At 43.3% G+C, this 70225-nt stretch overlaps 4 protein-coding genes across 4 annotated transcripts in view; 2 read left to right on the top strand and 2 right to left on the bottom strand.

Moving 5' to 3' along the window:
* CCND2 (cyclin D2) overlaps window positions 1-26132 on the top strand; it is a 29411-nt gene extending 3279 nt beyond the window's left edge. Inside the window, exons 3-5 of the mRNA XM_062490965.1 lie at window positions 1158-1317; window positions 12163-12293; window positions 23198-26132. Coding sequence (XP_062346949.1) covers window positions 1158-1317; window positions 12163-12293; window positions 23198-23353 — 447 coding nt within the window. The 3' untranslated portion in view covers window positions 23354-26132. The remainder of the gene's footprint in view (window positions 1-1157; window positions 1318-12162; window positions 12294-23197) is intronic.
* Window positions 26133-33499: 7367 nt separating this feature from the next.
* Window positions 33500-41285, top strand: TIGAR (TP53 induced glycolysis regulatory phosphatase). The gene is made up of 6 exons (XM_062490964.1): window positions 33500-33531; window positions 34869-34906; window positions 36683-36804; window positions 39028-39105; window positions 40055-40165; window positions 40827-41285. The coding sequence occupies exons 1-6, from the start codon at window positions 33500-33502 to the stop codon at window positions 41283-41285; spliced, it is 840 nt and encodes a 279-aa protein (XP_062346948.1).
* Window positions 41286-48092: 6807 nt separating this feature from the next.
* Window positions 48093-51526, bottom strand: FGF23 (fibroblast growth factor 23). The gene is made up of 3 exons (XM_062490963.1): window positions 51298-51526; window positions 49005-49108; window positions 48093-48530 (listed from the first exon to the last, which is right to left on the bottom strand). Exons 1-3 carry the CDS (start codon window positions 51524-51526, stop codon window positions 48093-48095), a joined length of 771 nt encoding a protein of 256 aa, XP_062346947.1.
* A 12525-nt stretch (window positions 51527-64051) lies between these two features.
* FGF6 (fibroblast growth factor 6) lies at window positions 64052-68052 on the bottom strand. The gene is made up of 3 exons (XM_062490962.1): window positions 67713-68052; window positions 66703-66806; window positions 64052-64734 (listed from the first exon to the last, which is right to left on the bottom strand). The coding sequence occupies exons 1-3, from the start codon at window positions 68050-68052 to the stop codon at window positions 64558-64560; spliced, it is 621 nt and encodes a 206-aa protein (XP_062346946.1). The 3' UTR covers window positions 64052-64557.
* Window positions 68053-70225: the final 2173 nt, after the last annotated feature.

Raw genomic sequence — 70225 nt, 5'->3', positions numbered from 1 at the left:
GTAAGTGAGATTTTTCAGGCCATGGAGGGCTCTGTCATAATCCAGCAGGAATGTCCGTAGAAAAGTAACTTGCTGTTAAAGTGGGCATCTATTCAGGGAAACGACTGCAGAAATGGCATTGTGGGGTCCATGTTTATGGTTTCTCAGCAACGCTGGTTGATGTCTCTGCGGCTGCAAAATTAAAGCACTTTTTTTTCCCCTGACTTGCCAGCTCTGTGAGCTCAGCTGGGGCTCCACGCCACGCAGGGCTCCATCAGGCATCATCAGGACTCGAGAATCAGTGCATGGAATTTAGTTAATGGCTAATAGTTGACGGATCAGACAAATGCGAGTCAGCGGCCTGAGCTTTGCTGGCTCTGTGGGGCACTGTAAGGTGTTCAGAACACGGTTTAAATGTTGAAACAGGCAGGTCATGCACCCCATGGCTGGATCTGGCGATCTGGTGCTGTTTGCACATGGAATCCCATTCCAGGGAATGGCCGGTAGTTACATACACGCCCAAGTTTTCCTTTGATTGCAGTGGGAGTTTCGGGCGTGCAAAGAATCTGGGAATGGCTCCTACATGATTTACTGGCAGATAATTTACACAGGCTACTTCTTGGCTGTGCTGTGTGCATTTCCTTTCTGCAGAGCCTGTCTTGGAGTAGTTTAAGTACCATCAGATTTATCTGCAGGACCTTTGGAGTGCAGTTTTGGGAGTGAATGCCATCAAGCCAACTTCCCCAGTTTTGAAAAAAGGAATGTATATCTAAGTTATTTTTGTGCATGGCTGTCCCTAGGGCTTTAAATGGCTATAAAGTAAGGACTATAGCCATTTAAAAGAAGTTACTAGGAAAGGACCACAGTGACCTTGGCAATATCTAATTGCAGGCTAAACTTCTGGGTGGGCATTCAGCACTGGATAAAAAAAAAAAAAAGTAAAACCTTGGCAGGAGCTGCCAGGTCTCATTATTTTCAACAGAGCCTGACATTTCTGGTGTTAAAAAAATATATATATAAAGTCAACAACTTCAAAGCAGTAGAGGCATATGGAAAAAAGGGTCTAAGCAAAAAGAAATTTATCAGTGATAAAGTTATAATAAGAAATAAGCAGAGTTTTCTCACAGGCTTGCTTATGGCTTTTCTTCTCTTTTGCTCTTCCTGTCCCCCCTCTGCAGGAATGGGAGCTGGTGGTGCTGGGGAAGTTGAAGTGGAACCTTGCAGCTGTCACCCCACATGATTTCATTGAACACATCCTAAGGAAGGTGCCTCTCCCTAAAGACAAGTTGCTTTTGATCCGGAAGCATGCACAAACCTTCATCGCCCTTTGTGCCACAGGTAGGCTCAGCTGCTGTGGCTGCTGCTGCTGCTGCTGCTCATAGTGTGGTTGGAAGGGCAGATTTGTTCCGAGTGGTGCTTTATCCCCTCTATCCTTACATGATGTGGGAAGAGGAGCTAAATCCCATGGGTCTGTTTGCAAAGGGTGTTGTGAATCAGGCCCCCAAACTGTGTAAGGACATTCTTTAAGGACTGTAAGAATTCTTTCAGTAGTGACCCATAGTGCAGCAGAGGTGTGTGATGCTTTTGCAGTGAAGTCTTGTAAGGCTGGATGAGACCATCCTGGGTTTTATTTTGCCCCTTCACTGCTTCTTTTAGAGGGCCATGGATAATTTGTAGGGACAAAATTTGTAGCTCAAAATACAAAAGCTGTTACAGTACATCTACCCAAAATGTATTCAGCTAATGCATTGCATGAATGTGTTCATAAACTTTACATTAACTGAGCTCTGTCCAGATAAAAGGTAAAACTGTGTGTTTTAACGTTTGTGTGGTACCATCACATCCCTGAAGCATAGGGAATGGCAGTTTAGAAGGTAATTAGTTTTTAAAAAAAATGTTTGGATTCTTTCCCAGCTTCATCCCAAGAAAGCAGTGAAAACATTGTGTTTTGTAGGGAAACATTGCACTCTCTTTTGGTCATACAGCTGAACACAGTTTCTGAAGATTTAGATGAGAATAATTTCCCCTGTGAAAAACAGGCTTTTAAATTTTGACCTGTCTGCAAAACACTGATTTTTGTTTGTGTTATTTTGTTGTTTGGGTTTTTCTTCCCTCAGTTACTTTTACAAAATTAGTGTACTCTGAATTTTCATCTAAAGGGTTAATTGTAAGGCTACTTTTAAAAGCTAGATCTGGACTAGATAAACAGCATGCAGTGATTTCCAGAGTCATTATCAAGTAGTGGATGGCTCAGTGTTTGAATTCACCATTTTGAGATACCTAGTCCTTTGTGACAGGAATTGTTCTGCCTGCATGTTTGCAGAGGGGAAAGGAAGACTGGGTGCAACTTTTGGGTTTGAATGTCTGCTTTTCTTGGTCTTTAAGATGTAGTGACTGTTTTTAACAATCTCCTACCTCAGCTGATCTGTTTTAGAGATCTGTATATGGGCTATGTTAAGGTATTTGACTTTTTGGTTGCCTGGATGCTCAGACTTTGCCTTCTTTTCCTACTGCTGTATGATCCTTTGCACATCAAGGACCACAGGATTCAACAGAAATATTACTTGAATACTGCAGGATCAGTGATTTGGTGATTTCTTTGCCTTCTCCCCTTGCTCAAGGATGCATTCACTGTTCTGCCTTGTGTGATATGAAAAAGATAGTCTTTCCCATGGACATTTCCCTGGATCTTCACATCATCAGCCATCAAACTCCAGTACAGCTCTGTGTTGCCTTCCAAGCAAGACAATCTTCCCACTCTTCTGTTGCTTTCACTTCTTACAATAGTGTCTTGGTTTGTTTTCTTTTTTTATCCAGCACAACATTTTCTTTAGAGCACTAGAATTTCATTATGATTTAACATCTCAAATTCTGGTCCATAATCCTTTGCCTTTAAACTTTTCCATATAACCAAACCATTGCAAGACTGTGGGCTGAGAAAGAGTCTCCAAAGTCCATGGCTTCTTTCCACTCCAGGAATTCTTTGGTGGTTAGCTCCATGCTCTAGAAGTCCTTTTACTGACATCCAGAGAAGTGTCCCCTTTCCAGCCCTCAGCCCAGTCATGCAGTTCCCTCATGTGTGTCCCCCATGTGACCTGCCTCTCATGTTATATGGCTCCAATGCACAAAATGAAGTCCTTTCTGTAGAGTTTAAAGAGGTAACAGGTCAAGATTTTCTTCTTTTAAAAGTGAAAGACTTAATTGCTGAGTACAGAGCTTCCCAAAAGTGAGGGCATTGTGGTGCTGGCTGGAGATTTTCTTCTCATGCCATTGTCCACAGACCACTCTGTAGTTTTGAGGAGGACCCATAAAACTCTTTCATTTTGAAAGCAGAGATCTTACCCAGGCACACAGTATCACATTCACATTTTACCTGTGAACTGCTACCTCAATTTCCATTGTGGAAATGTTGTCGCTACTACAGAATTTCCCTTTCACTGCCACTCTTTGAAGAAAAGCCCCTTCTCATCAGACTTCCTTCCAGATCCAGTTGTCATTTCCTTTTCTTGTCCTGTTTGTTGCAGAGCTCTCATCAGCCACTCTATTTCTTCTTTCTCTTTTTCCCTCAGAGCTGCTGCTCTCTGCCAGACTAGGTTAAGCCTGGTGTTTCATTTCCCCATTTGCATCCTTTCAGCAATAGGACCTCCTCTGACATGTGGCTCCCTCTTCCCTTGCTCCACATGTGTGCTTTTTGCCTGGGTTTGACTCTTTACTATTCCCAGACCTGACCTGGCTGCCTGGCTAATAGCTCTGGTCTGGAGCACAGCAGTGAATCTCTTTCTATTTCCTGATTCATCTCAGCACAGCTTTCTCTGCTTTCAAGTACTTTTCTTCTTTAAAGTATCATGCAAAATCTGGCATATTTTGAGCTTTTCTCCCCTAGCCTTAGCTCATCTTCACCAACTGCTCCATTTAATTTCCCAGCAAAAACATTTTGCCAGAAGTTCCCAGGTGTTCCCTGCCTGTGCAGAGCTGGCTTTGATCTCAGTCCTGCAGTACTTAGTGTCAGCAAATGAAGAGGGAAGCAGCCATGAACAGTTACTGGGTGTTGTGCTGGATGTGTAGTATCACTGTGATACTCATCCCTCTTCTCCTTTCCATCTGAACGTTCCCCAAGAGGAGGTGATAGTCCCTTCTGCATATTTCTTTTAGTCATGTTTGGTCACTTTGGCACTCTCTCTGTTTCTCTGCCTTTATTTTCAGCCCAGTTCCTGAACCAAGCTGTGTGGATATAAACCCACAGCCTCTCCCCAGTCCTTGCAGTGATTAATGATTCACATGGGCATGACTGGAACTGGAATGTCTCCCTCTTGGCCCTTGGTCCCATCAGAACACACGGCTGCTGAGCAGGACGGAAGCTTGTGTGTCCTCTGAATAAAGACTTTTCTCTTTCATTGCTCTGCACTCACAAAGTTCTCAGGGGTCTCCTTCTCCATTAAGAGTGCATGGAAGTGGCATTTTCCTCCAGCTGCCTTGCTAACTGTACAGTAAGAGTGCATAGATGGACACTGTGCACTGGCATAGCCTGATCTGTCACCATGTGACATCCCACTGGTGGCTTCCCGTGCAAGCTAAAATCTCCTTCAGAAGGTTTCTGAATTTTCAAGGCACCAAGAGGATGCATTTGGGGCCTTCAAGTGGTGCTTATGGCTTCTCTCTTATGAGGAGACTGAGGGAGCTGGGCTTAGTTGCTTTGGAGAAGACTGAGAGAGGATCAATATAAGAGGATAAATGTCTCAAAGAGGGTGTCAGAGGACAATGCCAGGCTCTTTTCAGTGATGGCCAGTGACAGGATGAGGAGTACTGGCCATAAACTGAAAGACAAGAAGTTCCACCTCAACATGAGGAAGAATTTCTGTACATGGAGGGTGGTAGGGGCCTGGAACAGCTGCTCAGGGAGGGCCTGGAGCCTCCTTCTCTGGAGAGATTCCAAACCCACCTGGACATGCTCCTGTGTTATCTGCTCCATGTGACCCTGCCTTGGCAGGGGTGTGGACTGGGTGATCTCCAGAAGTCCCTTCCAGCCCTAATGATTCTGGGATTCTTCAGCATGGGAGGTTCCTGTTTAGCTGTGAACCCAATGGAGACCATCCTTGTTTTACTCTCTGGGACTGTGTTGCTTTTCCACTCTGCCCACACTCCAGCTCTTTACTGCTCTGCACTCTTTGTTCCTCTGTTTCTTTGCACAGTGCTGCACAGCTTGGTAATGTTCTTTCAGGGGTTGGTCCTTCGCCTGTGTGAGCTCCAAGCCAGGGAATCACTGCTGGAAGGAGTGGTAGAGGGCAGTGGTTGGTTACAGAGGTGTGTGCAGAGCCTGCCAAGCTGCTGCAGGAAAGAGAAATGTGCATTATTTCCTTACGCTTTGGCGTGTTCATCATTTCTTCTTGCCGCCTGTTCAGAGTCACAGATGCACAACTGCTTCCTTGTGTTGCACTCTCAGAGGCTGTATTTGCCAAAGTTTTGCTCCAGGATACCCCTTTTTTATGTGAGAGCCTGTAAGGGAATGGTTTTTGAGGGAGGGCAGCCTGTACAGGACAGGCTTTCAGAAAGAGGAGCTGTAATGGAGACACCAGTCTATGTGAGGTGCCTCACAGGATTTTGGTTGAGTGGCAAGCAAAACTTGGAAGCAAAAACCTTTGCAGACTTGCAGAGATGGAAGGCAGCTTGTGTAAAACCCTGGACATTGTGCTTTGCATGGTCTTTTCTGTGCCTCAGCTGAGTCCTGTGGCAGGTGGGATGTGCCCATGGCGGGTCCAGCATCTCAGTCCTCCGTGCCTGTGTCAGCACAGAGGCCGAGAGAGAGCAGGAAAATGTCAGCTTTAAATCAGTTTCGTACAGTGGGCCAAACCTCTGCCCACTGATTCTGGGACATTCATCACCTACATTTGAAAGCTGAGAAGGCTTTTTTTAACTTCTGGGCCAAATCCTTCATCCTTCTTCAGACAGAAGTTCTGTGGAAGTCAATGGGAGTGTTGTCTGAGCAAAGACTGCCAGATGAGGTCTACAACCCTGGTAAAGGTGTGTGGGGTAACCACACAGAATGAGGCCTGTTTGCTCCTCAGCATTCCTTCTGAGCAGTTCTACTCTGCATCCCCTTTTCATCCAGTGTAAGTTACTGGAGCCTGGACAAAGTGTGGTACAAATTTTATTTGGGACCTGTTCTTTGCACAGGGGAAGAATGAAACCTGCAGAGACTTCATTATGTAAATGCCTTAAGAAATAAAATACGTGTTGCGAAGTGGCAGTGTTTGCAGGAACTTCTTAAAATAATAATTTGCACTAATTTATTGCTAGACAAAAGAAAGCTCTCGGTTGTTCCAGGGAGAGGCAGCTCATATCAGTATATTGAGCTTTCCAGCCAGTGGAGACATAAGAACCAAGGAAGTGCCATCAGCAGGTAGTCAGGGCCTCAGGAATGTTTCATGACAAGTCTGGCAAGAGGAGGTGGAAGGAAATGGAGAAAGAGAGCATGTGCTGATACAAGCTGGCATCACTCTGGAGCTGCCTGAGGAGCTGCCCTCCTTTCTACCAGCTTCAGGTCTGACATTTTGGTGGTTCAGGCACTAACATCGTCCTCATCCTTGGTTAGGAAAGTGTAAAATAAGTGCAGATAATAACCAGTGCAAACAGTTGTTCAGAAGTAGTATTTACCATCAGCTAATGAGCATATTGTTGTGAGTGTTCCTCTACTTTGCATAGGCTGTTCAGCTTGTTTCCCTGTCTTTAGCTCTTGGATGGTTGTGATGAAGCATTAACATTTAGGATACTTCAGACCCGTTTGCATAAAGGCAAAATGCTGTTTGCTTTACTGCAGTCCAGGAACAGAGTTAGATATCTGCCCTCCCACCTACTCAAAGGATGGAAGCACGTCTGCATACTGGTTTATTTGAAAGGTTTGTGTTTGCTTTAAAGGGCTGAAGAGTCATCTGGTTTTGCCTTTAAAAGTAGAAATAGTTAATGTAGCAAAATTTGCAGTGTCTTGGAGAAATACAAGAGCAAAAGGAAAAAATCGCCATTGCAGATACAATCAACTGTATTAGAAAGAAAAGAGTACCACACTGACCCTGGAATTGCATTTGGATTAAAGCAGACAAGAATTAAATTCACTACTTCCACTGTTTATCTTAGACTTTTCTTTTAAACTTAGTTAAATATAGATCCAAGCTTGTCTCCTCAGTACAGGCATTGGCTGGGTGAAGTCCAAGGCTGGCTGTGACCATTATCTATATAATTTTAATGTATCAACACCTGTTTTCCTGATGGAGGTAACATACTGGATTTTTCCTCCCTTTTTTTTCCCCCAACCATGGGAAGAATTACCTTCCTTACGACAGCAGTTTCCAACTCTGTAAAGACAGCAGTTTCCATCTCTGTAAATAAATATCTATCAAATTACAGAGATGAAAACTGGCCACTGAAAAAAAAGCCCAACCAGCAGCCAGATCAGTAACATGGGTTGTTTTATTAGGTGGAGTTTCCCCACCTGACTTTGACACACTGAGCACGTTCAGCCTGGGTATTTGTCAGTGCTCTTCTCCTTCCGATGGTTTTATTTGTTGGCTGCAAGTTAAGGCTTCCCCTTGCAGGACCTCTCTGGGTTCCTTCCTCCAGTTCCCTTCTGCTTTGGACTGACTGTCAGCCTTGCATTTTCCTGGCTTGAAGGTAGTGAAGACCACTGGATTGGGAGAGAGCCAGCAAAACAGCTCAGCCGCAGTGCTTGCAGCCTTGGAACCTCGGCATGGATTACGTGTGCTCCACTGGCAGAAAAACCTCCACGTGCTCTGGCTGTGTCAGCTCCAGGCTGAAAGTGGGGGACAGGTTCAGGGTACCCTGAATTTGCTTGATGACTCTGGCTGGCTGGTCCACAGGTGGCTGGTGTTTCCAAGGGTGTTGTTTCTTGCACTGCCTTTTTTTATTTCCAGCGCTGAAGTCAGTGGGGTTGTGCAGGGCTGGTCACTTGTTTTGGAGGTTGTTTGGGAAATGGGTGACACTAAAATGGGGATGGGATGGTTTCTAGTGTTTCTTGCCTGGGAATAGAAAGTAAGACAAGTTTTGCTTTCTAACAATTCAGTGTCTTCCCTTGACACGTTCATGTGCTCAGATTCTCATAGACCACAAACTGTGGCACTGCTTCTCTAACTTATAATGAGACTCTTGTACTTTTCCCATGGAATGGCATAATCATAGAACCAATTAGGTTGGAAAAGACCTCTGAGATCATCGAGCCCAACTATAAACCTATAAATCACAACAAAGTTAGAGTCAGAGCCATGCTTTAGATGCAGGCTCTGGGTGCGTGTTAACCAAGTTTGCACACAGACGGATTTAGCCCATAGCCTTGCTTCAGGTGTCCAGGGAGAAGTGCTTTTTATAACATTTCCTGTTTCATCATCTCCTACAAAAATTTGCAGTAAATGCGTATGTTTCAGCTCCCATTTTTAGGATCTCTCTGTGTCCCCCACCTTCTTTTTAACTACTCTTTTTTTTTTCTTTATTTTTTTTCTCTTTTTTTCTTTTTTTTTCCTTTTTTTTTTTTTTTTTTATCTCAGGGCAAATTTTTTACCTAATTTGGAGTGGGACAGTTTCACCTGGGTGAAAACTGAGTAAAGATAGCGAGGCTTGTCTTGTTGTCATGGTAGAAGCAGAGATAGAGGTTTATAATTGAAAATAGCATGTAAAAAGCTTATTTTGAGTTTCTCAATGGAATCTAAGGGACTGGGGGGGGGGGGGGGGGTTCTGCATCCCCCTCAGATATGGTACTTAATATTTATGCTTTCATTGCACCTTGACAAACATTTCACGTAGTTATTGCTTTGCTTGAATATGGAAATATGTTAATTATGGCCTTTATTGGGCTGCCTGCTCTTTTCCTCAGCCTTTTCTATTCAACCCTCTAGGTGGCCCAGCACAATGTGGCTTCTTTTCTTTCAATGAGCTCTTTCCACACTAATAGGGTCCAGGGTGATGTGGAGAACCATGTGCACAAAATTGGTGCACCACCCCCCATTCCTTTGTGGGCATGTCAGGTTAAATTCATATCAGCAGGAGGGTCACTGCCATGATTTTCAATAGCTCGAGATGAGGTGATGACTTCAGACAATGGTGCCACACTCTCCAGTTGGAGACACTTGCCTCACCAGTTGCAGTAGTTAATTAATATGCTAAAAATAGAAGCCAGTGATACAAATCGCTGCCTGTTGTACAACAAAGACTGGGCATGTGTAGCTTTGATAGCCAAGTTTATGGTGCTTGTTATGGAGGGAAGTTAGTTTAGAGCTAGAGGCAATGTAAGACTTTCTGGATGCTGAGCTTTAGTCACTCTGGGCCTCTGGCCATTCGCTCGCTGTCTCATTTGCATTATGAATGACATTAGGGGAGCTAACAAGGTTATTGGGCATAGAAATGTTCGCATGTGACCCCACGTGGAAGCAGACCTACAGCAGTGCTAGTTGGCAGGGACACTGTGCCTCTTTATTCAGCTTCCTAGGAAGACAGTTTCTGGGAGTGGATCTAAAATGAGCCACAAGAACACCGGTGTTCGGATAACGTGGAGGTTGTGATGCAGGACAAAGAATTTCAGAGGGCAGGTGGAGCTCTGTCCTTTGCTCAGCCCATTCTGCCTGCACATGGGACCTCCCTGCACCATCTTTTTCCTACATCCTGCCTGAAACCCAGAAGAAGGAGGGGAAAATTATGGAAAGTCAATTGCTACCTGTAGTTCCCATGCATTAGTGAGAGATGGTTTGGTGCTTCCAAGATCAGACATGGAAATTGCTTCCCATCTTAGGGATGCGGTTATCCCTTCCATGTGTTTATATAAATCTGCGTGAGGTAAATGTGAAAACAATTTTGATCATAGAATCATTAAGCTTGGAAAAGACCTCAAAATCATGGACTCCAACTCTAATCCAGCACTGCCATGTTCACCACTAAACCATGATTCCAAGTGCCACATCTGCATGTTTTTTAACACTTCCAGGGCTGGTGACTCTACCACTGCTTGGGCAGCTGGTCCAATGCCTGATCATGCTGAAGAAATTTTTCCTAGTATCCAATCTAAACCTCTCCTGGCACGACTTGAGGCTGTTTCCTCTTATCCTGTCCCTTGTTCCCTGGGAGCAGAGCCTGACCCCCACCTGGCTGCCCTCTCCTGACAGGGGGCTGTGCAGAGCAATTGGGCTCCCCTGAGCCTCTTTTCCTCCAGGCTAAACACCCCCAGCTCCCTCAGCCCCTCCTCATCAGACTTGCGCTCCAGCCCCTTGCCCAGCTCCATTCCCTTCTCTGGACTTGCTCCAGCCCCTCAATGTCCATCTTGTGTCCAGTTCTGGGCCTGTCACACAGCACTTGGGGTGAGGCCTCACCAGTGCCCACGGTGGTGGATGGACAGTCACTGTCCTGGTCCTGCTGGCCACACCATTGCTGACCCAGCCCAACTGACTGAGGGTGCACTCAATCCCTTCATCCAGGTTGTTTATCAAAGAGACCTGGCCCCAACACTGAGCCCTGGGTGACTGGCAGAAAGTGCAGTCCTGGTAGTGTAATTTTCATTCCTTCCCCATGTGCTGAGATCAGCATACTCAGGCCCGTGTCCTGCACTGAGAATTTGGTAGTCAAGGTTCTCCTTTTGTCTCACTTGGTAGTGGGGGACAGTATAATTTCATTTCCAAGAATCAGTTTTCCTATATACAGTGGTTTCTTACTATTGCAATAGTGCATAAATTATTATTTTTATAATAATGGCAGTCCATATTCCTTACTTCAGCCAGTGGGAATTTGCCCTTTGAAAGTGTTTGTCAGAGTGTGATGTCTCGTAGGAGGCAGCATCCAGTGTTGGGCTTGCAGGTGGGAACCTTCTGGTGGCTTTGTGAGACAGAGAAATCCATGTCAGGGTTTCAACTTCTCCTTTTGTCTCCCCACTTCTAACACTACCCCCCTTCTGGTCCATCTGGGTGAATATTATGTCCCAAGTGCCATTCTTACTGGAGTGTTTCAATCCCAGGGATCTATTCCAGCCTGGAGAAGAACATGCTGTCTCCACAGCTATTGAAGTACATGCCAGCTCTGAGTTTGGGAGGCTGAGAACAGTTCTCCATGTGTCTAAAACCTCAGTGGTTACACAGACATCAGCAGGGTTACAGAATTTGTGAACAGAGGGGATTTGGGATCTGCAGCTGGGCAGTTTTCTGTAATCTGTTTCTATTGATGGAATGCACTGCTTGTGGTTTATTTCTTATTATGTATTACTTTGGTTTACTCTTCCTTCTACTCCAGTTCTTCCAGCTGAAAAGTGGTAGAGAGAGGTTTGCTAATACTGAAAATTGGTAGAGAAAGGTTTTGTTAATGAATTATTGTTGAACCAAAAAATTTGCAAATCAAGTTTCATTTTAGGGAAGGTATCAAGATGTGGGAGATCTGGTATTTTTAGCAAGATAAACTAGTGCTGATAAACCAATGTCTGTGGCAGTATCATAAACTATAAAATTGCCTTATAAAGATCACAAGATTTTATTTTAATTTCTCTTCTGATTTGACAGATGTGTGAGAGGAAGTTTGAAGTGTATTTTCTGCTTGTTTATTAAGAAGTAGTAGTAATGACAAATGTGATCTTTGTTCTTTGATTTCATAGCTATGGGCTGTAAGTGTTCTCACTTCCTAATTGCTAAGGTAGTAAAGATGAACCGTTAATTAAAATCTCTTTCCCAGACAGGTCTTTAAATGCTCAAATTAATTAACTCTTTAAAAATTGACGTGACCAAAAATCTCATTTTGGGCCTTTGTGATACCTTATTCCAGTTAGTTTCCTGGTTATACAGAGAGGTCTAATGTGACCAAGACCTAAATTTCTGACATAAATTACAGAAAGCCTCCTTCTTCTCTTTCCTTTTCTTTAAAACTAAGGAAGGACTATTAAAAATTGTCCAGGTTTACTTTATGCATCAGTGAGAATAAAAGACTGAACTGCATTTCCATTTTAATTTGCAGGTCTGTTCCCCCTCCTTTGACTGCTTGTGATGAGCAGTGTGACTAATGAGCTCCATGGGACCAAAAAGAGTGGCACTTTTCCCTTTCTTCTACTTCCCCGGGTTTTATTCTTGGGTGTGGTTTTTTTTATGTTGCTTGCCTCTGATGTTTTGCAGCTTTTCTGGTCTGGGCTTGGACTAATTCCCAGATCTGTTCTTGCAGATTTTAACTTTGCCATGTACCCACCATCAATGATAGCAACTGGAAGTGTGGGAGCAGCCATCTGTGGCCTTCAGCTCGATGATGGGGACAGCCTCACGGACCTCCTGGCCAAGATCACAAACACAGATGTGGTGAGTGTCCCACATTCCTCTTCTCCTTTCACTTCCCAGGGCGTAGTGGAGAACTGGGTCTGATCCTGAAGGCTGAGTAGAGTGAAGGAGGGGGGTGCTTCTTCAGGGAGTGAGCTGCAGGTGTGGATCTAGCACTTTGGTTTGAGTCTCCGAAGCTCCTTGATCTCCTGGAATTCAGGTTTTTTTTTTCCCCAGGCTTGGTAGGGAGAGCCTGTTTTGCCTGCCCAGGCTGGTGGTCCAGCAGGATGAGTCTCCTCAGGAGCCCGGGGTGATGTGGTGGGCAGGCAGCATTGCCTGGGGCATAAAGCAAACCAGCAGGTGTTGTGCTGCTGTTGGTCCTGTGCTTGCAACCTTGAAACTGCAGGAAACTTCTGGCCCTCTTTCAGGTATCACCTAAGAATTCTTGGCTTGGAGGAAGTGAATAATAGCTAATTTCAAGGCAGGACATGAGGCAGGCACAACTCAAGATATCCTTAACGTGTGATAACTTACTATATTTAATTCACAGAGTAAATATGTGGCATTATTACATCTATGATAGCATTGTTAAATGAAGATTTGGGTTTGTGATTTGGTTAAAAGAAGTAATGAGTCCAGTTTACTTAAAAGGGGAGAATTTTGATATTTCTTTTTATTTTCTTACAATCAGATTGATCCTAATTTTCAAATGCACTTCTGGGGTTTCCCATTTATTTTAATTTGAATTGGATTTGCACAGAAAAAGAAATATTTCCAATTCAGAGTGCTTGAAGTCTAAACCAAAGAATCACAGAATGGCCTGGGTCTGAAGGGACCTTAAAGATCATCCAGTTCCAACCCCCTGCCATGGGCAGGGACACCTTCCACTATCCCAGGTTGCTCAGAGCCCCATCCAGCCTGGCCTTGGACACTTCCAGGGATGGGGCAGCCACAGCTGCCCTGGGCAACCTGTGCCAGGGCCTCACCACCCTCACAGGGCACAATTTCTTCCCAATATCCAATCTAACCCTGCTCTCTGTCAGTGTGAAGCCATTGTCCCTTGTCCTGTCACTCCAGGCCCTTGTCAAGAGTCTCTCTCCATCCTTCCTGTGGGCTCCCTTCAGGCACTGGAAGGCCACAGTGAGGTCACCCCAAAGCCTTCTCCTCTCCAGGCTGAACAATCCCAATTCCCTCAGCCTCTCCTCCCAGCAGAGCTGCTCCATCCCTCTGATCCTTTGGTCTCTCTGAGAGGAGGGTCACCTTCTGTGCCTGAGAGAATTGGCTGTATGGCCTTTTGCTGCATCTTGTAATTTGGAAAAAAATTATCTACTATGCTGATCTTTTCTAGATTGTTTAAGTTTGAAAGAAAATACCTACAAAAACATCTTAGTAGTTCTTAAGTTGTTACAAGATGGGGTTTTCATTTTGCAATGAAAATGCCTTCACACCTTTTCTTTGAAATTCAGCAGGATTTTTTTTGGTAAATGTGTACTTTTTGCCATCCTGGTGAAAAATCTTACGAGTTCTGATTGAGCCTACATTCCTTCAGAAGAAAAAATTAATACTCTTCCGAAATAACAAAGAACTCCAAACATTTTACTGCTCCCATCTCCTCTTCAAGAGTCTGTCAGCATTGGGTAGAGACCAGCTCCTTCTCTTTGCTCCTGGTCTCAGCCCACAGCAGCACAGACTATAGAGGAGAGTCTCACTCATCCCCCAAATCAGAACCAGCTCAAGACAAAAGGAGCTCCTGGATAATTTAATTGGTAAAAAATACAAGCCTTTGCAGAAATTAGAGGTGCTGTTATTTTTTTCAAAGTGTTTTCATTTATTGTTTTCATTAAGGCAGAGGTAGCCTTAACTCCCTGAAAAATTTTTGAATCCTCAGCCTAAACAAAGGCTGCCAAAATTATTGAGCTTGGGCAAAATAGTGTATTTTTCATTAGCCTGCTGTTTCAGTTTGGGAGAAGTATTTTGCTAGGTATTTTTTCTGTGAGTTTTACACTGGAAAAATACAAAAGGGCCCAGGACTGAAAACATCCCACGTGATAAAACTTGAGAGAGAGAGAGAAGCAACTGAAAATGGGGTCCAGAGAAGTACGGGGCAGGCTTAGCAATAGGTAGTAATACCAGTTTCATGTGTAAAATGTATTGTTGGAAAAAATGTACTGTCTGGATTGTGTAAGAGTTGGCCCAAGGCTGTGTTAATAAAGAGTAAAGACTATTGTAATACATTTTACACTGGGACTTAATTAAAGTTGAATGAAGAGCTTCAGTTCTCTCACTTCCGAATTTCTGATGCCTGAGAGCTGTTCCTGCAGTGGCACAATTAATTCATTGTCACTGTGTGAATGATTTTGTTTTGCAGTGGGGGCTTAGGGAAGAGGGAGAAATGAGAGTTCCTGGGCTTTAGGACCATCATGCGGGAGAAAAATGGGGAAGTCACAGAAATTAACAGTCCTGCAGAGGAAAACCTTCTGGCCCCCTGTGCCTCGTGGTAGCCCGCAGGAACCATCAGGCAGTTGGGGAAGAGTCCTTCCCAGCCAGAGGGTGCCAGGGCTTCTGCTTAATTTTTGTTTTGGAGTGTGTGATTGCTTAGCATGGAAACAGATGATAGGACTTTCCCCACTGGCTTTTCAGAAAATGTCACTGTCTGAGGTGAAGCATGAAAAATCTCAGCTTCAAAGCTGCAAGCAGATGAAAAGAAAGAATGGTAATGAAACCCTGATGCAACTTAAGTGCAGTGAGCTTTTCGGAACTTTAACTGTTTTATAATGATAATTTAAGGGTACAGTCTATTTGCTGGGAAATAGCAGCATTAACTGGGAGGCTGAAATCAATGGTATTATTTTAGACTCGCATTAGTGTAACTGAGACTGGAGTTTGGCATTTACAACTAAAATGAATGCTTTTAATGGATGTTTCATTAAGAATTAGGCCAAAAATACGTTACTAATAAGCAACATATAATTTAGAGCTCAGCTGTTGGGTAAGCAGACAACCAGCACGAGTGTCTCTTTCAAAAACATGTTGGTGTTGGATATCCTTGTGTGAATCCAGAGCAGTGCCCCAGACCTGAGATGGGGTTGTCCAAGGCATCCTGCCATTGTCATTTTAGGGATAACCAGTTATTTCTGGTAAATAGCTTCTCTAGGCTGTTTGGTGAGGGTTCAATTTCAGGCTGGAGAAAGTGTGACAACAGGGCCAGGCAAACCCTGGTTTCATTACTCCTTCCACCGACTGAAATAAGCAGCAGGGAGCTGCTCTTAGAGAAGCTCAGCAGCCTGAAGGGTAGTGAAAGTAGCTCTGCATGGTGCATCTGAGCTGCCTTCTCTGATTGTTACTGTCCCTAAGAGCCACTAAGAGCTAATCCCACACAACTGAGGGAGAGGATTCTCCCCCCTCTACTCTGGTACAATCCTGGTGCCCCCAACATAAGGAACTGTTGCAGCAAGTTCAGAGCAGGCCACAGAATTGATAAAGGGAACTGGAGCAGCTCCTCTGTGGAGACAGGATGGGAGAGCTGGGGCTGTTCATCTTGGAAAAGAGAAAGTTGTGTGGAGAACTCAGAGCACCATGCAGCATCTGGGTGGACTACAGGAAAGCAGGAGAGGGAGTTCTCATAGGAACTGTAGTAACAGGACAAGGGGGAATGGGTTCAAACTGAAAAGGAGCAGGTTTAGATTGGATATTTGGAAGAAATTAAGAATTGGAATTGGAATTAGAGAGGGTAGTGAGACCCTGGCACAGGTTTCCCAGAGAAACTGTCTGCCCCATTTTCCTAGTTTAGGGCAAATTTGGGAGGAAACCTCTGAATGGGGTCCCCTCTAGGAAACAGATTCAAGCAGTCCCTCCCCCAACTGGTTTGGAGAAAAAATATTTCCTCAGAGAGAAGTGGAAAAAAACCTGTTTATTTAACAGGCAAAGCACTCCCCAGCACAAAAATGAACAATACTAAACAGCAGACCCTCTCGCCACTCCAGAGATGACAAATTCAGCAAATTCCCTTCTGTGGGTTGCAGCCTGGCTCACTCAGGCTGTTCTCAGTCCCTCCAGAGCTGGGAAATGTCACAGCCCAGGCCAGGCCTGGTGGGACACAGGTGTGAGCTCCTGGTGCTCCTCTGGGTTTTCAGTCCAGAGCAGGTTCAAACAATTCCAAGAAAAAAGGGGGAAAAAACCAGTCCAGGGAACTTCTTTGCCTTAGCTAGCCAGAAAACTAACCAAGAGCAAAGGAGAGCTCTCTCCTGCTGTCCACTGCAGACAACGTGGTCTGTGTGAAGGATGTGGGGGAGCAAGTACAGTCTGATAACAAACTGTGCACCTCTTCTCTCCACCTTCACTCCTGGAACCAGACTTAAAGCTGCAGAACTCAATATTCAACACCAACAGAACAGACAATTTGGGGATACAAGCATCATAAAGTCACTGCAAGACACCCATCCTTGGAAATGTTCAAAGCCAGGTTAGATGAGACTCTGAGCAACCTGGTCTAGAGCAAAGTGTCCCTGCCCATGGCAGAGGGGTGAAACAAGATTACCTTTAAGGTCCATTTGAACCCAAACCATTCTGTGCCTCTGATTCTAACTTCACACAGTTCTGCAGGACGCATGTTCCAGTCTGTTCTCCTGCCAGGGGCTGGGAACATTTCCTTTGTGGTTGCTTGAAGAGGAGAGCTGGTGAGCGAAGAGTTAACAGACCTTGTGGCAGGAAGCCGCAGAACTCCCTGTGCATCTCTTGGTGGGTCATTGCAAAGGAAAAATAAACAATTCAGGAAGTCAGGAATTCCTATAGCATCCCAGACCAGCACTCCAGTGTGAGCAGTATCCTGTCCCTGGTGGAGGCAGCTGCTTTGGAGGAGGATACAAGCATCCCTGCTGTGCACAATTACGGGATGTGAGGAAGGATAGCGGAATGGGTAGGGCACATTTTAAGACCTTGCAATCAATATTCTGCTTTGCTTGAGACCTTTCTTGGGTAAATCTATTCCCTCACCTCCTGGAGGAGCAGCCATCCAGGTTGCATCTGGATGATGCCCAGAGTTGGTCTTCCCAGCATCAGCAGCCCAGGGAGAGGTTTTCAGGCAGAGCCAATGCTGGTATGTGGGCAGAAGTCATCTCTAAAAGTCTGTTCCCAGATGGTAACGGGTGTGTATTGAGTGGTTTGGAAAATCTAAAGCATATTTAAGAGCCTGAAGTAGAAAAAAAGTAAAGAACCAAGCATTTTTTAAAGGCTTGTCAAAAGAGCTGGCCATGAGCACTTAAAAATGTGGAATGGGGCTGTTTTGAAGACTGGATCCATAATAAATGGCATGTAAAATATCTCCACTAGTATGTGCCACATATGTCAGTGCCGAGATTTTTTTTTTTTTATTCCCAACATCAGAGACATCCCTTCATAAAGATCTACAGATTTCTGCACAGAAACGGAAGTGAAGAACCACCGTGCTCAAGAATTGAGAGCTGCAGTTAAAAAAAAAAAAATTGAAATCTATCTTGAATGGATCGCATTTGAACATTGTCCCTACAGCACATACACCATTTATCCCCTCCTTTGTAGTGCCTAGGGCCTGTGGTTTTGGAAGCAAGAAACAGGACTTGCTGTATCTTATCCTGCCTTATTTGTTGCAGACAGTATTTTGTATGCAAGGAAACAACAGGCAAAATAGCCTCCCAGAGAAAGGAAGAATGAGATAGTTTCCTAAGTTGTCTTTGCCTGAGTTGGCAGCTGCTCTGTTTCATTCAGCTTTTTGTTCCCCAGTGAGTGCTGTGCGTGTGTAGCAACAATGGGGTGATGCAGTGACACCGCGGGCTCATGGCGGAGTTCCGTCGGGTCCATTGACAGGCGCGGCCGCAGCCGAGGGAGCCAGGCCCCCGAGGAACAGCTCCGGAGCAGCTCCCATGGATCAGCCGCTCCAGCAGGGAATCCCTGCTCAGCTCCTGCAGCTCTGTAATGCAGGCAGGTCCTCCCAGCTTTTGGAAAATCCCTTTTTTCATTAAACGGTCAGGGTGGTTGTTGTAATAGCATAAATCCCACGCCTTTCCATCTTTTCACGTCTTCAAAGTAGAAGATATCTGGTAGAGATTCCAGAAATCCCAAGTTACACTGAGCAAGGAGTATCATGGCATCTGCCCCTGCATTGGCCTGCTGGTGTATTGGCTTTACTCTCTCTTTTCCCAGTTCTGAAAACATTGTTCTCTCCTATTTGCAACAAGAAATACCCACAGCAGCAACAGGAAACCAGACAAACTGAGTGGTGAAGCAAACAGTGGAACTGAATGTAGAAAAGACGCTGTTTAAACTGCTGAAAAGACCAAAAAATTGCCGAGAAAAATGCCCTGTATTTCAGATTCTTAATGTTAGTCACCTTATTTATTGCATTATTGCAATAATGTGGCAACAGTAAGTGGAGAAGTTCTGGCATGAATTAATTTTTTGCATTTTTTTGTTTGTTTTGTTTTTTGAATGAGATGTCCTTGTTAGTCCACATGAGGTGTCCTTTTCAAATTACTATTTTCTGTACTTCCAGATGGAAAAAGAGACATAGAGACTTATCTGTGATTGATACTCTTTGTTACAGTAGCAAAAACATACATGCAGGAGGGAAAATATTTCTGGTTTTTAACTGCATCTATGAGATGTGAGATCACTGTAAATACAGTAAATGGATAAGATATTCCCACAGCAGCTTTCCAGGCTCTTGCTTCAGAGAAGGTCAGTGAGGTAAAGGCCAGCTCTCAGCACACAAAGGCCCCACTTTGGGAAGGAATCCCTGTTTATGTCAACAATGAAGCATGTGCTTTGGAGAGGTCTGAATTGGGGCTTAAATGGGAACCAGTGGAGGAATGCAGCCAGCTTTTGTGTGTAGGAGTACAGATGACATGTTCCACGCTGCGATTTATGTAAATCCCAACTCTTTAGTGCATGTCTGATTGCTGCTTTCTTAGATGATCCAAGCAATGCATACATGACCAATGGACAGTACTGTCATTTTGGATAACTGCATCATCCTTTCTATTTATCAAACCTGATCCCATACCTAAAAAAACTACTTTTCTGATTTCCCTTGTGCAGTTAGTTTTAAGAAAGAGGAAGAGATCGGGGGCCTTAACATTTGTGAAGTAATTAATATATATGTGGAAAGCTAATCACCCTTTAACACAAAATACCAGAAGGCTTTTTTAGCATTCCCAGCTTTGGGATTTTGGGCAGTGCAAGGCAAGAACCTGTTGGATGAGTTGAGTTGGGTTGAGTTGAGTTGATTTGGGAGGCCTTCCCTCATAGCTTGCCAATGAACCATAAATGCCAGTTTAAAACTAGAAGCTGGGGGCTAGTATAAGACATACATATACCACAGAAGTGTTGAAAAGTTCAAGAAAGTCAATTATCTATAATATTCTGCAGGATCTTCCTTAGGGCTTGTGCTTTCTTTCAAGATTGTCATGAATGGAAATTGAAATTTTCAATGATTATTGACTTGAATAAGTAGCTCATGCCATAGAGCTGCTGATTCCTCCTTCCAGTTGTTTTCATTGCCAGCATTTCCATCACAGCCACTAGGCTGCCCCTTATCAAACACAGGAGAGCTTCTTTTCCTTCAAATGTGTTTCAGGTGTGCTAGTAAAATCACCTAAGGATGAATGAGTTTCAGAATGAAAAAAAAAATCAAAACAAAACAAAAAAATCCCCAAAGTTAATGGCGTTTTTAGTTCTGTACATGCTGAAGTAAAAATAAAACTATGGAATGGAAAGTACCAGAACTATTTTAATCATTAAAACTACTAGACCATATAGAAGAATGGGGAAGTTGATCATGTGACACACACTTTAAGAAGTTTTTTATAAAAACAACAAAGGCAAACCCTGCAGTATTCTGAAGGAATGGCCTTGTCCTTTTATTATTGCAGAATCTGGGGTCATACTGCAGTGCATTATAGTGCTCTTTCAAGGAAGATTTGTTGAAAATAATGCAACTCATGGGTTTTTTCTTTGATATGTTCTTAAAAATTCTCTGTTGTCAGAGCCATCTAGAGCTTGCAAAATGATAGTCCACCAGTAAAATATGTACACATGCAGCAAATCCCCATGAAACTTGAAGGAGTTAAAAATACTGTGTCACGGGAAGGGCAGGCTGTTTCCCCTGATGGGTTTTTAGTATTTTTTTTTTGTATCATGTCCCTTAACTGTGGATTGACAGAAAGTTCCAGTGATGCCCTCATTGATAGAATAAACCCACTTACCTTGTCGCACTATGACAGCTGGGCTGATAAAATACTCTAAATTGGGGTTTTTCTCCTTTCACCTGAGAGATTTAATATCCAAGGAGCTTTAGTATGCAAATAGCAACACGTTTTTTTGAAAACTATTTCATGTTGAATGCAGTGTGCTGATCATTTTTACTGTAGGTTTCTTTGTTTTGAAGAATTTCGTGATTTTAAGTTCAAAACCTCAGTGTAGACCAGAGAAATAATACACAGTGGCCTGTGGATTCTCATATGAAGTAAAATTCACGTGACAGTTCCAGTCGAGGCCATTTTATAGATTTTATGTACAGAATAAAGACACCAGAAATGACCCATTTCTCTATAGGGTTACGTGGAGATTTCAGCCTCTTCATACCTGAAATGAATCATGCTGCCCATCAGAAGTTTGTATACTGATGGTGTAAATGACCATACATGAGGGTGTTTAGGAACAGACAAACCTGACTCCAGATGCTTGAGCCTCATGTTCTGCATGTCACCACCCTTCCTTCCCCAAGCCTGCTTGCAAGGAAATTGCCTCATTAAGCTTTTCAGACTGAAGTTGCTTTAAAAAAATCTGGCTTGTTTTCAGAAGGACACAGTACTTTGAAACTGTGCTTTAAAAGAAGAGGTTCTTATACCCAAAAAAAGCACATTGTGAGTGTCATCTGTTACAAGAGTCTCCAAACTGATGCTCCCACAATTGAAAATGCCTTGATGCATACAGAGATTTGTTGTCATTGCCCTCTTACTCACAGGTGAATGCTTACAATGGACCTAAAGCCCTTCCTAGCTGATAATGGGGGATTTTCTTTATCTGAGGACAGGATTTTGCAGCCAGCAGCTGCTGGCTGGTAGCCAAGAAAAATGGGTGTTCATTACCCACCAGAGCTAATTGCGCCCATCATGAACGTCAGCGTCGCCAGTGGAACAGATCCTCTTCACCAGATGTGTTTTTCTCAGTCAGGCTGGGATAACAAATTAATCCTCCACTCATGAATATTTCAAACACTCCCCAATAACCAGGTACTATGTAGAAAAAGGGATGTGCTAGTCAGAGCCCAGCTCCTCAGTGTTGCAGTCACATCTCGTAGGGGACTCACAAGTGCCTGTGGAACCCTGTGGAGGTCAGTGCCCTGCTCTGTTCTTCAGCCCCCTTACCTGACAGTGGGAATGGTGATGGTCAGTGTCACCACCCCTTCAAGATGCTGTGGGGACTGGTTAAAGCACTGTGTTGTGAAAATCCTCACACCAAATCCTGTGTTGCTATATTCCCTGAAGAATCCTGGAGACACCCAGCTCTTAGGTATGCTGAGGCTGCAGGAAGTTTACAGTATTAATGCCTTTTCCAGAAGGACCCCTCATGGCTGGCTTTAGAAAATGCCATTTCTTGTAGCACCATGTGTCCCCCTGCACAGTGTCAGATTGATGCTCCCAGTGCCAGCACACTGAACATGGTTGGCATTGTGTTCATACACTCACAGCTTGGGTTTTAAGTTTCTCCTGTAACTCAGGGGTTGTCAAGGTTTTCTTACACTTTTTTTCTGGTTAAATAGCCAAATTATTTGGTCTTCCAGCATATTATCAAGAGTGTGGAACATCTTGTAGGTATTTTAATAGTAGTCTTCCTCTTTGCTGTGTCTGGTTTAAATGTGGTGAATTCTTTGCATTTATTTCAGTATTTATAGTTCATGTTTATTGTGGGACTCCTGATGGACAGGCTCCCATATTTATGTTGCTGTACTGTACCCTACTTTTTCTCTGAATGTTCTGTAGTTTGTAATGCAGTGGTCTCTGGGAGTTGGTTGTGTCTTCAGAAAATGATTGGACATGGCACTCAGTGCTCTGGTTGTCAAGGTGGTGTTTGCTCAAAGGTTGGACTCGATGATCTCAGAGGTCTTTTCCAACCTAAATGATTCTACAGTTCAATAATGCAACTGCATGTTTGGGGCCTGTGTGAATTTTCTCTTGTGTGAATTTTCACAGATAAACTGACCTTTTTGCCTCAGCCTGGGGGACCCAAATGTGTGACAGATAAAACTCAACCCCACAGCACCATGCTTGTTCAAGAATCTCAAAACATTTCCAATTTCCCATCAGTTTGCTTTGTATGAAGTGCATCTCTCTGTGTCATCTTGGTACAGCAGATGGAGGTTATTTCAGGATAAAATTGCAACATCTTTTTTTGTAGAGAAGACCAACTTATGTGGCTTAATCCTTCACAGGAGAATGAAAAAATATTTCTCTGTTATACTTAGGTTCCTGCTCAAGAAGACCACATAAATCACATAATCATAGAGCCATGGAATGGCTTGGGTTGGAAAGGACTTTTAAGGATCATCCAGTTCCAAGTCCCCTCTACCTTGGGCAGGGACACCTTCCACTATCCCAGGTTGCTTTGAGGCACATCCAACCTGGCCTTGGACACTTCCAGATATGGGGCAGTAACAGCTTCTCTGGGCAGCCTGTTGATCAAAGACCAGTAAGATATTAAGAATTAGAGCCTAATAAATGCAGCATGAACAGTGTTTAACCCAGAGAGTTTGTACACGGTGATCACCTCTCAGAATTCAAGGTTGATTAGTGTCAGAGCAGGCCCTTCTCAGAATCACCTGACTGATGCTCTTCCAACTTCTGCTAGCTCAGTAAGGAAAAAATAACCACCTTTATCTTTACTAATAGATAAATTTGCTTTCTTTTTTCTAGGACTGCCTTAAAGCTTGTCAGGAACAGATTGAGGCGGTGCTCGTGAACAGCCTGCAGCAAGTCCGGCAGCAGCAGCAGCAGAGCAATCCCTCCAAGACAGTGGATGAACTGGACCAGGCCAGCACTCCCACAGATGTGAGAGACATCAACCTGTGAGGACATCAGCACACAAAGTCACGCTTGCTCCCCCAGACCTTTTATTTTTGTTATTATTTTTAGAGTGATTTTTTTTAATCTGCTCCCACATAGAACATATTTAAAGCTCTTTTAGGTATAAAGAAAAACAAAAAAAAAAAGTACAAAAACTGAATAATGAAAAAAAAAGCATTTGGTGCCTGTGATGTTCTACAGAAGGGAATCCCATGATATATTTGGTAATTGCTATTTGATTATGTATCAGTGATATTAAATGCTTATAAAAGCATACAAAGTAGCTAGATCAATGTAAGCCTGCATTTGTGGGAACAAAGTAGAGTATACTTGTCTGTGTATTATGTATTAGTGCATACACCCCTTTTTTAGATTTAAGAAAGGAATCGTGTGTGCGATTTTATGGCTTGACTAGATTGCAAAGCAATAGAGTAAGGGGTTTAGGGCAAAGTGGGAAAAGATCCCTGAAGCAATTGAACCATTTTGAATGCAGAAGAGATTTGCTGATCTGTCACCTCTGTTATTAGTCAGAAGTGTTTGTTGGATCTCTGTATGTTAGTTTTGTTTACTCTTGCTGTCTGTGGTAGCTGCTACCTAAGAAAGAAGATGCTTTATTTTACCAGCCAGAAGAGCAGGTGTCTTTTGGGCTTTTTTTTTCAGTTGATTTATTTTCCTTTTTTTTTTTTCAAATTCTTTCCCCCCAAATTCCCCTTTGCCCTTCTTGACTTTTTATCTACTTTTCCTTCCAAAATGGTTCATTCTAAACACAGCAGCATCTTTGGCATGAGGGCAATTCCGTTTACCCAGCTGTGGGCCGAGCCAAAGTTTCCAAGTGTTCACGGTCAGTGGGGGGAATGCACACATTAATCCCGACCTGTTGGCTGGGCAGACCACCTCCAACCTTTGGATTGCAAGATGTGATGGATCATCTAGGAAAAGCATTATATTCCTTTACAGTGCTAATGCTTCACGTCCATGTTAACGTCTGGCAGCTTCTTAGCTTGGCCACAAAGACATTTAAATGATGCTCTTTCCATCTTCCCTTGTAATAGCCCCTCACTGTGTTAAAGAAGATGAGGTTTGGTTTGTTCCCTCGTCTCTTCCCCTCCACTCCCCCTGCACACTTTTTCAGCATTTCATTAACTTTATTGATCCACAGTGAGCGTTTTTGTAAACCATTTCATTCGAAAAGCACTTTGAAAATTATTCCTAAGGGATTAAAATGAGATGGTTTATGACAATTTTGCCGAGGAAAGAAAAAAAATAACAAAAAAAAGGATAAAAAAGTAAAAAAAAGAAAAGTAAAAAAAAAAAAGAAAGAAGTCACAAAAGCAAGGCTTTGTATAGCTTTTTATAGTCAATATTTTCCAGTATCTGGTGTACTTGGTTAGCTGCGGTGTTGCTGGAAATACCAACACCCGCTTCAGATGACATTCCTGTCATGACATTCCGGATAAAAGCCTGACCATCTGTATTGTTCAGTGTCACAGAAGGATCTTAATACCACCTGAGTGTTTATCTATGGACAAGGAAAGAAAATTGCTGGTGCAACAGCCATGGTGGTAAACATCAAGGTGCATGACTTGGAGTTTTATTACAAAGGTGTATTCAGTGTACTTGAATTTATTTTCCTGCTCCACCTGTAACGAAGAGGCATTTAGATGGCAAATGAGTTGGAGCAACTTTTGTTGGTTTTTTTGGGGGTTTTTTTTGTTTTTTTTTTTTTTGTTTATTTTTTGGGGGGGGTTGTTTTTTGTTTTGTGTTTTTTTTTTTTTTTGCACAATTGTATTAACAGTTTGCAGATATCCAATATGAAGCTGTTGGTTGAATTGTTAATGTTTGCATTTTTAACACAAAAATCCAGAAAGAACATGCTACTTTGAAGACTATTATATGTATGGACTCAGCCTATTTGGCTAGATGAGGGTAGAAAATGGAGTAAGATTCTAAGGTTTTGTTGTTTATTTGGTTTTGGGGGGTTTTTTTGGTTTTGTTTTTTGTTTTTTGTTTTTTTTTTTTTTTGCGCTGCTAAGAAGCTATGATTTGTTTCATTCTTATTCACATTAACAGTACTTAGCTGTATTGTTTCACTGAGTGTGCTGCTATTTTATAAACATTTTTATAATATATTATTTTACTGCTTAAATTTCAAATCCTGAAGTAGATGGTTAAGTGGAGAAATGATGAGTTCTTTGATTTACTGGAAATGCCCTGTACAGGTTGTTTTTTTTTTTCCCCTAATAGCGTGTTCATGATTATTTTTTTTATTTTATTTTATTTTTTTCCTTCTTTCTTCTTCCTTTTTTTAAAATATCCTTCCTTCCTGATCACATCCTGCAAAGATGGTATACTTACCTCAGGTTTGCTGGAAAAGAAATGGTTCCCATTTTCACAATACCTCACACAGTGACAGTTTGGTTGCCCCGGGGCACGCTGGGGAGAGGTTGCAAGCAGCCGAGGCAGGGCACTGCCTCATTTTTTGGTCTCTGGTATCTTTTTCATAGTGGAAAAAATGCATTGACTCTTCACTGGTGAGCAGGTCTGTCCTCCCCAAAGCTGTTGCTGGGCACAGCCTTGACCTCACCTCCGGCCTCGACATTCTGCATTGGGAGCGGCTGGAATTCCATGGTGGTGTCTCTGTCCTGGAGGAAAAAAGTAGCTGATGTTGTTGAAGCAAGACTGCGAAGCCACACACAGATCAAATCAGATCAGATCAGCTCATTCCTGCCCTGTGGCTTCATGGGGAGCTGTGCCAGAGGGTCCTGATGGTGGGGTGACCTCTCTGAGCACTGGCACCATGTCCATCATGGTGGCGTGGTTTGCTCCATGACATAGGCCAGGTGTAGGCAGGACCTGTTTTTAGGGTGCCTGCCCCTGCTCTTTGTCCAGCCTCCTGCACACCCCAGTCCCACCACGGCCATGGGATCACAGGGATGATCCCTGCAGAGGATCTTGGGGGTGACTTCTGCCGTGGAACACAGAGATGATCCCTACTGTGGATCACAGGAATGATCTCACAGTGTGTCCCCTCTGCAGAGCTGAAGGGGCAGGGGCTGAGGGCCACCTCTGTGTTTGGCTCCTCTACAGCAGGGTGAGGGTGAGCTGTGCTGGAACGGGCAGCACCATTCAGCATTCCCAGTCCTCCTTGGGGTCCTGGTGGGTCTGTGTATGTCCCCACCAGTGAGGAGTGTCCTTGGCTGCAGTGACGTGCTCAGCAAGTGCCAACCCTCTGGTTACAGTGTACTGTATGTTTGAAGGCTGCAAACCCTGCAACTTGAGCGCTTTCACAGTAGCTTTCAGAATAAAATGACTGCCTAGTACTCTCTTTTAACAGATGTTAAAGGAAGTGTGCTGTTACTGCAAATGAGGTGTGAGATTTCCCCCCTGAACTGCAGAAATGGTAAACCTCCCAGCTGATTGATTAAAAAAGAGTAGAAAAGGTCTTGCTGATTCTGCCTTCCCAAGTGCCAAAGGATTGGTATAGTTGCTAAAAGCGTTTCTCTCTCAGCTCCCTAATGATGGTACTTTGATGACCTTCTCCTCCTTTGCGTTCCTGTAAATGCAGGAGCACACCTCATAATGTATTTATTTGTATTTCCAGCATGCTTGTGAAAGAGAAAAATAACGATTAATCCCATGTCAGTGTCAATGATTTATGCTTGAGTAATCGGACAGCTCTTAATTACTCAGCAAACCACCTGGCCACTGGATTTTTTCCACTATGTTTATTACCATGTTTTCATGTACCTCAGAAATCACTCTTGGTTGCACAGTTTCTGTTCTCAAACTTTTTTTGGGTTTTGTTTCGGTTTTGTTTTTTTTTTTTTTTTGTTGTTTTTTTTTTTGTTTTGTTTTTTTTTTGCTTTATTGAGTGTGATGCCATATCAAGTCAACGTTATTCTCTCACAAATGTGCTCTTTAAGAGGTGTGGATGTTTATGTGGTCAGGGGATGCTAGAAAGTGTGGTAGTAAGACATCAGTGTAAACAAAAGTATATAGAAAGTACACGAGGTTGTTTTTGATGGATAAGACTCTTGATACGGTGTAGTCTTGATTGCCTTTTAAAAGGTCTTTGTTCAGTGTTGTCATTTTTATTAATAACCTATTGTTTTGACTAGTTTAAAGATGGTTCTAAGAAAAGTGTTTTGGCGGGATTAGGTATGCTGTATGGACAATAAACTCACCTTGACCTAAATTTACTCGATTGCTTTTGTTCCTTTAGTGAATTTGGTTGTATCACTCACTCCATGGTAGTGTTTCCTTGGTGGGATGTGATTCTAAAGCCTCTGATCTGGATAGATGGTGTTAGCATACAAAATAAAGGCTGTAGTCACAGAACAAGCCTGCCTCTAAAATTTGGCTACTGGATAGGCAAATTCTGGTATGTAATCCTGTGAGATTCAAGGAGAACAAAGTCCTAAAAAGTGGTAAATTGCAGGATCAAATTATTTTGTGGGAATCAAATTGAGCTGGTGAAAAGCCCCATGGAGTGCACATTTTTGCAATTAATTGAAATACTATTTAAATCTCCACTGAGTTGTTTGTTGCACTGGAATGCTACTGCAAAAATCAGATTGTTTTTCTTTCCATAAACCTGGGGAAACGGTGAGTAAAAGGAGTGGGATTTGTGGTGGGCCAGTGGGAAGAAATGAGTCCATTGTCCAGAGTCTGCTTCCTGAGTCTGTGGCCAGGAGGGCAGGATGCTTAACCTCTCCCTCTCCCACATCTGCTTGTGGATGCCTGCTGTGAAGTGACCAAGCTTCTGTGTGATATATTTGGCCTGACCTCTCCTCCACTGCCATCAAGTAGCAGTTTTCTCCTGAATTTCCAGCCCTTTTTCACCACTGGGGAGAGCAAAGAGACCCTGAAGAATGAAGAAGAGGCATTTGGGCAGACATACTGGGAAAACACCATCACAAAGCAAATTACACTGCCAAACTGAAAGATAAACAAAAGGAAAAAAAAGACAAACTTCAAGATATTAACAGGGAGAAAAAAAACTCAAGGAAAAAAAAAACTTGAAAAAACAAATGTTGCTAAAATGAAGAAACACAGAAGCAAAAATAAACAGAAAAAATTGTGGATGTAAAAATTAATTAAGAATTATGGAATGAGTATGAATGAATTAAAAATGACTAGAAAACAGGGATTAAATCGGGAGCCTGGGGGTCAGGAGAAACAGATCTTCCTAGCCATAATCACACGATCTTGGGACCTGTGGTTTTAGGGAAAGTCTCTGAGGACTTCCCTGCTAAAAGTCTTGTGAGCCTCACATTTCCCAGCTTATCTGCACCAGAGGTAGAGATTCTAAAACATCACAAGTCCATAGTTTTCTCTGACCACCACTGAATGACATGACCAGCAATTTATGGCATTTAGTAGGCTCCAAGCTGAGCCTACTAAGGACTGGAATTGTGCAGTGACCAAGTGCTGAACAGATCGTCTGGAGAGGGTGTAGGGTCTTCCTCACTGGGGATATTCCAGAGCTGTCTGGACACAATCCTGTGCCCTATGCTCTGGGATGGCCCTGCTGGAACAGGGAGATGGTACTAGATGCCCCACTGTGGTCCATTCCAACCTGGCTCATCCTGTGCTTCTGTGATTGTGATTCTATTTTAAAGCGTTCTCAAAGCTTGTGGGAAGATAGGTTGAAAGGATAGTGTAGGATAGTACAGAAGGCAATCTCTCCTGATGAATTACAGCTGTACTGATTACTGAGGAGTGGAAACATCTGTGCCTGCCCAATGAGATTGGGTGCTAGAAAAGAGTGGGTCAGGTAGTGGCCAGTTGGACATTTTGAACTTGTTGGATGTGCTATGAGGTGGTAAGGGACATGTGGTTGTGCAAGGGACAGACAGGGTTAAGTGGCTGGACAAGTGACAGGTTTGGGTTTAGCTGATCATGCAGAAAGAAGGAAACTTGCAGGGAGAAGTCAGTGCTGTGTGGAGCTGCCTATGAGGAAAGGAGTCAGAGTTCCTTGACAGAAGGCGTGGAAAGTTTTCAATAAAAGACAGTTGTTGGTACCAGTTGTGTCAGTCTCAACATAACTGCAACAAAAGGTGATTTACATTCCAGCTGGGCAGCTGATGCTCCTGCTGATGCAGCCAGGAGACAAGACTGAAACTTTTGGGGGTCTCTGTGAGGACACTTGCCAGGGGCAACATCAGGTCAGTGCTTTGCTGAGCTCCAGGGGCACTGTGAGGAAGGACATCTCTTAGCAGAAGTGGCATTCAGTCAGGACCTCTTAGGATTAAAAATCAAGGTAAGTGAAACTGAGGTAAGAAAAAAACATTGAGTTTTACTGCACCTTGCTAGAGAGAGAAAGGAGCTGATGCAAAGAGGAAAACAAAAGGGAAAATGTCTCCTTAAATGCCTGTCCTTCTGTGGAAATGATGCAGTGCTAGCTTGGTCTTGCTATTGAGTTTTCTCTGAAAATAAACTGGGTTGTAATTTGAGCTCTTCCAAAATGCAACATGCAGAAACTGCAAGAAGAATTAGGCCAGAGCAGTGAAGGAGAGAGGCAAAGGTCAGCAGACCAGCTGTGTTTGGCTCCTCAGATTACTCAGGAACCCTTCTTGGAGCAAAAGCTCTGGCTCATCTGACAGAGGGCTTGCAAGCATCCCTGAAGAGCAATAAATTGATGTTTCTGATTAGGGTTTTCGGAATATGAGCAAAGCTGTGAGTGGGACATAACCAGCTGGAGGATAAAGGATGAAATCAGCATTGTCATTCAGCACACTCAAAAATTTATCTAAATTTTTCCAGCTTCCTCATGTGGTTGCTGAGATGAGAATTCATCACAGCCTGCAGCTTCTTTACGAGGGGAAGAGGAGGGGCAGGCTCTGATCTCTGCTCTGTGTGACCAGGGACAGGACCCAGGGAATGGCTGGAGCTGTGTCAGGGAGGGTTAGGGTGGGTATCAGGATAAAGGTTCTTTCCCCCAGAGGGTGTTGGGCACTGAACAGGCTCCCCAGGGAAGGATCACAGGCCCAAGGCTGCCAGAGCTCCAGGAGCATTTGGACAGTGCACTCAGGATGGGATTGTTGGGGTGTCCTGGGCAGGGCCAGGAGTTGGACTGGATGATCCTTGTGGGTCCCTTTCAAGTCAGGATATTTGATGATTCCATGATTGTAAATCCAACTTTTTTTGCTTCTCCGAGAAACTTTTTATTCCGGTTACTTTGGACCTGCTTCTTAGATGCAACAAAGAACCGATCTTTCTGGTGTGCACTGATGGTGACGTTTAATCTCCCAGGTTTTGCTATTAGGGCTTGGCCTAAGGCTACGGAGTTTTGCAACAGGAGTGCCTAAAGCGCGGGTGAGATGGGATCGTGATCCAAGGAAAGGCGAGGGCTGTGGAGAGAGAAGGGGCCGCCAGGGGGCGCCCGCGCACCGCGCCCGGCCCTCAGGGCCGCGGATCCATCCCGGGAATCCCGCGCTGGGAAAGGAACATTCCCGGGGCTCCCACAGCTCGCCTGAGCGGCCGCCTCCGCCACACAGCCCGCAGGCACAGCTCCAGAAGAAGGCAAGGTGTTCGGCCTAGGGGCTGGCTCTGCTTCCTGCTCGCAGCCTGTATGCCACACTGAGAACCAGCTTAAAAACAATTAAAAACATTCCCGAAGTCACCTTGCCATGACTGAAATTCTAAGAGCCGTGCTCTCCAGCAGACCCAATTTGAGGCCTGTCTGCAGCACAATCTCTGTGTAGGATTTGTCAGGGTTAAGCTTTTCTTCGGGTCAGCACATCCTTTAGAGGTGCACTGCGTAGGCAGAGAAGTGCAGTGGCACAGAACTGAGAAAATTTAGTAAAGGTTTCTGCTGGGTGTATTTGTAAATGCAAGGAGCAAGATCAGATCCCAAATGACAATTGAAAAAGGAAACCTAATCTGGCACCTAAGACATGAGGCTCTAAGTCAGAAGGCACAGACTTTCCAAGCTGTTCTCTCACAAAGCCAAGCTCGGTGACTTCAGACAGTCTCTCCGGAACTTCACTTGAAGGACTGTCACTTTTGCAAAAGGATCTGTATAAAAACATGTATTTATAGGAGAAGAGATGTTAACAGTGTCGGCTCATGTTTGAGACTTGATCCAAGCACGAGATAGAGCTGGAGTTTTATCACCGCAGCAAAACAGTTTTTAATGGTAATACAACAGAAATAGGTCAGAGCTGGTTCAGCTGGCGCTGGCTTGTTTACAGGTGAGACTGTCACTGGTGTCACCCCTTGAAAATGTCACTTCTGAAATCTGTGGAGGAGAGGCACTGCAGAAGTTTGGGGTTAACACCACCCTGAGAAAGAAAGATAAAAAGGAAGTGAAACAGACACAACTGTTGCATTAAATATTTAATTTTGCACCTACTTTAATCACCTATTGAATAAAACAAATTATGCTTCAGTCTTCATTTAGAATATGTTTGGTGTTAAAGCACAAACCAGTTTCAAACTGAGGTCAGTGCTCTGGGCAACCCAGAAGAATTTCTCTGATTTTTAGATACCATTTATTCAATCCAGTTGGGAAATCCTGAAGGAAATACACTCACCTGACCAACTAATATTTTGTCTGTAAGCCATAAACTTCAGCTTTCTGAGGGGAAAAGGATGAGTTCCAGTCACTAGTTGTGTTACTTCATCCATTTTACCAGCAGGAATTTTTAGGCTGCCCAGAGAAGCTGTGGCTGCCCCTGGAAAGTGTCCAAGCCCAGATGGAGAGAGCTTGGAGCAACCTGGGACAATAGAAGATGTCCCTGCCTATGGCAGGGGGTTGGAACTGTATGATCTCTAAGGTCCCTTCCAAGCCAGGACATCCTGTGACTCTGTGGGTTCTGCAGAACAAGACCAGTGTGGTCCCAGCTGGATGTAGATGCTGACACCTCACACTGCTCTGCCTTGGGAACTCCTGCTTTAAACTACTCCTTGGAACCGGCTGGCCTTTGCTGATGGTTACTCAGCGATGTGATTTGGCTGCCCAGGTTTCTGACTGACTTGTGAGTAACACCCTTTACCCATCTATATATAAATATCAATGTATTGATATTACTCTGAGCAAAGCGCTGCTCCCAACCAGTGTTAACTGAGCTGATGTAACCAGACTGAACATCATCAAGTATTCTGTGTTCTGCAAAGGGGCAAAGGGGCAAACTTGGTCCATCCCCTGATCCCGGTGTGGAGAAACACACTCAGTGCAGCAATCTCAGGGTGGAGCTGCAGGCTGAGCTCTGGAGCAGCTCTTAGCTAAGAGGCTGGGAATTGCCAGCCCTTTGCCCAGCACAGCACCCTGTGGTACCAGGCAGGGGATGGACACTCAGACACGACAGGAGCTGGAACCCCACATTCCTACCTTTAATCTGTGAGGGTATGAAAGCGCAGGGGTTCCTTTGTGCTGTGTCCCTCCTGGGAGGCCACTGGCTCGGGCTGTTGTTTTGTTATTAATTGCAGTGTGATTGAAGCGTTTTCAGCATCTGGACATCTGAGACTGTGGTAAAGGGAAACCTGGTCCGACTGTGAGTGTGGGGGATGCAGCTGGGAAGGGGCTTGAGTCCCAGCTCAGGCTGAGTGTCAGTCAAAGTGGCTCCGGGATGCTTAGCCCAGGAAGTTTCCTTAACGCCAGCGTTGTGAGCCGGCGCGAAACCCGGAGTTTTAAGGTGAAAGCCTCCTGACTGCGATCGCAGAGTGAGAACGCGGAACCATTTAGGCTGCAGAAGGTCAGGTGTAAACCTCACATTGCCACGCCCACCACTGAACCCTGTCCCCAGGCGCCACATCCACGGGACGCTTAAATGCCACCAGGGCCGGTGACTCCACCGCTGCCCCGCAGCTTGTCTGAATGCTGCACGACCCGTTGGGAGAGGAATTTCTTCCCAAGCATCCCGCGCGGCCGTTCCCTCTCGTCCTGCCGCTTTTGGCGTGGGAGCATTGCCAGCTGCCCCGTACCATCAGGGAGCTGCAGGAAGCCATAAACCCTTCCCGGATCCTCCTTTCCTGCCGGGAGCCGCCTCCGGTGGCGTCAGAGCGGGACGCCGGGCGGGGGCATGACGTCACGGCGAGGCGCGCGGCGCCGCAGTGCGGGCAGTGGGAGGCGCGCTCACGTGCGCGCGCGTGTGGGCACACCTGCGCGCGTCTGCGTTCACCTGCGCCCCCCTGAGCTGCCCGGCGCCATGGTTCGGTTCGGGCTGACGGTCGTGCGGCAGTGAGTACCGCCCGAGCATCCCCGGCGGCGGCGGTGCCCCGGGGGCCGCGTCCCCTGCTGGGTCACGGGCAGCGGGAGGGGGAAGCTGAGCTAAAGCTCTCAGGCGGGGCAAGGGTGGGAATGGTGGTGTGAGCGTTTCTCCCGTGAAATGCTAAAGAATTGGACGTTGGTGACTCGGGTGGAATTCCTAAAGTGACTTTTTCTCCCACTCTGTTGAGAGAGGTTTGTAGCTGACTGAGCCAAGTAGCGCCAGCTTCCTGCAGCTGTCAGGAGAAAACGCTTTATTTTGTAGGAAAGCTGAGCTTTTTTCCTCCTTCACTATAAGCCCCAGGGCAGGGGAGATTCTGCCCCTCTGCCCCGCTCTGCTGAGACCCCCCTGCAGGGCTGCATCCAGCCCTGGGATCCCAGCACAGGAAGGACAGGGAGCTGCTGGAGCCAGCCCAGAGCAGGGACACCAAGGGATCAGAGGGATGGAGCAGCTCTGCTGGGAGGAAAGGCTGAGGGAATTGGGATTGTTCAGCCTGGAGAGCAGAAGGCTTTGGGGTGACTTCAAAGATGGAGGGAACTCTTTGCAAGGGTGTGGAGTGGCAGGACAAAGGGGAATGGCTTCACGCTGACAGAGTGGAGGTTTAGATTGGCTGTCATGTAAAAATTGTTCTCTGTGAGGGTTGGGAGGTCCTGGCACAGGTTTCCCAGAGAAGCTGTGGCTGCTGCATCCCTGGAAGTGTCCAAGGCTAGGGTGGATGGAGTTTTGAGCAATCTGGGATGGTGTAAGATGTCCTTGTCCATGGCAGGGTGTTGGTACTGGATGATCTTTAAGATCATTCCTTGATTCTATGATTTCTTCTGCTCTGACTTCCTAGGCTCTGTTTCTTCCAGATGTGCAATTCTGCTGCTACCCTTGATAATCTCTTCCAATCTCTGCAGATGGTTCCCTGTCAAGTTCAGAGAACCAACTGCTAGCATGTGCTTGTCAAAAGAGGGCTCCAAAGTCTTCCTGCAGCTTTTTCTCCTGCACAGAGGTGTAGTTGTTACAGATAAATTGTTCTGCACTTATGAGAACTTTACGAAATCACTTCTCTTACTTTCATTCTAGATGACTTTGTGTCATTAAAAACTGGCAGCATGATTGGAATTGATGTGAAAATGTTTTTTTCTTTTATTGTTATAAAATCTTTGCATGCATTGTTTTGAAAAGAGTTTGTGCTGCACTGTCTCTTTTTTTTCGTTTTACATTCAGGTGCTGCTGTCTCTTGTTGATGTTTAATAAAACAAAGTTTTTCAAAATCCCCTGAAATGACAAGTTATTTTTTGTTGTTGTTTACAATCTCTTTCAGTGGAGAAACAAGATACAACAAAGACAAGGTACTGCAAGGTGAGTAAGAGTTATTCTGTTGGCTGGCTAGAGATGGAAAATCATGGTGGAATCCTCTCACCAGCTACTCAGATGTTCTTAAGCAGTAACATTGTCAACCTTAGAGACTTTGTGTAAGTCAGGACATACAGGCTTTCATAATGTTACAGAAGATTTTAAGTCACCCTCCTCAGAATATCAACAGATGCTGATGCATTTTGTTTTTTAACAGAAGTATTAGAAGAGTTCCTTTTTCTACACAGGTTAAAAAAAAAAGTTGCATGTAATCAAATAAAATGGTAGCAGCACCTTTTACTAAGGACTCTATAGCACTGTGTTAAATCCCAGTAATATGAAGTCTGGGAAAAGGAGCTGCAGAAGGATGGATAAAGATCCTGATGTGAAGGACGCTGTTGCATTAAGAAGGGAATCTGTTACTTGCATTAAAAACCTGCAGTAGGGCAAGGGAGAATGAAAAGTAAAGTTTGTTTAAAAGCTTGAATTCCTCAATCCCAGCTTTCTAGGAAAGTCAGTCTTTTTTGGACATATTTGAAACTAAATCTTAGTGGCTGCTGGTTTGTACGCCCAGAACTGAACACACTGAGCTGCCTGGATGTCTGCTGTAGGAAAATCAAGGCTGGGGTTGTACTCTGAATAAATGAGCTTTCTACAGTACTTCATGTTGTGAATGAGTATTGTGCTTCCAGATTTTCCTCCCTTTGTGACATTGCCATTTACAGTTCTTGCAGCATGGATTTGTGCACATAATAAAATGTGTAAAGAATATTCCCCTGCTTTACTTGCTTAAAAATAGTGATGATGTCTTTTGAATTCCTAACTCCTTGGGTCAAATGATGTGTAGTGAGTTCCTCTTCAGTGTCGAGAGAACATAGCTTCTGTTTTAGGGGAAGCCTCTTGTTTTGAGATGTGTAAGGCCTTTACAAGCACACTGGGGTCAGACATCTCACATGTCTGAATTACAGATGAGGTGCCCAGAACTCGGGTTCTGGACTTCTGGTGTTCTGTCTTTTGCTGTTGGATTGTCCATTTTCTGAGTGAAAATTGTTTATTGTCCTTGTTCTGAATCTGATGTGGATGTATCAATCTGTTACGTGTTTGTCCCTCCACCACAGTTCTGGGCTCTCCTGCAGGCTCTGAGCTGTGGCAGGAGCACATCTGTTCAATTCAGGTTGGATTTCCAATGTGCTGCTTCTCTCAACACTGTCCTAGAGCTCTGTGACCAGTTACTCTCACAGACTTTCTGGCTGGAAACAATTTTTGGAAGGCTTGCTGCTTTCCAGCTGGGTTTGCTCCAGCTTGCATGAGCATTACTGTCAGTGTGTGAAGTGGAGAGGAAGAGACCACAACAGATTGTGTTTGCATCTCATTCTCTCAGCAGTATTGTCCTCTTTCTTATTTGCATTTAACAAATCTGTCTATGAAGTTCAGCTGTGAGATACCTCTTGCAGAAACCTGACCAGTGACCCTTCTAAAAATGGTCACATTTATTAAATGTAGGTCTCTGTTTTATATTTCAATTTGTCAAAGCTATAGAATGATGTAATTATCATAGATAATCATTTTGTCTTCCTAGACTTCACTCCTTTTTATCATTAAATTTACATGACTGAGTTTAGAGAAGACCAGAAGAGCAGTGACTTTTCTTAATTATTTGCTTTGCTAAAGGAGAAATATTTTCTTATGGCTGGGCAGCTTCTTTATTGCTGACAGGCCCAGTCAGCTCCTAAATGGTCAAAAATTTCCATGTCTTAATGTTGTGGGGTTTTTATTTTGTAGGTCAAGGAGTGGATGAACCACTCTCTGCAACTGGTTTCAGGCAAGCAGATGCTGCTGGTGTATTTCTCAGTAATGTGAAGTTTACCCATGTCTTTTCGAGTGACCTCCTTCGAGCAAAGCAGGTGAGTGATTCTTGAGGCAACAACTGGCTTCCAAATCTGGCATTTATTTGCTAGATTTTGTTGTGGTGATGCAAAAATTATGCAGTGACAGAGCCAAAAGCTGCCCTTGGATCCCTGAAAGTGTCCAAGGCCAAGTTGAATGGGGCTCTGAGCAGCCTGGGATAGTGGAAGTTGTTCCTGATCACAGCAGGAGGTTGGAAGAGGGTGATCTCTAAGGTCCCTTCAACCCAAACCAGTCCACGGTTCCATGATTTGCCATTATTTTATATGGGCATTGTTCTTGCTAAAGGAGTAATGGAGACTTGGAAGTATCACAGGCAGAAAGGAGTTTTTCTCTGAAGAAGCAAACCAGGTTAGCTGTTACATTGTTGTGCTGTCCCAGGCACTGTGGCTTCTTGCTGTGTTCTGAGAAATGGAGACCAATGCAGGCAGGGTCAAGTTTTTCTGTGAAATCAGTGCAAGGATCATTCAATGTGCAGAGATGTTGGGTTTTGTCAGGCATGTCACACCTCTTGCCTTGATGCAGTAAGTATACAGTACAGATTAAATAAAGAGGACAGATTACTATGTGGAATTACCCATGTGACCTTGTGTGCAGGATTATGAAATACTCAAAAGTTAGGGAATGAAAATTTTTAAAGTCAGATTAGCTGTTCTAGGAAGGTCATGTCTCCTATGGAGGCTCTGTCTTTAGTTCTTCTGTTACTGATTCTGTTTTCAAGAGGCATGTAGGGGGTTGAAGCTCCTAAGCCATTCTTGTTTGCTTGCTTTTTGCTGTGTTGTCCTGCTAAAAGTCTGTGAAGCTGTGTTGTAAACCAGATCAACCAAATGTAGTATAAATCTCCTTTTTTTTAGTTTGAAATATACACCGTCAACATTGCTCATCAGTTTTGCAGCACAATTCCAGAAACTGCTGTAGGAGCACAACTTAAGCAGAAAACAAAAGAGACAAGGAGGGAAGAGTGCAATAGTTGAATATTTTAAAAATCACAATAGCTGCCTGAATCACTTCCTTTACATGTATAAATGGCAGTGATTATATCTTAAAACATGAAGAGTGCTTTCTAACTTTCATAAAAGTGTCTGTGCATCTGCCTTATGGGAATTGGTTTGGGATTTTCTTTCTTATATTAGAAACAGCCCTTTCCTTGAGGAACACTTTCAGAATTGCACTCTCCTAATGTGAAAGAACTAGATTTTTCTTTTGCATATGGGAATTGTGTTTTGCCATTTGTTTGACAAGCTATCCAGATGTTGGGAAGGCTTTCTCAAAGATGTGTAAAGCTGAAGTTTCCATGTGTTCAGAGCTCCCTTTCTTGGCAGCTGCAGTTCTATGAAGGGCCTGTTACTACACTGTCACTTCACAGCTCGAATATGGGAGGGATGTACAAGTTCTGTTGCAAAAGAGGAAATTCCTGCATATAATCATACAAATAACTGTGCTGTGCATATACACAAGGAAGTGGGTTCAACCCTGTCTTCTTATTTTTGCATTATTCTTTGACAGAAGGTTTAAGTTCCAAGGCCAGATTTGTCGTAAGCAATATGTTTAATGTGCCAGTAGTACAGCAAGGCTGCTTATTTGTGTTAGAATCCAAGGATCATTTTCAAAATGAGTTCTTTAAATGTCTGATTGGGTGTATATATTTGCACAGCCAAAACTGTCTGTGAAGCCAGTGTAGCCTTCACAGTTAGGTGCATATGTGAGCCATGGACATACTTCTGTGTCACCTGCTCCAAGTGACTCTGCCTGGGCAAGGTGATCTCCAGAGGTACCTTCCAGTCCTAAGGATCGGCTGTGGCAGCCAGGCAGGTGTCGGATGTTTTTTCAGTTGGATTAACTGAGCACTTTCAGGGAACACAGCTGTGAGTCTGGCCCATGTACTACATGAAAAGACTGTGTGGGCATGACTGCTCTTTGTTCTAATCAAGGTGAGGGTCTTATCCCAGTAAACCCTGCTGCCCACCTCTCACAGGTGCTGTGTTTTTGGCTGTTCTGGACTTTGAATTGGGAAGGAACTGCCAGAAGATTGCAGCTTTTCTATTTTTATGTCCTGATCTGGGCCATCTGTCCATTTTTGCCAAACTGGTAGCTGAAAAACTTTACAGTTTTTTGGTTTGGGTTGTTGGGATGCTGCTGGTGGGATTCACCTTGGCTGTGGTGGTGTAAGGTGCTGTGTCTCTGTTGTGTCCAGTTGATGTGACTGTATATTCACTTTTTAGACTGCTGCTGCCATTCTAGGGAAAAACAGGTTTTGCAAAGACTTGGAAATCAAGTACGATGCAAGACTGCGAGAGAGAGTAAGTGCCAAAAGAATTTATCAAATATTGAACAACTTTAAAATGCAAATTCCTGCTCATGGGTATCTTGGCTTATTGAGTGGTAGACTTGGCAGTGGAGAGCACTGTTTAATGTGTTTTTTATCACTGGAAGCTGACCTATTCACATTAGGGACAATAAATTGTTTCCAGAATGGTGATGCAGAGCCAAAATTAAGTGATGAATGTTGTAACTAGGCTGTTTTAATGGTTTAAATAAGGTAAGATTTTGTGTTTAAAGAGCAGCACGTGATTGTAGCATTTCCTGTTTGAATCTTTTCACTCAGAAATTTCAGTTCTTCCCTTGAAATCATCAAGGCCCTATTATTTACTTTTAATTGTGTGGTTTTGTTTCCCTTTTTAAATGTCTTTTTCAAAAATTCTGAATTTAAGTCTGAAGACTTCATAGGTCTTTAGAGAAAATACTGGCTTCTTGTGAAAAATATTTCCCTGTAGCCTTTCTGCAGGCAGAGAGCAAATGGGGTTTATCCTCACGTGAAGGGCTATGTACAGAAGCACTTGCACTGTGACCTCAGTCACAAAGACACTTAACGTTGTATGCTGGGGATGAGTATCTGGAAGAAAAAAAATCTCCATGCAAAGACCAGACTGCAGGTCATGTTTAGAATGTCCGTGCTTTAGATGAGGTGCTGCTCTTAGTGTAGTTGTCTACTGAGCATATATATATATATATATATGTATATATATGTGTGTGTATATATATATATATATATATGTATGTATATATGTATCTGCTGTTTAAAAGGATATGTATATAAAGATATTTCCTTGCCCAAAACTGGGATAAAATGTAAAAGGTAGCTAAGTCTTGGGAATCCATGAAAACAAAGCTGTAAAGAGCTGTTTGCAGCCTCTGGAAGGGGCACAGGTGACCTGACACATCCTGCCAAACCCCCTGCTTCCCTTACAGAAATATGGTGTTGCAGAAGGAAGGCCTTTGGCTGACCTCAAGGCTATGGCAAAGGATGCTGGAGAGCAATGTCCTTCATTCACACCTTCTGGGGGAGAAACACTGGATGAAGTATGGTAATTATTTATTGATTGACTGACTTCTGACTGACTTCTGACTGACTTCTGACTGACTTCTGACTGACTTCTGACTGACTTCTGACTGACTTCTGACTGACTTCTGACTGACTTCTGACTGACTTCTGACTGACTTCTGACTGACTTCTGACTGACTTCTGACTGACTTCTGACTGACTTCTGACTGACTTCTGACTGACTTCTGACTGACTTCTGACTGACTTCTGAGATTTTTTTTATCAGTGTAATTGCAGGTATTGGGAGTTTCCTACTGGGAGCTCAGCCCAAACAGAGTTATTTGCCAAGTTGAAAAATGCTGCTTGGTCTGATAACAGTAGCTGCCAGGTGGGGCATCTCTTTTTAGCTAAAATACTGATTTTGAGACTGACCCCTCATGAAGCTCTGGCTCACAGGAGGATGATAGTAGTTGCTGTCTGGAGGGCAGAGGAGTTTGCATAGGAGTCGGTAACTGTGGTGGTTTGTATAGATTGGCGTACCAAAACTACTACATTAACTTACATTGTCTTCTGTGCTTTGTCTGTGAGAAGTCTTTGTCTTTTAACTGAAGTGTCAGATTTCTGAAAGGCCAAATCTGTGCTTGCTTCCCAATGATCTCTTTGTTCTTCACAATGTTCCCTTCTGGCCTTTTCCTGCAGGTGAGAGAGCGTGTGAGGGATTTTTTTGAATTCCTGTGCCAGCTGGCTGTTGAGTTGGAGCAGAAGGGGCACGGCAAGCCTGGTGTCCCATGCAGAAGTTCAGGAACATCTGGAGAACAATTTGTTTTCCCTTGGATGAACCACTGCAGTGAGGCAGAGCCAAGCTCTGAGGGAAGTGGATCTTCCACCGTATTAGATGCCAATATTTTGGTGGTGAGTCATGGAGCCTACATGAGGAACTGGATTGGCTATTTTGTGTCAGATCTCAACTGTACCTTACCACCAAATTTAAGCAAGTCCCAGCTGTCTTCTGTCAGTCCTAATACTGGAGTCAGTAATTTCATTATAGAACTTGAAAACAGGAGTTTGTTAAACCCCAAAATCATGTGTGTCTGTCTTAACCAAGACTCTCACTTAGTGGATGTGGGAGCTGAATGTGTAGCTTCAAAAGTGTTTTAAGAGTCTCTGTGGGGGTCAAGTGGGATTAGATCACAAGTTTGCTAAGCTTGGGAAAAGTATCTGTAGTAATTACTGGGACTGACTACAATTGCTGACACCCAGTTGAGAAAAGGGAGACATGCAACTGCTTGCCATCTTAAAAACCACAATTTGCATGGTCCTAGTGCCCTGTATAAGTTGGCAGTAGCGAAATAAAACAAATATTCTTGTTTCTCAGAAACATAATACTTGGTGTCACTTGCATATCTGCTTCTACAGCACTTATTTTAAATAACTCTTTTGCATTACTCCATAATTATTTTGGTTACCTCCAAGTGAAAGGTTTGGGAAGGGGAGAGGAGTGGTACCTCAAAGCTGAGCTATACTGTGTTCTTGTTTTATTACAAAATGCTATACTGTAATATGAAACATACTTGTTGTCTTAAAATAAATTATTGAATGCAATAGTAGAACCTAGGAAGGAGCATTGCCCAGTGGGAGAGGTTTGGTGCAGAGCCAGGGGATGTGACTCTGATGCTGAATACCTGTGAAACTCTGGGCAAGTCTCCTTTTCATTTGTAAAGCAGGAATGATGATAAACCTACCTCACCAGGAGTACTTCCTAAGAAATTGTTCAGGTTGTTGAGATCTCTGTTGAAGAGCACTGTATGCAAACACAGAGTATTTATTTTTAGCTGTGAGTAGGATAAGGAACCTCGTGTGCATGAAGTAATGGTTTCTTTTCTGGAAAAGGAACTTTCTCTCTGGGGCGAGTTGTACCTGACTGGAATCCTTCTGTCAGCTGTAGTCATGCACTTGATTCTATGAATATTTTTGCCTAGAACAAGGCAAATTTGATTGTTTGGTGATTGTTGGTATTAATACTGCATTTTTTTCTCCACTGGGGTGTTTGTGGTGTTACAGTGTGAGGTTATCTGGTTTGTTATTTATAAGATTCGCATATTTTTTCTTCATTTGCATATTTAAAACCTGTTTAAAAAAATAAAAAATTAAAGGCTCCTGAATAGAACTCCCCATTTCATCTGTATTTCTTTTGAGGTGAAAATCTTTCTTAATATTGCCCTGTGAAGCTTTGCTCAGATTACATAACTTCCTTTTTCTCCTTCCTGGCCTTTTACTGTGAAAAAGACTCTTAGGGCTGGTGTTGTTTTAAAGTACCCATAGCTCTTTTTCATTCATAAAATAATTCTTTCTCAATGTACTGAAGGAAATAAGCCTTCACAGGAAGCTAAAAGGGGATTATGACTTCTGCATGGACTCCTCAAGCTCTTTGTGAAATACATCTTCCTAGAAGACTTCTCAATACTAAATTGATGGTCACAGCCAATGAAGACAGAAAAGCTTTAATCATGACTTCTAACAGAGTTAATGGTAGGAGAATGGAGCAGGAGTTCATTCTGTATTTGCCTGTCTCTGGTAGTGCTAGTTTATTTCAGGCAGGCCACTGACATAGCAGGGAATTCTCCTTTAAACCGGTGAAACTCACCTGGAACTGCCGCATTCTGAATTTTGCCAGTCATTCCATCAATTATTCTTGGAGCCAGACTAATGGAGTTGAAAATGTGAGAGGGTGAGTGGAGACATGACATGTTTTTCTCCCTAAGTCTGTCATTTCATCAAATATTTCCAAACACACTAGTGATTGGGGTGCTTCTCACTTAAAAAGATTTCTTTTTCTTTCTTGCCTGCTCTCAGACAGGTAATTTATGTTTTGTTCTTGTTGATGATGCCATAAGTTACGAGAACATCTACTTCTTTGCTGAATGCTTTGTTACTGCTTGGGTCACACTATTCCCAGAGAGATTTTTGACTCTTCCTCTAGAATATGCTTTACCTTTTTTTATATTTATAGGTCTTTAAAATTTAGAATATGCTTTACCTTTTTTTTTATATTTATAGGTCTTTAAAATTTAGACCCAGTTTAAGAAACCTTTCCTTCCTCTAAAGCAAGGATATTTTCTCTGTTTCCACAGTTCTCTGTTAAAGACTGTTGTCCAGACATAGCCCTGCCTTTGCAAAAGGAGGAGGTTTTTCCCTTTTTTTTAAATTTAGAACAGAATTTAAATCAGATGCATTTTCTAGCCAAGCTTTTGGCTGCCTCAGATCCACAGCCCGTATGCCTGGACTTAAAATATGTCAGATTTCCCCCAGATGTGTCCTGCTTTTGAGGGCTTTGGCCATGAGCCTGAGGGTTTTGTATCTTTGTAATCCCAGGCAAATGGCAGCTACATGGGCACAAATGAACTGCATAGTGGTTTGTGAGCTGCTTCTCTGGTATCTTATGGATATGGCAGAGCCACTGTGGGGGATCTATGTGTGGTGGCTCCAGTGCCATTCAGGAGTGTCCCTTGTGTTACGGACAGCTCTGGGGTTCCTGGGGTGCCGGGACCCCATGTGGCAGTGGATTACTTGCCTGAGTGCCAGAGGGGTGGCAGCATGGATCCTGAGGGCACAGAGGATACTGGGTAAGGCACAGGAGGATACTGGGATAAAACTCGGGAATCTTGAGCAGGCTGTTAGTGGTTACCAAAGGAATGCACCTGAGGTCCAGGAAGAACTTGAGTGTAATATTCTTTCCTTCTGATTCCCAGTTGGGTCATCTAGCCATAACTGAATGGGAGCAGGGTGGTGCACCAGACTTGACTGGAGTAAGTCCTGAATGTATTTTGAAAGAGTTGGCCATTGAAAAGTGTATTTACTGAATTTAAAAGCTGAGGTGGAAAAAGGAGATTTGATTTCAGAAGGGCAGGAATCACAAAATTACTTTCAGAATTGTGGAATATACTGAGTTGGAAGGGACCCACAAGAATAATTGAGTCCAGTTCCTGGCCCTGCATGGGACAGTCCCAAGAATCACACAACTTCTGCTTCTCCAAAGAAATTTAAATAATGGTTAATGCAACAAATTCTGAAGGAGAAAGTAATTACAGACAAGAATGGTAAATGAAACCTGGAATCTAATTAAATGAGTTTTTCCACAAGTAGTTCACACTAGACTGAATGGGTAGTAATGTATAGGCACAGGAAAAGTGAAGTATGATCTAGGTGAATTTTAATTGAATGCTTACTTCCACAATGGAAACAATCAGCTCATCTGGAAAAGATAAATGTTGCTTAGGAGAAAGGACACGGGTGCAGAAAGTATGCAGGGAATTAGTGAGCATAGAAGTAGTCATGTCCAAGGTCAAGCACTGATCTGGAGTAAAGCTGCTATTTAAGTCCCTTGGGGGTGCATTTTTTTTTTTTTTTTTTTTTGGTAATGACTTGAATAAAAATACAGGAATGTGGAAATATTAGTGAGAAGGCATCATCTATAACTACGTGGGGCAGAATAGTGTGCAGAGGAGGGAATGATGAACTTTCAATCTTATAACTGCTTGAGTCTTCACAGAATGGATCAGGCTGGACCCTGACAGTGGCTCATGTGGTGCCATCTCCCTGCTCCAGCAGGGCCATCCCAGAGCACAGGACACAGGATTGTGTCCAGATGGTTCTGCAATATCCCCAGTGAGGAGACTCCACAGCCTCTCTGGACAATCTGTTCAATGCTCAGTCACTGCACAGGACACAAGTTGTGTCTCATGTCAGGTGGAACTTCCTGGGATCAGTCCCTGCCTCTTCCTCTGGTGCCATTGCTAGGACTCCTGAAGCAGAGCTTGGGCCTTGTTTGGAGCCCTCCCTGCAGAGGCTTTTAATTTACTGGGTGTCTTTTATCCTGAGATCTTTGAGCCAGGATCATAAATAATTCCCAGCAGGACTAAACTGACAGACCTGTGGTTTCCCGTTGCCTGTAAAAGACACTTCCCAGTAGAGGTTAAAATCCCTTCATGGTCAGTCTAGACCTACTGCAATGCTGTTTTTCTCATTATCACAGAACTTCTATATTTGGGATGGATGAAACCTGTGAGGCTGGAAGGCACAGGGGACAGCAGCAGACAAATATTCTCAGACAGTGCTGCTACCATTTATTTGTTCAGTCAAGTACTTGTTCAAGAGATTGAACAGACAATGCAGAATCCACCATTTGGAGAGAATGGAGAAATTTATTGGTACTTTTATAAAAGGAAATAGTCTCTATAATACATTATTATAAATACTTATAAATATTCTGTGGGCTTTAAGACCCACTCAAATAAATAAATAAATACTGTGACATAAATAAGAAATACTTTCTTACTAGCTGGTGCTTGCTAGCATCTCAATTGAAGAATAAATTGTTTAAAGTGTTGATACCGTTGCCTATAGTTAACAATTCTGCTTTTTGATGAAAAATCCACTGGGTATTTAGTCTTAGCTTACTTATCCCCTGGCTACTGATGAAGGGAGCAACCCTTCTTATTCTGTTCTAGTGTAGAAATATAGAGATGGTCTACAGCTTTAACCCCACCAATATTTCCCATCAAAATTGAGTGGGGACAGAGCTTTTACTGGTTCCACTTATTGTGGGGCAGTTGCCTCAGAGTCCTAGAGAGGAACTCTGTGAAGCGTCTGACAACGCAAAATGTAAACTTTGCTGGTGTACTTGAAGTCCAGAGCTCTCAAGGAGCAAAAGCCAAGGACAGTGGTATAGGAATTAAGTAAAGATACCAAACTAGAACATAAATGAAATCACACCTCTCCACTGTAGAGCCAGCAAGTTAAAAAGTCTTGCTGTATTTTGAGTAAGCAAGAAAAGCACAACTGTCTGCCTGCCTGCAATTCCTTTAGTTCCTTAGGATCATTCTTTTCCTTCACAAATTATGAAAAAAACACACCAACTTCAGAAAAACAAATTCCGAGAGATGGACCTCTTGAACTAATCCTGGTAATTTGGCTTGTCCTGTGCTCCTAAGTATTTATACTAATTAGGAATCTCTCTATCTAGGAAAAGTATTCTAAGACCAGAATCAGGACCTTTGATATTTCCAACATAATGGGTTGGATGTGGTAGATAGAGATTTTGTGTATATACAAATATGGGGGGGGAAAGATTATTTTAAAAACTATCAGCAGTGCTGCTGCTGTGCTAAATCCAGAAAAAAGTGAAATGGATGCAAGAAGTACAGGGGCTTCTTATTTTAATTTTTTTTGCACTGATGTAGCTCCAGTGGCTTTAGTGAAGTACTTCATGAGAAAGAAAAAAACAGCATCCAACCTAATGTTTTTTGTATGTTGCTATGAGACACTACAGAGCAGTGTACCACTTCAAGTTGTTGTCAGGCTGATAAATACTCTAAATAAACAGAAGAACAGAGCATCTGTTTTGACATGCAAAAAACCCCCCCCCCCACATAATAAAAACCTCAAATCTTTGCCATGCTGGATTTTGTGCTTTGCATCAGTGCCTTGCACCTGATTTCTGCAGAGTTCATCAAGAATAGCTTTTTCAAAGTGAACTTACCCAAAGCATAAATCAATCAAGGGTAAAGGTTTTGTCACCATTAGATGTCTCCTGATTAATAGTAATTTTGTTCCTATAAGTATAAAGTAGCTGATGCCTGCTCAGAACTGAATGTGAACATGGATGCTAATTGGATATTCCTTTTCTAAATACAAACCTACTTTTCACTCATTAAATGAGAGTCTTCATTTATAGTTTAAATATTGTTTGATCCTTAGAAAACATTTTTTTAAATTTATCCCCTGTAGAGTTCAGTATTATGCAAAACCAAACTGTCCTGTGTAACACACTATTGATTATTATTAACTCTGGTATTTCTCTCTGAGTTGGAAATATGCAAAACTGATGAACTTTATTTCCATATTGGGATGCTAGACTTTAGTAAATGTAGAACTGTGATAGAGAACCATCTGAGAGACAGCAAGACTCTCCTTGTATTTTCAACACCTCAGCCTGGGTTCAGTGTCAGAAATGGCTCTTTTTCCACAGGACCCTTTAATGCTGTCCTGTCAGTTCTTCCAGTTTTCCATGTTGCTGCTCCTATGACAGCGGAGTAGCCTTTTTTTGACTCGTATGGGTGAAGAAAGAATGAAGTTCCAACTTAAAAGCTAAAAACAAAGAATCACAGAATGGGTTGGAAGGGACCTAAAGGCTCATTCATTCCAACCCCCTGCCATGGGCAGGGACACCTTCCACCAGACCAAGTAGCTCAGAGCCCCATCCAGCCTGGCCTTGGACACTTCCAGGGATGGGGCAGCCACAGCTTCTCTGGGCAACCTGTGCCAGGGCCTCCCCACACTCACAGGGCACAATTTCTTCCTGGTATCTTGTCACTGTGAAGCCATTCCCCCTTGTCCTGTCTCTGCAGTTTCTGATGAAGAGCCCCTCTCCAGCTCCCTTGTAGCCCCTTCAGATATTGAATACATGACATATATGGTAATTTATATGTAATAAAATAACACACCACCTGGCCGTTTGTCTGCTGTGCTTGGACAGGATGGTGCTAGTAAGAGGATTCCCAGTCTCTGCTGGAATCTTGGATGCTCCAGGTCTCTACCTCAGTATCATAACATCACTTTGCCATTTCATGCAAATGATTTTTTTTTTGTGTTTTCCTCATTGATGCAAACTTAAGGTGATTCAGACCCCAAAACGTTTGGTTTGTGTTACTCTTTTCAAAAATGGATCTTCTTTCCAGTAGAGCCCAAGCTGGAAAAATCTGACTTGTACTTACTGTACAAGTTTTGTACTTGTTTGTACTTTTTGTACTGTTCTGTTTTGTCAGTTTACTGACAAAACAAGATTTGAGGCTAAGGAACTTTTCCCAATGTCTCCTAGGTTTTTAAGAGCCCCTTTGGCATTTAGGCTGAGTGTTACAGACAGCTTCTTTTGCCCCTGTCTTCACCTGGCAAGTGCAGGGGCTGCAGTTATCTTGTGATGTAGAAGCGGGGGCTTGGGTACCTCCTGGCCTCCATCATAGCATGGGGGTCATCGGGGTTCACCACGTCGTTCTGGTTGATCCTCATGGGCTCCTTGGGAACGTGGGGAAAGTCTGCTGGGTGCTGCTGCAGGGAGCCAAACACCGGGGTCTTCCTCTGCGACACCAGGATCTGGTGAGGATCTACCGGATCAACATCTGCGCTCCTGGTGTGTCTGTGGGGCTCGGGGGTGTTGAATCGGAACAGAGGGATCTCATTCCTCCTGGACAAAAACTGGGAGTAGGGTGGTGGATTCATACCGGGGGAGAAGGCTTGTTTAACTCTGCCTAAGCTCACCAAGAAGTGGTGTTTGGGGGATTGGTACACATCGTACCCATTTTCCAGTGTTCTGTGGTTGAACACACAGTCCTCTTGGCTGAAGTAATGCTGAGGGGAAAAAATAAGGCACCTGTGAGCAGAGGAATCTGGTGAATTACAAACACTGATTAAAGAGGGAAAGAGGGATGAGATCTTGCAGCAGGTGTTTTTCTGATCTCCCAGATCTGTGTCTGACCCAAATATAGAAATGCACATCCATGCTTTCAGCAAAGGAGTTCTAATGGTAAACCCTGAGGATTTCTCTCAAGAGTGTTCCCACACATGGCTGTATGCTACAGATTGGTCCCTCACTGGATTCCATTTAGTCCTCATTTACCCAGGCAGGACCTCAGATGATTTTTGTCAGCTCTACAACTTAATACAATCAAAGGAGAGAGTACAATTTGACCTAAGTGTCAGATCTTCTCTAACACTTCCCCCTCCACCTGCAGCTACACAGGATTGCCCTGGATGGGGAAATGGGCACCACAGCAGCAGAATGCACTGGCCATTCAGCCTCAAGGCTTAGGAAAGATCACTCACCGACCCAAATATGTTTCCTTTCATGTCCATACACAGGTAGCGTCCACTCTTCACACCTGTGATTATTACTGAGCCAGCACCCTCAGACTTGATCATTAGGGCACCTGTTCAGAGCAACAAAAACATCAAATTCAAGATCCATTTCTACACTGCGTTTACAGATCCACAGATGCTCTGGCTGGAAGTGACCTCTGGGAGTCTAAACCAACCTCCCACATGACCTGGGACTGTTGCCTACCCTAAATCAGGTTTGCTGTGGCTTTGGAAAACTCCCAGGATGGAGGGCACCTCTCTGGGTGCCCTGTTCCAATGTGGCACTAACCTCCCAAAGACAACTTCTTTCCCCTCTGAAATCCAAAACTGTGGCCTGAGGACATTGCCCTCAGTTCTGCCATTGCCCACATCCAGGGGGAGTTTGTCCCCTCATCTTTGTGACTGTCCTGTGGTACTTCTTCAGTGGTGCCCAGCAATGGCACCAGAGGAATGGGCAGGAACTGATGCCCAGGAAGTTCCACCTGGATATGAGGCAGAACTTCCGTCCTGTGCAGTGGCTGAGCCCTGAACAGATTGTCCAGAGAGGCTGTGGAGTCTCCTCACTGGGGATATTGCAGAGCCATCTGAACACAATCCTGTGCCCTGTGCTATGGGATGGCCCTTGGAGCAGGGAGGTGGAACCAGGTGACCCCCTGTGGTGCCTTCCAACCTCAACCAGTCTGTGATTCTGTGATTACTGTAATTACATTTCCCTTAACATCCTTTTTGCTGGACTAAAAGCACAACAGATCATGATCAAGGCCCCCTGAAAACCCTGTGCTAGACCAGCTCCACCTTCTATTCATCCAACTTGAACTGGGGTTGCTGTAGTGCTCCAAGAGCCATGTCACTGGTGCCAGGTAAAGTGGGAATAACAGCTTTCCCTGATCTGTGCCTTGTATTTGACTCAGTGTTGCTTTGTCCCACCCTGGAGATCTGTGCACACCCAGGACATGCCACCCTGGTGCTGAACTTGGCACTTCCCATTGTCTGGTGTCTCAATGGCAGCAAGTCAGTCACCCTCCCTCTCAATACCCCTTTTGTTGCCTAATTTCCATCTTTCCTGCTCCATCATTCCAAATCCTGCTATGCTTGTTTCATGGCAGATACGGGAAAATGTGATATTTTACTGTCTGTTGTTCTCTAAAATCCCACATGGGATTGACCAACATACCTAAAATGAGTTTTATAAAATCTTTAAACATGTAGTAAGAATGTAGGAAGAATAATAAGGCAGTGCCAGCATTTCTGTGAGTGTTTCCTTATCAATTCCTTAAAAAATCCTTTTTCCTCATATATAATTAACTATAACTTTAAAATACATCCTTATTTACTTATGTAAAAGCTTTGTTACCTAGTCTTAGATTTTTAACTGAGTGTATAAAGTAGATGTAATAGTAATAATAATAATAACAACAGCAACCTGATTTTAGGATGCATAGCTACTTGTGATTTGAATGCTGCTAAGAGAGAAGTATTTTTGAAATGCTATAAAAGAAACCCTAAGTCCTAAAGCCCCCCGCATTTGTCTAAGCTAAAGAGTTTGGGCCAGGTATTTAGCAAAGGAACAAAAACTATTCTCTGTTGAAATAGAATAATAAAATATATAATAAAATAAACTGTGAAGACACAATTTGAGAACCTTTTAGTGATACTAGGGCATAGTTTCTTCTCATGAACCCCAAAGGCTCAACACTTCTTTTATGCCAGTCTGGTCTTTTCTAGTTTTCCCCTTTTTAACTGACCTTGGCATGCCCATGTTCTATGCACATTGAAATTTAAGTTTTAGCAGTTTTCAGCCCTCCACCCCGAAATACAGAATTTATGGATGCCATCAGTTTTCCAGCACTACTCTGGTGAGTTCCCTCAGTGCAGTTTCTTTGGTAGTACTACCAGTGGGAAGTAGCTATTTGGGGGATATCATTACCAACTTCTAATAGGAACTTCCACCAGAAACTGGGGGTAAAATCATGAAGTGAAGGATAATTCAGGTGGTTTTTCCTTGCAGGGTCCTACAGGAACCATAGAACTTTAGTTGTCCTAGGCAAGAAATGAAATTCCCTATCAAGTAGATTTCTTTGGATTGGTTTTATTTGTTAAACAAAAGGAGAATTATAATGATGTGTATTTTCTATCCCATGGCTGTGTTCCTCTGCCTGCCTGCCTAATGACAAGAGGGGATTTTCTGTAGGTGGTGAGGAAGTAAAAAATCTCATTGTCCCTGCCCTGCTCCCATGAAGGTCCGTAGGAAGCCACTTACTGTAGATGGTTTGGTGAGGAGCACCATCGATGTAGCCATCAGCGTTGATTTGGAGGTGGAAGCTGCTCCTCTCCGTGTCGGTGTAGAGGTGCATCAGGTGGTCTCCATTTCCCCAGCTGGGACTCAGCAGTGGAGAGGAGTTGGGAAATGCGAGGGAAGCCTTCAGGCTGCAGAGCAGCAGGAGCAGGGAGCTGCAGAGAATGCCCTGGAGAATGGCTTGCTGCTCCATGGTGGGTCAGTGTCTGCTCCTCACCTCCCCTCGTGCCTGGAGTGTGACTCCTCAGACAAGATCCCTTCTTCTCTGCAGAGGCTTATAAAGGGCAGCAACATGACATCACACAGGAAAACCTTCTCCACATCCTTGATTTTTGGCACAGCAACATTTTAAGTGTCCCGAAACCTCAAGGGAAGGATCTCTGGCTAAGGTGTGTGGGGGAAAAATGTAAGGTTTCTAAAGACAGCTCGCGAAAGCTAATCATATGTTCAAATGTTATCTACAACCCTGTGACATCTGAAAGCTTCCCACGCCCCTACTGCTGGATCCAGGAAGGGCAATCCACTGCACTTGAACTGAAGGGGATGACCCTTCGGACCTGAATTATCTTTCATTTTTGTCAGACATGTTTATTCAGGCGCCCACCTCTCTTCACTGTTTCCAAGCTGCATTCTCATTTAGTGGAAATGTCAAATACAGCTAAAATTTTGTTGTAAATGTACCAAAAGTTAGTATTAAGTTATCCTGAGCCTGATCCCCCTTCATTGTGGTCTGAGTTCTACACCAAGCCTGTTGGGCTGATATTTGTGTCACTCCGTTTAAGTGAAGGGAACTTGATGTGAACAGATCCTTCTTAAAATAAACTGTCCCTTTTATTTCACCTATTTCCTTCTGAGTTGCATAAATAATCTAAACGTGGCCAAAACCAGTTGAGAATAATGTGTAAAACATTTAAAAGCTGGATGTTTCCTCCCGCATGGCACATCTAGCTGGCAGTTTGTAAAAAATGTTCCAAGATACAAGACCTGCTTTCTCAGGTGTCCTGCCAATGCTGTGGGTCTTTACAAACAAATTTTCTGATTTAAAAAAAAAAAGAAGATGTTTCCATTTATTACATGAAAATGCTGTACTAATGAGACACTGTATGTGGGTGAATCAATGATTGGAGTAGTAGGTTCCAAAACTATACTGTGTTAAGGTTTCTTTCAAAATTTAATATAAACTTGACAAAAGTACCAAACAATAAATGAAACATTTCTTTGATGAAACCTGAGGATTTTAACTGTAGCAGTGTTAGGTTCAGTTTCAGTCTCTAGCTGGACACAGCATGAAAAATTCTTAGTTTCATTAACAAGCTGAGGAGCTGTACTATCTGCATAAAATAGATTGATAACATTAATGGATTGATACAGCTGTAAACCACTGCAAAAGTGGATCTGATTTTGGTTTCTTTATAGTTTAAAATTAGTAAAACCCTGCCAAATTCTGCTGTCACATCTGTGTAAATCCAGAGACTTGCGTCAGAGTATATTCACCTGTGTAAATGACAGCACTTTTTAGCCAAAGTGTATAAGGGTCATATCTTAAACTCAGTAGGCTGACAAAGCTGGCTGCACTGAAAGACAATTCAGGCCTCAGATGTTTTACTGGTAATAACATCTGAAATGTTATTACATTTAAATTAAAAGGTGTCTTAGAAGGAAAGGAGAGTTAATTTTTCTTATATTTTTTTCTTTTTTCTTTTTTTTTTAAGAAGTATTTCTATTTACTGTTGAAATTATCCACCCATATTTTTCACTCTCATCTTAGAACAAATGTTGGTTTTTTTTGGTTGGTTGGTTGGTTGGTTGGTTGGTTGGTTGGTTGTTCTGTTTTTTTTTCTTTGCTCCCTTGATTACAATCCTATGGAAATGTGGATGTTGATACTTCAGTTGCAGACGTGTCTCACAGAGGCACTGTACCCTCTTGGAATATTCTGTCATTCTTTTCTGACTGCAGTTTTTCTGGTTTAATGTTTCATATTCAACATGACATTTTGCTGTGCTTGCCAGCATGCACTGATCTGATCTTTCTCCAGTGCCTTGGTAGCACAGAAAACATTCTCAGATGTTTGAAAAATTTATTCAGCCTCATTTAAGCAAACACCAGTTGTGAGCATTTGTTTATCTTTTTATAATAGTCAGACTAGCAAAGATTACTTTTACAGGCTTAAATTGTTTGGCATTTTCTGAAGTTTCCCACAGCATCAGGAAAACTTCAGACTTTACTAAGCTCTGTTTAATCTGCTGGTCTAAAGTGAATTTATTAAGTCTCTGCTTGTGAGAATGATAACACAAATTCTGCTTTTTCCTGGACTTTTTTACTTTAAACCTATAAATGCCTACTCCATGTGGTTTGTTGATTTTTTTGTTTGGTTGGTTTTTTTGTTTGTTTTGTTTTTGTTTGTTTGTTGGGTTTTTTTTTTTACACTCCATGTCTTTTTTATTTCAGGCTGATCCATTTATTTCTTCTGTGGGTATTTCACTTATCCTCTACCCATTCAGCTGTTGATGGGGTAGCCAGGTGTATGCTGCTTACTCCTTCAGACGAGTCTGTTATAATAGAAGTGATGATAACCTTTCTTGTCTTGAATGTTATGCTGATGCATCAGCAATAACAATATTTCTGCAACTTTTACCACAGGAGTTGGTATTGATTTTTCAGCTTTCTGTATTGCTCCGTGGTGTTTGATGAATTGAGATGGCTTTTCTCAGTTCTCAGCTAAGAACTTGCTGATAATTAACAGAAATTGCTTGTTATAGGGAGAAATAAGGGAGAAGTGGGACTGAAATTAAAGATCACAACCATTTCACATTGCTACATTTTCTACTTCCCACTGCAGGGGTGCTGCACAGCCAGTGTAAGATGCCACAGTGATGCAGGGCACTCCTTAGATGTATCCTGGAAAGGGAGCTGGGAGGCAGTCTGCATGAGCTACCCTATTGTGAATGTCAGGAACCAAGGTGAAATGAGGAAATCCTCACTCCAGAGCAAAAGATGAAAGGAAAAGATGGATATGGGAGACACCAGCTTTCAGGATGAAATTTATTCAAGGTAATCATTGAGCAACCTGGTCTAGGGGGAAAGTGTCCCTGCCCATGGCAGGGGGTTGAAACAAGATGGTTTTTGTGGTCCCTTTCAACCCAAATCATTCTGTGATTCTGTGATTGATGCTTCATCCCTTAGTGAGTCTCCCTTCCTGCCACACCTTTTGTCCCAGGCCTGTTCCTGCTCCTTCCTGCTCCTTGCTCCAGTAGCTCAGCTCAGGTTTAGCCAGGTATTCTGCACACTCTCCTGGCCCAGGTGCCTCAGCTGGAACATGGGTGACATTCAGGCCTCCCTGGTATCATCATTTAACTGCAAAAGTGTACATAGAAGGAACTGAGGGTCACAGAAGCTGATTGAGGTCTGACTTGCCTCCCTTTTGACTGCTTTGAATTTCAACTTTAGGTAATTTTGCAGTCCAAACTTACCACCTCAACTCTGTAAAACCCTCAGCAGCTAAATGTCATCCCATGCTGCTTTATGGTGAGAACTCACAAGGCAAAGGCAAGCTTGTTCTTACAATAGATGTAAGTTACTGCAAGTGACTTGCAGTTATCTTTTGTAAGGGATTTGTGGACCATCAGAAATTTGCAGGCTAAACAAATAGTTTTCTACTCAATCCAATAGATTTGCCTTTCAGGATTCTCCTATGAGTAAAACTACACGTCCCCTCACAGTGCTGGTATTCTGTTCATCACGTAGGAGCACCTGTAGTACTCTTGCCTAATAAAGCATATTGACTTATATTTAAACAGGTGGGTGGCTTGCCCTTTTGCAGTATTCTGTGCCATATGAGTGCCTGTGCTGGCTTCAGGAAGCCTCTTGCTCTTTGCTGCTTAGCTCACAGGGGAATTTGGGTTGCCAGATTCAAAACTACCTCTGCTCTTAATAATTTCCTTTGCATTGCGTCTCTTCAAAAGAGATCACGGAAATCAGGGGCCTGTCCCTCTGCTTCTCCTTCCTTAAAATCACTGTTGTAAGTGGCTCTGGGATGATCACACCCCCAGAGTTGGAAGCACAAGGGTGGAGTGCCTCTCCAGCAGTTATTCTAGGAATACTGACGCACTGAGCTGAGGGAATGTACAGTGGATGCTGTGTGTGTGTGTGTTTGTGTGTGTGTGTGTGTGTGTGTGTGCAGATGCCTTTGCCACAGCCTTTGCCCAGTGTTGTTAAACACATCCTGAGTGACCTTATTTGGAGGTCCCATTCTTGTCACACTGCCCACGACTAAAGAAAACATCCTGGCACAGCTCACCTACGTGAAAAAGATGAGGTAAGCACAGCCCACTGGGTTTGGGACCGCAACATGTACCAGCAGTTTCTTCAGTATGCCTGCTCTAATGAACTGAAATGAAGGGCCTCATTCCTCCTCCAGCTGAAATCCTTGGCACAGTTCCCAGGCAAAGCAGAACCAGTCCCTAAAAGGTTTTGTTTTCTGAACAGAGAGTATTTCTGTCATTTTAAGGGGTCTGAGTTTTCATAGGTGTTGTGAGAGAGAGGATGGGTGCAATTTGTGGTAGGAGCTGCTGATACCCTCAATTAAAAAAAAAATAAAAAAATCACAGAATGGCGTGATTGGAAGGGATCTTAGAAGTAATTTCATTCCAACCCCCTGCCATGGACAGGGACACCTTCCACTCTCCCAGGTTGCTCAGAGCTGCATCCAACATGGCCTTGGACACTGACAGTGATGGGGTAACCACAGCTTCTCTGGGCAACCTGTGCCAGGGCCTCACCACCCTCACAGGGAATAATATCTTTCTAATATCCCATCTAACCCTGCACTTCTCTCAGTGTGAAGCCATTCCCCCTTGTCCTGTCACTTCAGGCACTTGTTAAGAATCTCTCTCCATCTTTCCTGTAGGCTTCCCTCAGGTCTGGAAGGCTGAAAAATGTTCTGGTTTGGTGTTGAGGCTTGAAAGGCCTGAATTTTGTCTGGATTCTGAAATCTGCCCTGTGCACACCCAGTCCTGCTGACCTGGCTGTCCAAGCAGTGTGTCTTGTCTGAGAAAGTGTCTTCTTTCTCCCAATGTGCTTGCTTCCAGGTGCTAAGGAATCCTGGGGACACAGATACACAGCCTCAACAAGAAAGTCACTTCAGTCATCCATCTCCAATTATAATAAACTGCAAGGTGCCTAAAAGCAGGCTGATGGTTTTACTTTCAGGAAACTCTTTGGTTTATGTAAAGTTTCCCAAATACTTCCCAATATTATTATCTCAGCTTGCACTAGAAACATCCAGGAGCTCCTTCTGATCTAAGTATTTCTAGGATTCAGTGACATCTGCTACTACATTCACTGACAGTTCCCAATAAACTAAATTGATATTTTCCCCTTGTTAGGCAGAAGACAAGGATCGATAATGAACTTTGTTGTAACCTAACTTTAAACTTACTCTAATCTCTTGGTTTCACGTGTTTCACTCAAATCTGTCTCCTTGAAGAAGAGATAAAAAAGGCCTAGGTTAAAGAAATTAGGAATGGAAAATTAAAAGAGGGAGAGGGGAATGCAGTGAATCAAGAAGACAAAATATGCAGACATCATCATCAGCCAAGGGCGCTTTTACTGTGGGACAGTAATAACAGATCATGGGACTGATATGGTTAGAGCTGCCTCAGTGCAATTGCAGGTCTTGCTCTTTAACTCAGAGACTTATTTTTTGTGGGATCTCTTCAAAACTAAAACTTCATTGGAGAAATCTTTGCTCTCTGTAAGTTTTAAGAGTAATTTTTTTAACACAAAAACCTAAATAATAAATGAAGAAAGTAATGACTGAACATTGTCCTTGTCCTCAATGTTTCTAATGTAAGGAAAATAGAAAGATTCCCTAAACCACTGTAAGACCAGTTTATGATTCTGGAATCCTTTAAAGAAACATGGAGATCCAAGTTCGTAAGGAGCAGGGCAAGACAAGTAACAGTGGCTTCATTTTTTCAGCTAAACTCCGTTGGCTCATCTTTGCTCAGAAGCTGGGTTCTGTTTTCTGAGTTATTTCTGTGACAGGGAGCACACTGAGGAGGATTTATGAGACTGAACAGAAATCTGGCCCTGATTCAGGTTTTCCTTCTCAAAATTACTTTTCAGGTGCACTATAATTTATTTTTCTTTTTTTGTGGTGTAGACACAATAGTTCTTCATGTTGCTTTCTCAGCCTGCCACGTTGTTGGCAAGGAGGAACTTGAGAGTCACATTGTGCAAAGGTTCATCAGCTGCTGGGACTCTGATCCTGCACCTGGGCTCTACTGATCTTTGGCCATTTTCACGGCTGTCACAAGCTGGTGCCATGCCAGGGCTGGTTGGGAAATGCATCTTCTTTCAAATAAGTCAATCAAGCTGTTCTTGTCATCTTCATTGAAGTTCTGGACTCTCATCAAACTGCTCAGTTCTCCAAAAGCAAAGATTTATTTGCTGACATTTTTTTTCAAAACTTAGAAATGCAACTTACAACGTTTTTTTTTTTAAATTAAAAAAAAAGAGCTTCTTTATTATCCTTTCCATTATGCCAAATGAACTTCCTTACATGCCAGGGGCTGGTTAGCCCATCTGCCTAGCCTGAACATGATGACTAAGTCTTTTTGACACTGGTGTCACTTCTTGACCCTTTGCACCATGGTTGATTCCTCCTGTAGTCTCCACTTCTGGAAGAATGGAAATTAACTCAAGGTACCACATTCATGACCAATTGATGACCATCTCATCATGAACTAAAGTTGTGCCGAATGCAAACATACATAAGAAATGTTATACACAAGAAATTCCAGTCACCTGGGTGGCCTGTGGACCTGCATGTTGATTGTTAAAGGGGTGCAGGAAAAAAATCCCATGGGAGATTAGCTTTTTATTTTGAAATCTGCAAGTTTCTCTTTAAAATGTGCAACACATCTTCAGATTTGCTCAAGATTTACAGAAAGTGATACCCAGACAATGCCCCATACATATCCACTTTCCCACAGTTTCTATTTCTGTAGTCATTGCCTTTGCAAAATCATCATCATCATTGAATCACAGAGTGGTTTGGGATGGAAGGGACCTCACAGCCTATCTCATTCCAACCCCCTGCCATGGGCAGAGACACCTGCCACTATTCCAGGTTGTTCAGAGCCCCATGCAGCCTGGCCTTGGACACTGCCAGGAATGGGGCAGCCACAGCTTCTCTGGACAACCTGTGCCAGGGCCTCACCCCCTTCACAGGGAAGAATTTCTTCCTCATATCCAATCTAAATCTTATCTCTGCAACTTTGAAGCCGTTCCACCTGTGTTTTGACCCTGCGTTAAATGTAAACTGGCTTATCCCTCACTGGATAACTGAGGTAGTTAAGTTAAAGTGCTCCTGATCTCACTGAGTGACACCTATGCTGATTAGCATAATTCCCTTCTTTTGGTTTTTGCATCATTTTTGTTTTATTGTCTCTTCAGTAAGATGGAAGATTTGGGTTAGACCAGTGACTCCTGGGCTCAGGTCATAGGCAAAGTAACTCCAGGAAAAAAGTGAGGCTCCAGCCACCTGGAATGAATCAGGATGGATCAATTCTCATAAAAAAAGATGAAAAGGAAGCTCTTCTCCAGAGTGCCCTGAAACAAATGTAATTATAAACTATGTTGTTTTAGATATCATCCCTAATGATTTCTTGTTTGACTTAAGTTGGTGTGGTCTCTTTGTCCTTGGAGAAGCTATTCCAGAGCTGTCAGCTATGGTTCAGGAAAGCATACAATAAAATTGCAAGTTGTAAACAGTTAATTGTGAGGGGGAAAAAAAAAAAAGGTCCTAATCAAGGCATTTTGGTCCACACCCTTTGACAAGAAACAAACAATAATTAAATATGCTCATGAGATTCAGGATTGAATAATATGTTCAAATCTCATGATTCAAGGACACAGCTCGTTCAGCTCATCTGGACTTATTGGCCCCTTGGATTTTGGCCAAACACTTTTCAGCAGCCTATGCCTTCCAAAACAAACATGCTTTTGGACTGAGCTGGATGCAGAGCTTGGCTGGAAAGAAAAAAGAAATCTCTGCTTGTGGCTGCATACTTGGTTGGTTGTTTTTATAATTTTTTACTCCAATGACAGCTATTTCCTTGACCAGGACTGCTCACTGCAGTTCACTGCAATTCCAGTTTGCATTACATGTATTAAATATATGAGATGCCCAGTATTTTATCTTAGACTGAGTATCCTCCTCAGTTCTCCAGCAGCTGGAAGAGATTCTTACTTCGTCTTTTAATCTTTGGTTCTGACAAGGAAACTAAATGTCCTCTTGGCTTCTGCAAGTCATTGTGATTCCAAGCATGGAGCACAAGAGTTTGCATTTGGGCTATTTTTCAAAGGAACAAAGTAATCTGATGCTTGGGACCTAATTGTCACCTCTACTGCTCAAATTTATGGATAGCAGGGTGGCTTCAGCAAATGCAAAAAGTAAAACAAACAAAAAAGACCCCAAAACCAATGCAAAAAGAGATGTGCGTCTGTTTATTTCCTTTTATGAGCCTATCTTTAATTAGATGGCCAATATTTACCACATGTTTCTCAGAGCCCCGTCCAGCCTGGCCTTGGACACTTCCAGGGATGGAGCAGCCACAGCTTCTCTGGGAAACCTGTACCAGGACCTCCCTACCCTCACAGAGAACAATTTTTACATGACAGCCAATCTAAACCTCCACTCTGTCAGCGTGAAGCCATTCCCCTTTGTCCTGCCACTCCACACCCTTGCAAAGAGTTCCCTCCATCTTTGAAGTCACCCCAAAGCCTTCTGCTCTCCAGGCTGAACAATCCCAATTCCCTCAGCCTTTCCTCCCAGCAGAGCTGCTCCATCCCTCTGATCCCTTGGTGTCCCTGCTCTGGGCTGGCTCCAGCAGCTCCCTGTCCTTCCTGTGCTGGGATCCCAGAGCTGGATGCAGCCCTGCAGGGGGGTCTCAGCAGAGCGGGGCAGAGGGGCAGAATCTCTCCTGCCCTGCTGCCCTGGGGCTTATAGTGAAGGAGGAAAAAAGCTCAGCTTTCCTACAAATTAAAGCATTTTTCTCCTGACAGCTGCAGGAGCCTGGTGCTGCTTGGTCCTGTCAGCTACAAACCTCTGTCAATAGAGTGGGAGAAGAAGTTACCTTTCTTGCAGGAGATGCATAGATGGGATCTTCCTGATATATCTTCCCCTAGCTTTGAAGCTGGTCCTGCACTCATCTAAGAGGTTGAATTCAAGCCCTCCAAAAGTCCTTTCCCATCTAAATATCTGTGGAGACATTATTGAGTTTCTAATTACCTGTGAGGAAGCAGAAGATGAGGTAAACTCAGCAAGATGTTTCCTATTCTTCATAGAGGTGTGAGGCTTATCTACCGTCTCTTGTCCCCAAAATTCCTGGGAGATTTTTCATCCCCCCAGATTGAGAGGACAGAGTGGTAAGGGAGCATGGCTCTTATGCCTCCTGCCACCTGCACACTTCCCAGGCAAGAAACCTGAATTACACAAAGGCCTACACAAATTTGAAGTATACTGATACATGTTCTGGTTCTAGAGGTGAATAAAAACTAGGTTTGGAGGAGAAGCTAACACAGCATTTCTGAATCAAGGAAAAAAACCCCAAATGTAAAGAGGGATTTAGAGTCCAAACACTACCAAAAATGTATAAAATTTTATTTTATGAATACATTACACTATTGTGCGCAGCACATACATATAAAAATAGAAGCAATTTCACAAACGATTGGACAGTCTTGTGTTCCTTGCAAATTTACCGTCTCAATTGTGAGTCCATATTGAGTCAGAACATGAGGTATATTTTAGTGAAAAAAAAAAAGTAATCTGAGAACTTTGGCACCATTTTACTGTGCAAAATAAAATCTTGGAATTGAAATAGTTAGTGAGGTATACAAATATTACTCTGTTTTTCCACTGTGTGTGTGTCTGTGTCTCTGCATACGTGGGAAAAATACATTTACTTAAGAACATGATTCAGTTCCAGCCAAATCTGCTTTCTAACAGGGGTGGATTAAGTTTTAGAATGTTATGGGGTTTGCCTGAGGAAGGCTAAACTGTAAAAATAGGCATCAACTCCACAGGAGAATCCCGTGTGCAAAATGAGGGCATGACAGGCAGATGTGGAGCAATCACAGCTATGCTTCCAAAGCCCATAGCCCATGGCATGACCACTGTTAATACACACTTGAGATGAGATATGTTTTGAAGTTCCTAATTTGGCCCTGATTTGGGAAGTCCCTTTAGTTTCATGAGTTTTCTTTATGTAGTCACATACCCTTCTTTGATTTCAGCTGTGATTTCCATGTTGATCTGGCTGGCAATGAGGTCTAATGAGGAAAAAAGCAGTGATATAAAGAGTAACTCAGCAGAGTGACTGATGGGGGCTTTCCAAATGCCCACCAAAACTGTATCCAAAACGCTCTGCAGTTCATAAGAACAGTCTCAGCCTAGCAGGCTGTGACTAAACAGATTTACAGAATCACAGAATGACTGAGATTGGAAACACCTCCATGATCATCAAGCCCAACCTTTGACAACCCCCCACCTTGTCAACCAGAGCCGCATCCAGTCATTTCCTGAATACTTCCAGGGATGGTGACTCCACCACCTCTCTGGGCAGCCTGTTCCAATGCCTGACCACCCCTTCAGTGAAGAAATTCTTCCCCATTTCCAACCTGAACCTCCCCTGTCATGGCTTGAGGACGTTTTCTCTTGTTCTTGCTTCTTGTGACCTGGTCTACGGGTTGTCCTCACTTGACCAGTGTGTGCAAAATGGAGCCAGTAGGTCCGATTCCCACCTTTTGTGCACACTGTTCCAATGCTTACCAGTCCTGGCAACAATCACTTTCTCTAGGCTGCCCTGGTTTAAGAGGGAACAGACTTTATCCTGTCATAAGGTTGCTGGATTAAGCTGTGATCAGAAACAAACTTGTGTGCCAGCATTTGAACTCTATTTCCTGCTACATCCCTGGACTCTTCCATCCTTTTCAAACTTCATTTCAAAGACAATTAGGAATATAACACCAGGATACAGGTTGCCAGCTAATGTATTTCAGCACAGCTCCCTGTACCTCCAGGGGCTCTAGATCAATGTACTGCCTGATACCCTCCAAACTTTTCTTTGACCCACTCTCTCCCCACTCAAAACATCCTGATTTTTCAGTTCAAATGCACATTTTCCAAAGAAAACTGCACACATTGTGGGTGAACAAAGTGTGTCATCTTGGGTTCTCTCTGAACTACTACAAGACCAGAAAATGAAGAGCAATTCCTTCCATCTTTTTTCCTTCTGAAGCATCCCATTCCTGTACTGTGACCAGCATTCCACTCTTTTCCCCTCTTCATTTACACTGTGATCATCACTTACATTTGAACCAGATAAATTCAAGTATAAGTCACACTAGAGGTGCTGGAAAACTGTATCTTTTTCACGAAACTATTGCATTGACAATTTCTCTGGAATGGTGGCAGTGGGTACATCCTTGTGGGTATGTCCTTTGGGCCAAATCTTCTGCAGCTATAAACTGATCATTTTCCTGGGCTGATTTACTCCAGCTGAGGATCTGGCCCTGACAGTGTCTCTCATGCATGTCAGAAGGCTCAAATTCATCACGAATAGACAGCCCCTGCAAATAGAATGGCATGTCAAGGCTGGACATGGCCCCATTTTGGCTGGACGTGGGAGATAATCTTGCACTCAGATATTCACTTCTGCAGCAGCATGGTCCATCTATGCTGAAAATGCTCATGCTCTGGCATTGCATTGAATCTAGTTTCAAATTTAGGAGCACGCCACCAATGCAGGAATCCCAAGGCTTCTGGTAACTGACATTTATAGTTACTATTGACTTAGGGCCTCTTAAAATACTCTTTCAAAGGCACAGAGAATGCGGCTTCATTGGTGATCTTGAAAAGGGTTGTCAAAATAGCAAGGCAAGGTTATGTGTCATTTGTACAGCTTCTAGGAGAGCTTTGAAGAGGGTTTCATACAGCTTGCTGTGTTGTCTTTGAAACTGATGCTTTGCAAGTGACAGAAATTGCAATTATGGCACGAATTCCTCTGTCCCAACATGGGAAGGTATGCTTGTGTAGCCTCCTTTCTCTGTCCTTCATACCTCAGGGAGGTATGATAGAGAAGAACCAAATGTACTTAAGACAGTGAAAATTCAACACAGAGTTTTCTAAAATAACCCTTTGCTGGAAGCTTCTATGAATTTCTTATATTTTATAAAATGTATCCCACAGAGCAGTTCTAATTCTTAGAGATTACATTCAAGCTAAATAAAATAGAGTGCCTTAAAAATTACTTTTCTTTTACATAAAGGCAACTGGGCATCAGGACACTGGGATGACTGATTCATTAGAAGTATGTAATTACATAGATGCACACTCACACATCCCATGTCTATATATATACAAATATTAATGTTAAAGATGTACACATCTATATTGGAAGTAAGTCTAAACTAAGCTCACAAAATTCCATTCAAAATCTTCAGCTCAAAATCAGTTTTGCATTTGGGACCCATCTGTGATTTATCCTGTGGCCCTTCCCATGAGAAATTGATTGTAGGTCTTCATTTTGCCAACCAGTCCATGTGAGGAAACCCTGGAGAATCCCTTCAGAGACAGAGGGGCCCCAGGAACAGACAGTTTGCTTGTGTAGAAACATTTGTAGATTTGGCACCTTAAATTATCAAAACAGGTTGAGGACTTGACAGCACAGGATGCAGTCTGTAGAGGGGGTTGCAGGCAGGTATTCAGATGGAATGAACTGCCTGAAGTTCTGGTGCAGCAAAATCATCTGGTGATTTGGCCCATGGTATGTAAACAGCTCACTACAACAGGTTAATATCTGAGGTAAATAATATTTAGTAAATCACCTATGATTGATTAGATGGTTGCCCACAGCCATTCTGCATCTTCCAAAAACTTCCTTTGCACTCCATCTTGCATTTTACTCTGTACAGCACCAAAGGAGGCAAACAGCCATGTAAAATTTGTACAGAGTAGAAGAGAAGCAGCATTGTATTTCATATGCTACGTAATGAATATCGTACAAATATTTTTATCCAAATATACACATACATATAGAGATTTCTTTTTTTTTTTTTTTTCAATGACCAGTATAAATACTTTAGCTGGGAGGTTATTCCCCATGTGCAAAACGAAACACTTTGTCCTGGGATTTAATCTTCTGTTTTTCTGGTGCTCATATTCTTGGTAAGAAGTGGGTCACTGTCATGGCAGGAGAAACCTTGTTTCCTCTCTTCACCCTGCCGTGTTTGCTCAGGGCTATGTAAGAACCACGGTGAACGTTGGATTCATACGCATTGTAGTTATTGGGCAGCAAGGTTTCCTTGAATTTGCACTCATCTTGGAAAACAGCCTAAGGAACAGCAAGGGTAGGGGGTGGGGATGCAAATCAGGTACAATCAATATTTCACCAAGGCCCAGGTCATTTTTCTTCCTTGCATTTTTACACCAGGACTCGTTGCAGTGTGCAACAGGTGGTGCCACAGCCACTGCAGCCAACAATAAATCTCCCTCTTCGGTGCTAATTTGGTGTCAGATGAACTCAGATGCCACCTGTCCAGATAATGGACTGTGTATTTCCTGTGGCAGATCGAGTTAATTCATTATAGATCATGGATTTCTTAATTTTTTTTGCAAGTAATGATTTCTGTCAGCATTTCACCCTCTCACCCAAACAACAGCTTTATTTAAGACCTCCCCTCTGCCAGAAGTTCTGTCATTTATTAAAAAATTATATGCTGGCTGTCAAAACCTTCAGAGCTTTTCCAAACAGCAATGTCCAGGGACAACTGCTTGCTTGAATAAGAGATTTGATTAGCAATAAATCTTTCTTAAACCATTAGTAATATTTAACTGTGCAGCCAGTTCTAAGCTAGGAAAATAGTTTTTATTTCTTCCATATCAAAATATGAAAATCCAAGGAGAGGGAGTTATCTGGGAGAGGAGGTGCAAGGACAAGCAGGAGACAGATGCAAAGGAAATTAAAAGAGAAAGCAGAATAATTCTCTGACTTCAAATGTCTGGCACATGAGATGCCACCAATGCAGTTCCATTTGGGCATCTGTGTGATAACACAACACAAAGCCTATAAGAGTTCAATTTAGCACATTGCTCTGTGCAAGGGAAAATGAACATCTCTTGCAGCTTTTTGAAAGTGTCTTTGAAGATAAACAAAAGTGTATTGAAAGTAGGGGGGAAAATCAAAGGGATTTCTGAAGCCCGACCCTGCCCTTCTTGAGGAAGACCCAGTTAAGTAGAGCTGTTGAACTTGTGGCACTTTTTAGGTGCTTGTGTTCACTTGTGATTGAAAGAATATTCCTGAAGTGGGACCTTAAAGTGTCCTACTGTCATTATGAGTGTGAGAAGGAATCAGTCAGGTTGGTAAATAGCCACAGGTCCCTCACAACATTTGGCATTATTTTAAACAACTGCAATGCTTTGTTGAAATTACAGCTGTTCCAAAGGAAAGGATTCTGCTGTTCCTTTACAGAAGAGATTGACACAGCCAGTGCCATTCATTACTTTGAGATGGGCTGATTTTGTCTACTGCTCAGAGACAGCACGTCCTAACAAGCACTTTTTCTGCTGGATGTTGAGACTGGAGATGTGTTGGCTCACATCTCAGAGGTTAAACTGCATTTAGATAGCAAATTGTCTGGATGAGGATGGTGGTGTTTCAGTATGATTTTTCATACCACTGTTAATAGTTATTATTATTATTATTTTCTCACCCTTTGCAACTGATCTCACAAAACTGATTATTAAAATAACCACAGCCACACATGTTGACCTTGTAGGGTAGACTTCCTATTTATTCTTGATGGTGTGGTTGTTTTTGGTAGGAGGGAGCATGTGGTCATTATTTTACTAAGGGTAGCTCTTGGAAATAGCTATAATTGTGCCTCTCCTACACATAATGCAATGCAGGATGGAATCAACAGGGCTCAGCTCTGCTACAACGTGTTGCAGCCCTGTGACCTTAGAAAAAGCCAGCTAATTAATCTGTACTATTTGCAGAATATGTTCATTTTCCTAAGGTGTCCCCTGTATAGTCTTACAGGAAAGCTTTAAAATCCCAGCCCTGTAACAGCCACACTGCTCGTTGCATTAAATAGCACTGATGACAGCAGGCTGGGCAGGCTCCCTGTAACACCGGGGCTATTTTCTCTGCTTGTAATCAGAGATTTCCGTAAGGAAAAGACTGAAACAAACAAAACCAAAACAAACTAAACCCAAACAAACAAAGCAAAACACTAAACCAAAACAAACCACTTCAAGACCTTTTTGTTTAAACTGAAAAACTACTTGCACTTGTACTTACTGTCCCATACAACCTGCCCTTGCTGTTCATTGCAATGAAGAGAGCACTTTTCACACCAAGCAGACTTACAACACCTCTTTCTACAGTGGATATTTCAAAGAGACCTGAAAAACATGGAGTTTAATAGGAGTGTTATCACAGAATCTAGAGCTAATGGAAGGCAATTCAGTTATTGGCTTTTTATAAACCCTAACAAATTTGTCATATATTCATTATAAGAATTATCTCCCTAATGCAGCAAAATAAATATACTCATAGAAGATCTTGGGTTTTTCCTCATGTCACAGGATTTGAAAATAATTATTCTAGAATTGTAATCACATTCTGTATAAGCCTTTTGCTTTATCAAACTCTTTTGATCTGTCAAACTCTGGACCTTTTCAATAAGAAAATTATTTTTATGTAGTATGCTATATTTACAAAAGGTTTTTTACTGAGCCTTAAAGAAGTGTGGCTTGCATTTTGAAGTCCCACATGACATCTGCTGCAAAAGATTTCAGCAACTGCCCTCTACAGGAAATTCAAATCCACATGACTAATGCTTTCCTTAATACTTAGGGTAACAGAACAGCACCCACAAGAACGAGCAAACCAGGACCAGCAAACCCCTTCCATGGGACACACTGAGTATCCCAAAATTACTGGTCAGCTAGGATTTAAGAATCATGCTTTGGCACTCTGGACTCAGCAAAAACCTCCCGGATTCAAAAGGCAAACAAGAAGGTGAGGAGCAAGAAAATGCAACAGAGAGTCAGTTTTCAACCTGGTTTGTCTTTTCTCATCTGTGCAGTAAAGCAGGTAAAAATAAATTCTGTCTAAATTTGTCTAAGCATTTTGTACCACCTGGAAGGGTTCTCATGTTTATTGATCCCAGAGACTTTTAAAAGGCAACAGATGTAGCATAGATTAAAAATATCAATTCATAACATTTTCACTCTGTGAAGGGTGATTACTAGAGTTCACAGCAATTAAGTGACATCTATTCTATTTCATTTCTGGATGCAACTCACTGTATTGGTTTTCATTGTGAACTCCGCTTATCCTTCCGTCTGGGAGGATTTGAAGGTGAAACCCGATGCCCACGTTGCAGTAAAGCCTCCGCTGCCTCTTGATTCCTAGCAAATAGTCACTCTCCCAGTTCACATCTGCCTTCTCCCCTGACATCCCAGCCATGGACCTGGACAGCAGAGATTGCCATCCTCTCTCCAGCAATGTGCCATTAGTTCTGCTTACAACAGGGTGTGTGGCTGCAATCCCGGCTAGCAAACCCAGAAGAAGGAATGCAGGCAATGTCCGGTGAGTGCTGGCGTCGCAGGACATAGTGATGAGAAGTCTTTGTGCCGTGGCCATCCAGTTCACCTCCTGGGCATGTGGTCAGAATTAATGGCCCTAAAAATACCGCCCTTCTTGTTTTTCTCCCTTCAGCATGGTGGCAGAGGCTTATTTTTGGAAAGCAAATAGAGCTTGCTGACCTGAAACTAAAGCCCGATAGCAGTTGGGTTGGGAGCAGAGACAGGCCAGCAGGACTCCAACTGGTGGCGACCATGGTTTGTAGCTCCTGCTTCCCGCTGGGCAGCCTCCGTTATATTTGATTGAGCCATCTTTATAATGCAGGGGCTGTCCCTGCCCGCATCATCACTCTGACATCAACAGCCTACCCAAGGTGAGGCTGCCAGGGCTGTAACACAAACCTGCCGGCCTCCCTGCCTGCTGAGGTTGGAGTGCTGTCACCCAAGACTGGAGGCAGGAGTGGGATTTCATTGGCTGCAGGAAGCAAAGGAGTCAAATTGGTCGGGGAGTCAGAGACCTCACAGGCAGCTTCCTTATTTAGAGAAGAAGGTGTAAAAACAGTTCTGGACCTCATCAGTGAGCAATGAGAGGTTTGCAGCCACTTCCTTGGTGGCACGATAGGCGGGTGCTTGTCGGGGCATCTCGATCCTTGGGGACAATCATCTTGAGGTGGCCAGAGCTCTTTTTGTGCACACCCTGCAAAGCCAAGGAACCTCTTACTGAGCGACCCACATGCTAACCTCTGTCTATAACTCTGCAGGGAGTGCTCCTGGCTGGCTAAATGAGAGGTAAGCCATGCTGCAGGGACAGAAGCCCCAGCTCCTGCTGGTTTTATCCCACCCAGAATTCTGCTGAGCAGGGCACACAGGCTGGAGCATTGATCTTGCAGTGACATGTATCTGGGAACATTAGGCTTTCATGTTTTTCACTGAGGCGGCTTCCAAATGACCACATTTACCTGGGGAGTGTGTATGCTTCCTCCAGGGGGGCAACTGTATTTGTAGGAGCAAGACAAGGTCATAGGTGATGTGTTAAGGATGAGGAAAAAGTGAGATGGCCACAGCTTCCCAGTGTTTCACTGTCTCCTTTCCTCAAGGCTAAATACTCGCTGTTTTTATAACTTATGACCATGTTAATTTGCCTCCCCTTCCATTTGCTCAGACTGTCTAAATTGTTTTCCCTCATTTTCCACTGATGCTCTTTCAGCTGCTTTGGAGTTGGACAGATTAGACTTTTATCTCAGCTTCACAGAATTTACCAAGACATAAGTCAGAGGAAAATGGCTGAGATTTATACAAATACTTTTGTCGATATGTCAGCTTCTCATAGCACAGGTCTTGCATCCTAGGTGTAATTTGAGAAGCCTGCTAATGAGGAGAGTACCTGGAAGCATAATTAAACTGAGCACACCCAGTGTGACAGAGTTTCACATTAGCAGAGGTGTAATACAAGGCCTGGGGCACTACTGAGTCCCCAGCACGAGCCCCAAGAGTTGAAGGGGAGCCCCTGGAAGCCCTGAGGCAGGTGAACAGTCAGAGTCAGTGAGGTATGCGAATACTGATTGCTCTGAGGAGACAGACTCACCTATAAAATAATTGGCACCCACAGGGCTCGGCCCTGGCTTGTGCCAGATGACATTTCAAGGTCTCTGTGCCTTTGCTGAAGCTGAACTTGGACTATCACAGAATCACATAATAACCTGAGCTAGAATGGACCCACTAGGATCGTGCAAGTCCAATGCCTGGCTCTGCAGAGGATACCCCAACAATCCCACCCTGTGCCTGAGAGCCTTGTACAAACACTCCCTGAACTCTGGCAGGCTTGGGGTGGTGGCCAAAGGAAGGATATCTTTTGCTGACAAAGAAAATCCTCAGATCCTTTTCACTCCTGCTTTCTACTTTATCTGATGATTTTTTTCATCTATGTAAAGGACATATATAATTTTTAGGAAGGAATAATAATAAAGTTTTACACCCTCCTATCATAGCTGCAGTCTTCATAAGAAGCCAACATCACTGGGAAATAAAGCCTAGGGTCCCTGTTACAAGCATGCAGCACTGATTTCCCAGTTTTTCTTATGCTGCAGTCCAAGACCTGCCCATTCCCAATGCATGTGACTCCTGGCAACACTACCTGATCTCAGAGCCATCACTGTAAAAACATGAATTGTAATATTTCCTTTCCTAGAGTTCTAGAGAACTTTTCAAGTGTAGTGGGTGCAGAGCTGGATTTC

The sequence above is a fragment of the Cinclus cinclus genome, chromosome 4 (genome assembly GCF_963662255.1).
Source record: "Cinclus cinclus chromosome 4, bCinCin1.1, whole genome shotgun sequence".
Taxonomy (NCBI): Eukaryota; Metazoa; Chordata; class Aves; order Passeriformes; family Cinclidae; genus Cinclus; species Cinclus cinclus.
The sequence above is the reverse complement of the archived record's forward strand: the minus strand, read 5'-3'. Positions and strand labels throughout refer to the sequence as shown.

What these genes read in the sequence shown, in the direction of transcription:
- FGF23 (XM_062490963.1), bottom strand. Translation starts at nt 51,526, where the DNA reads ATGGAGCAGCAAGCCATTCTCCAGGGCATTCTCTGCAGCTCCCTGCTC. An exon ending in TCCTCACCAAACCATCTACA is followed by an intron (nt 49,109 to 51,297) that starts GTAAGTGGCTTC and finishes TGCTCTGAACAG; the next exon opens with GTGCCCTAATGATCAAGTCT. An exon ending in AAGGAAACATATTTGGGTCG is followed by an intron (nt 48,531 to 49,004) that starts GTGAGTGATCTT and finishes TTTTCCCCTCAG; the next exon opens with CATTACTTCAGCCAAGAGGA.
- TIGAR (XM_062490964.1), top strand. Translation starts at nt 33,500, where the DNA reads ATGGTTCGGTTCGGGCTGACGGTCGTGCGGCA. An exon ending in ACCTCCTTCGAGCAAAGCAG is followed by an intron (nt 36,805 to 39,027) that starts GTGAGTGATTCT and finishes TTCACTTTTTAG; the next exon opens with ACTGCTGCTGCCATTCTAGG. An exon ending in GGGGAGAAACACTGGATGAA is followed by an intron (nt 40,166 to 40,826) that starts GTATGGTAATTA and finishes CTTTTCCTGCAG; the next exon opens with GTGAGAGAGCGTGTGAGGGA.
- FGF6 (XM_062490962.1), bottom strand. Translation starts at nt 68,052, where the DNA reads ATGGCCACGGCACAAAGACTTCTCATCACTATGTCCTGCGACGCCAGC. An exon ending in TCACAATGAAAACCAATACA is followed by an intron (nt 66,807 to 67,712) that starts GTGAGTTGCATC and finishes CATGTTTTTCAG; the next exon opens with GTCTCTTTGAAATATCCACT. An exon ending in AGGGCAGGTTGTATGGGACA is followed by an intron (nt 64,735 to 66,702) that starts GTAAGTACAAGT and finishes GCTGTTCCTTAG; the next exon opens with GCTGTTTTCCAAGATGAGTG.